The 72,089-nt window shown below is 38.9% G+C and overlaps 1 pseudogene; it reads right to left on the reverse strand.

Moving 5' to 3' along the window:
- Positions 1–6,089: 6,089 nt before the first annotated feature.
- On the reverse strand, positions 6,090–33,198 carry LOC111751377 (uncharacterized; annotated as a pseudogene).
- Between the last annotated feature and the right edge of the window lie 38,891 nt (positions 33,199–72,089).

Below are 72,089 nucleotides of genomic sequence, written 5' to 3' on the forward strand. Positions count from 1 at the left end.
CGTCAAAAGATTTCATCAAAAGAGTAAAAAGAGAACCTACAAACTGGGAAAAAAATTTTGGCTATTACAAATCCCACAAAGGTTTAATCTCTAAAACCTATAGGAAAATCCAACACCTCCGCAACAAAAAGACAAATTGTTGTTGTTAGGTGCCATCGAGTTGGTTCCAACTCATAGCAACCCTATGAACAACAAAACAAAACACTGGCCCAGTGCTGCGCCATCCTCACGATCATTGTGCTTAAGCCCATTGTTGCAGCCACTGTGTGAGTTCATCTCTTTGAGGGTCCTCCTGTTCTTTGCTGACCCTCTACTTTACCAAGTATGATGTCCTTCTCCAGGTGATTGATCTATCCTGACAATGTGGCCAAAGTACGTGAAACGTAGTCTCACCATCCTTGCTTCTAAAAAGGAGCATTCTGGCTGTACTTCTTCCAAAACAGATTTGTTCATTCTTTTCGCAGTCCATGGTATATTTAATACTCTTCTCCAACACCACAATCCAAAGGTGTCAATTCTTCTTCAGTCTTCTGTATTCATTGTCCAGTTTTCACATGCATAGGAGATGATTGAAAACACCATGGCTTGGGTCAGGCACACCTTTGTCTTCAAGGGGACATCTTTGCTTTTCAACACTTTAAAGAGATCTTTTATAGCAGATTAGCCCAATGCAATGCGTCTTTTGATTTCTTGACTGCTGCTTCCATGGCTGTTGATTGTGTATCCAAGTAAAATAAAATCCTTGACAACTTCAATCTTTTCCCCATTTATCATGATGTTGCTCATTGGTCCAGTTGTGGGGATTTTTGTTTTCTTTATGTTGAGCTACAATCCATACTGAACGCTGTAGTCTTTAATCTTCATCAGTAAGTGCTTCAAGTCCTCTTCACTTTTGGCAAGCAAGGTTGTGTCATCTGCATAACGCAGATTGTTAAAGAGTCTTCCTGAAATCCTGCTGGACCATTCTTCTTCATATGGTCCAGCTTCTTGGATTATTTGCTCAGCATACAGATTGAACAGGTATGGTAAAAAGATACAACATTGATGCACACTTTTTTTTCTCCACCTCCTCTGCCTTAAAAAAAAATTTTATTGTGCTTTAAGTGAAAGTTTATAAATCAAGTCAGTCTCTCATACAAAAATTTATATACACCTTGTTGCTCTCCCCCTAATGAGACAGCACATTACTTCTCCTTACTCTCTATTTTCGTGTCCATTCAACCAGCCTCTGACCCCTCTGCCCTCTCATCTCCCCTCCAGACAGGAGCTGCCCACATAGTCTCATGTGTCTACTTGATCCAAGAAGCTCACTCCTCACCAGTATCATTTTCTCTCCTATAGTCCAGTCTAATCCCTGTCTGAAGAGTTGTCTTTGGGAAGGGTTCCTGTCTTGGGCTAACAAAAGGTCTGGGGACCATGATCACCAGGGTCCTTCTAGTCTCAGCCCGACCATTAAGTCTGGTCTTTTTATGAGAATTTGAGGTCTGCATCCCAGTGCTCTCCTGCTCCCTCAGGGGTTCTCTGTTGTGTTCCCTGTCAGGGCAATCATCGGTCGTAGCCAGGAACCACCTGGTTCTTCTGGTCTCAGGATGATGTAGTCTCTGGTTTATGTGGCCCTTTCTGTCCCCTGGGCTCATAATTACCTTGTGTCTTTGGTGTTCTTCATTCTCCTTTGGTCCAAGTGGGATGAGACCAATTGATGCATCTTAGATGGCTGCTTGCTACCGTTTAAGACCCCAGATGCCACTCTCCAAAGTGGGATGCAGAATGTTTTCTTAATAGAACTTATTATGCCAATTGACCTAGATGTCCCCTGAAACAATGGCCCCCAAAACCCCTGACCCTGCTACGCTGGCCTTCGAAGCATTCAGTTTATTCAGGAAACTTCTTTGCTTTTGGTTTAGTCCAGTTGTGCTGACCTCTCCTGTATTGCGTGTTGTCTTTCCCTTCACCTAAAATAGTTCTTGTCTACTAGCTAATTAGTGAAGACCCCCTCTCTCCCTCCCTCCCCACTCTCGTAACCATCAAAGAATATTTTCTTCTCTGTTTAAAGTATTTCTCGAGTTTTTATAATAGTGGTGTCATACAATATTTGCCTAACGCACACCTTTCCTGACTTTAAACCACGCAGTATCCCCTTGTTCTGTTCAAACAACTGCCTCTTGATCTATGTACAAGTTCCTCATAAGCACAATTAAGTGTTCTGGAATTCCCATTCTTCACAATGTTATCCATAATTTGTTATGATTCACACAGTCAAATGCCTGGTATTCTCTGCTTTCAGCCAGGATCCATCTGACACCCAAAATGATATCCTTGGTTCCACGTCCTCTTCTGAATCCAGCTTGAATTTCTGGCAGTTCTCTGTTGATACAATGCTGCAGCCCCTTTAGAATGACAAAAAATCCAACTTAAAAATGGGCAAAGGCAATGAACAGACACTTCACCAAAGAAGACATTCAAGCAGCTAACAGACACACGAGGAAATGCTTGTGATCACTAGCCATTAGAGAAATGCAAATCAAAACCACAATGAGATCCCATCTTACCCCAACATTGCTGGCGTGACTCAAAAAACACAGAAAATAACAAATGTTGGAGAGGTTGCGGGGAGACTAAAATGCTTATCCACTGATGGTCGGAATTCACAATGGTACAACTATTTTGGAAAATGATATGGTGCTTCCTTAGAAAGCTAGAAATAGAAATACCATATAATCCAGCAATCCTACTGCTAGGAATACATCCTAGAGAAATAAGAGCTGCCATACCAATAGATATATATTCACACCCATGTTCATTGAAGCATTGTTCACAATAGCAAAAAGATGGAAACAACCTAGATGTCCATCAACAGATGAATGGATAAACAAACTATGGTACATATACACAATTCTGTGCTACACAACGATAAGGAACGATTGATGAGTGAAATATTTCACAACATGAATGAATCTGGAGGGCGTTGTGCTGAGTGAAATAAATCAATCACAAAAAGACAAATATTGTATGAGACCACTACTGTAAAAACTTATGAAAAGTTTTACACACAAAAAGAAACAATCTTTAATGGTTACAAGGGAGGGAAAGGGTGAGAAGGGAAAACACTAAATAGATAATAGATGGGTGGTTATTTTGGCGAAGGGTAGGACAGTACACACTACTGGGGAAGCCAGCACAACTTGTACAAGGAAAGGTCATGGAAGCTCCATAGGCACATTCAAACTCCCTGAGGGACCGAATTACTCGGCTGATGGGGTGTGGAGACCATGGTCTTGGGGAATATCTAGCTCAATTGGGATAACATAATTTACAAAGAAAATGTTCTACATTCTACTTTGATAAGTAGCATCTGGGGTGTTAAAAGCCCGTGAGCAGCCATCTAAGATACTCCACTGGTCTCACCCCTTCGGGAGCAAAGGATAATGAAGAAAACTAAAGACACAAGGGAAAGATTAGTCCAAAGGACTAATGGACCACAACTACCACAGCCACCACCAGAATGAGTCCAGTACAACTAGATGGTGCCCAGGTACCACCCCAACTGCTCTGACAGGAATCACAATAGAGGGTCCCAGACAGAACTGGTGAAAAATGTAGAACAAAATTCTAACTCACAAAAAAAGACCAGACTTACTGGTCTGACAGAGCCTGTAGAAACCCCAGGAGAAAGGCCACAAGACACATTTTTAGCTCAGTAATGAGGTCACTCCTGAGGTAAACCCTTCAGCCAAAGATTAGACAGGCCCATAAAACAAAATGAGACCAAAGAGGCACAACAGCTCAGGACCAAGGACTGGAAGGCAGGAGGGGACAGGAAAGCTGGTAACAGGGAACTCAAGGTTGAGAAGGGAGAGAGTTAACATGTCGTGGGGTTGGTAACCAATGTCATAAAACAATATGTGACTAACTGTTTAATGGGAAGCTAGTTCTGTGAAACTTCACCTGAAGTACAATAAAAAAATGCTCAAAAAAATTCAGGTTTTCAAAATTAATATTGTAGCTTGAGGGAAGGGAATGTCCTTTCCGGTCATGTATTCTGGTCACAGGCTTGCTATGCTGTTTGAATTTGAACAAAGACAATTTCTTGGTAACAGAATGGTCAGGCCATTTATGGATGAACAAAGGCCCCTCCCTCTTACCCCCTTTCTCTTTTCCCATACACTCTAAGATATAAAACCCCTAGATGCCTTTGTCCCTTTGTCTTTCACCTACAACAAATTTTGAGGCCATGCTTGTGTACGGGAGGTTTCCTGTGTCAACTCACTCTGGGATAAGGGCCTGAGGGAGACCGACACCATGATGAATCTTGCCCAATTCATCTTCATCCTAACCATTGTGTAAGTAAGTAAATAAAGCTTATTTCACTATTCAGTAATTCCAATTATTTACAGAGAGCTACAGCCCTATACAAGACCATTTCTCGTCTTAGCTAATCACATTAGATATCTTTTACAAATATTTTCTCCCATGCTGTGGCTTGTCTTTTCATTCTCTTACCAGTATCTTTTGCAGAGCATAAGTTTTTAGTTTTAATGAAGTTCAACTTATCTTTTTTTTTTTTTATCATGGCTTGTGCTTTTGATGTTTTATCTTAAAACTCCTCAGGAAACGGAAGTTCACCTAGATTTTCTTCTATGTTATCTTTTAGACTTTTTATAGTTTTGTGTTTTACATTTAGGTTTATGGTCCCTTTTGAATTAATTTTTGTGAAAAGTATAAGGTCAATGTTTTTACTCTTTTTTTTTTTAATCTGAATGACCAGTTTTTCTAGCATTTTTTGTTGAAAAGACTATTCTTTACACATTGAATTATCTGCTACTTTGTCAACAATCACTTCACTCTGTTTCTGTGGGTGTATTTATGCAATCTCTATTCTGTTCCCTTGATAGATCTTTCTATTCTTTCACCAATATCTCACTGTCTTGATCACTGTAGGTTTATAGTAAGTCTTGAAGTCGAGTATTATCAGTCCTCCAACTTTGTTCTTCTTCAGTATTATGTTGGCTGTTTTGAGTCTTCTGCCTTTTCATACAAATTTTAGAATGAGTTTGTCAAGAACAACTAAACAACTTACTGGAAGTTTGATCAAGATTGTGTTAAATCAAGTTGGGAAGAATTGACGTCTTAATAACATTAAGTTTTCCTATCTATGAACACAGAATAGCTCTGCATTTATTTAGATCTTCTTGATTTCTTTTATCAGAGTTTTGTAGTTTCCTCATATAGACGTTGTGAATATTTTGTTAGATTTATACCTAAGTATTTACTTTTTAAAAGGGGGGGTTAATGTAACTGGCATTGTACTTTTGCTTTCAAATTCCAGTTGTTAATTGCTGGTACATAGGGGATAAGTTGACTTTTGTATATGAACCTCGTATCCTCCAGCCTTGCTATAATCACATATTGGCTACAGGAGCTTTTTTGTTGTTGTGTTGGTGGTGGTGGTTGAATCTTTGGATTTTATACGAGACAAAGACAGTTTTATTTATTCTGTTCCATTTTTCTTAGGCTGGGTTCTCTAGAGAAACAAAACCAGAGAGAGAGAGATTTATATCAAGGAAGTGGTTCATGTGGTTGTAGAGGCTGAAAAGTCCCAAGTCCATGGGTCAGGCTGGAGGCTTCACCCGATTCACATAGCTGCAGGGTCTGGAGAACTCAAGGTACAGACCATGGAGGCTGACGAATTCCAAGATCAGCAGGCAAGCTCTTAGCTCAAGTCCCAAGAAACGGAGGTCAGATGAACATGAGACAGCTGCAGGATCCAGAGAGAGCAAAAGCCTGCAAGCCTTGCCAGAAAGTCCACCTATATTGGATGTAGGCCGCACCCCCGAGAAAAATCTCTTTCAACTGATTGGCTACTCACAGCAGATCCCATCATGGAACTGATCATATTACATCAGGTCTCATCATGGAGGTGATTATGTGAATGCCAAAGTACATCATAACTGCCAAAACATTGAGAATCATTTCCCAGCCAAGTTGACACAAAATCTTAACCATCACAGTCCAACCTTTGTCAACTTGGCACCTATACACATCTCCTTAAACCATACATAATCACTGAATGAAGACAATTATAAAGTCAGACTTGAGCCTAACATGATACAACATGCATACAACTGAAAATGCACTAGCCTTGTTTAACATCTTACATTTCGTAAGTGAAGAAAACAAAAATATTTGATGTACACATCCAAGGAAGAAATACTCATAACAATTACACTCATCATTTCTGTAACTGTTCATGTGGTCATAACTGGTATTTAGAATTACCTTCTTCCACCACCTATTCCGTATGCCCTTTGCCCTTAGCAAGTACCACAGCTAGTCGTGGTTCTTTGACTGGTGGGGTGACCGAAACCTTCATTTCTGAAGGGTCTAGGCCATTAGAAGTCATGTCAAAATTGGGTTGCTGTAGTTTTCCATTGACATTAATCATATGGCATGGTAATACTAAGAGACTCCTTAAGGGATCTCCTGCATTCCAGACATACTCTTCTTACCTCTATTATATAATATCAATTCAATTTCCTCTTGGTAATCAGAATCAATCACACCAGCCAATATGATAACACCCTTCTTTGCCTATTGATCCAGAGGCATAAGGAACCCAAAGTGGCAAAGTGGCACTCTTAACTTCCAGTTCAATGAAATAAGTGATATGTCTCCAGTTGGGAGCATTCCTCCCTTTGGAACTAAGACCTCTAGATTGACAGGGCATACAGTCATGGGGACAGGAAGTAACAATTTTGGTAGTGGGTCAATAGGGGTAATAGAGAGTGCTGCCACTCCCATTTCCACCCCTTGATACCTGAATCTATGAATCCTGGCAATGGGAGAAACAGAGCGATACATTGAATACTCCCTTAGAACATATACAGCCTCCTAGAGAACATTGTCCCAACCCTGCAAGGTACTGCCACCTAGGTGGTGCCATAATAGTGTCTTTAGAAGGCCATTCCATCATTCTATCAGGCCAGTTGCTTCACGATGATGGGGAACATGGTAAGACCAGTGAATTCTATGAGCATGTGTCCATTGCCACACTTCATTTGCTGTTAAGTGAGTCCCTTGATATGAGGCCATGCTGTGTGGGATACCATGATGGTGGATAAGGCATACTGTAATTCCACAGATAGTAGTTTTGGCAGAAGCATTGTGTGCAGGGAATGCAAATACATATCCAGAGTAAGTGTCTATTCCAGTAAGAACAAACCGCTTCCCTTTCCATGACAGAAGTGGTCCAATGTAATCAGCCTGCCACCAGGTTGCTAGCTGATCACCTCGAGGAATGAGGCCATATCTGGGACTCAGTGTTGGTCTCTGCTGCTGGCAGATTGGGCACTCAGCAGTGGCTATAGTCAAGTCGGCCTTGGTGAGTGGAAGTCTGTGTTGTTGGACCCATTCCTGTCATCATGACCACTTTGTTCATGAGCCCATTGGGCAACAAAAGGAGTGGCTGGGGAAAGAGGATGACTGATTTCCACTGAATGCATATTCCTATCCAATTGATTATTAAAATCCTACTCTACTGAGGTCTACCTTTGGTGAACATTAACATGAGACACAAATATCTTCACTTCTTTGCCCCATTCAGAGAGGTCTAGCCACATACTCTTCCCCATACCTCCTTGTCTTCAATTTTCCAATCATGTTCCTAACAAGTCCCTGACCATCCACCCAAACCATTGGCCACAGTCCATGAATCAGTATACAATTGGACATCTGGCCATTTCTAATTCCAAGCAAAGTGAACGACCAGGTACAGTGCTTGAAGTTATGCCCATTAGGAGGAGTTCTCTTCACCACTGTCCTTCAGGGAGGTCCAGAAAGGGGCTGTAGTACTGCTGCCGTCTATTTTCTAGTGGTGCCTGCTTATTGCACAGAACCATCTGTAAACCAGACAGGAGTTTTCTCTTCCTCAGACAACTGATCATAAGGAACTCCCCATGAGGCCATAGGAGCAGACTAGGAGAGTGCTGATAATGTGACAGGAGTGGAGACCATGGGCATTTGTGCTACATCCTCATGCAACTTACTTGTGCCTTCAGGTTCTGCTCAGGCCTGATCTTGTATATACCACTTCCATTTAGTAATGGAGTGCTGCTGTGCAAGTCCAATTTTATGGTTCTGTGGGTCAGACAACACCCAGTTCATGATGGGCAGTGCAGGCTGCTTGGTGACTTGGTGGCCCAAGGTTAACCATTCAGTCTCTACTAAGGTGCAGAAAGAAGTCAAAAGCTGTTTCTCAAAAGGAGAGTAGTTATCTCCAGAGGATGGCAGGGCTTTTCTCCAAAATCCTAAGGGTCTGTACTGTGATTCACCAATAGGGGCTTGCCAAAGACCCAAAAAGCATTTCTATCTGCCACTGACACTTCAAGCACCATTGGATCATCCATTTCATATGGCTCAAGTGACAGAGCCACTTGCACAGAAATCTGAATCTGATGCAGAGCCTTCTCTTGATCTGGGCCAAAGTCAAATCTAGGAGCATTTTGAGTCATTTGATAAACAGGCCAAAGTAGCACACACAAATGAGTATATGTTGCCTCTAAAATCCAAAAAGGCCCACCAGGTGTTGTGCCTCCTTTTTAGTTGTAGAAGGGGCCAGATGCAATAACTTATCCTTGACTTTAGACGGAATATCTCGACATGTCCCACACCACTGGATGCCTAGAAATTTCACTGATGTTGAAGACGCTTGAATTTTTGTTGGATTAATTTCCCATCCTCTAGCATGCAAATGTTTTACCAAAATGTTCAAGGTCATTAACAGTTTTTCTTTACTAGATCCAATCAGCATAATGTCATCAATATAATGGACCAGTGTGACGTCTTGTGGAAGGGAAAGGCAATCAAGATTCCCGTGGACTGAATTGTGACATAGGGCTAGAGAGTTGATATGCCTTGAGGTAGGACACTGAAAGTGTATTGCTGGCCTTGCCAGCTGAAGGCAAACTGCTTTTGGTGGTCCTTCGAAACTGGCATGGAGAAAAAATCATTAGCCAAATCAATAGCTGCACACCAGGTACCAGGGGATGTATTAATTTGCTTGAGCAATGAAACCACATCTGGAGCAACAGCTGCAATTGGAGTTACCAATTGATTAAGTTTTTGATAATCCATTGTCATTCTCCAAGATCTGTCTGTTTTTTGCACAGACAAAATAGGGGAGTTGAATAGGGATGTGGTGGGAATCATCACCCCTGTATCCTTCAAGTCCTTGATGGTGGCAGTAATCTCTGAAATCCCTCCAGGAATGTGATATTGTTTTTAGTTCACTATTTTCTTAGGTAAGAGCAGTTCTAATGGCTTCCATTTGGCTTTTCCTACCATTATAGCTCTTACTCCACTTGTCATGGATCCAACATGGGTGCTCTGCCAGTTGTTGAGCATATCTACTCCAATTATGCATTCTAGAACTGGGGAAATCACTATAGGAGGGTTTGGGGACCCACTGGACCTACTGTTAGACAGACATGAGCTAAGAATCCATTAGTAACCTTACCTCCAGAGGCGGGGCCAAGATGGCAGACTAGGTAGACGCTACCTGGGATCCCTCTTGCAACAAAGACTCGGAAAAACAAGTGAATCGATCACATACATAACAATCTACGAACCCTGAACAACAAACACAGATTTAGAGACAGAAAACGAACAAATACAGGGAAGCAGCAACTGTTTTCGGAGGCTGGAGCCAGCGTTCCAGTCAGGTAACCTTGGCACCGGGCATCTGGGCCCAGGGGAGCTGAACTCATAAATCTTGTGACCACGCAAACAAGGGGCGCAGCCCTACCCCTCTGAACTGAACCCGGGAGGGGGCCCAGCCAGTCCGCACGGGCGGCGTGGCAACGCGGCTGGTGGGAGAAGTCCCCGGGAGGCAGTGACTGGTTTTGGAGCAGGGAGTGCTGCGTCCCAGCCGGGGAACCCTGGCGCCGGGTATTTGACTGGGCGCTGTCACGGTGCAAGCACGGCGCGCAGCCCTACTCCCCTGAACTAACCCCAGGAGGGGGCCCAGCTGGTCCGCAGGGGCGGCGCGGCGACGTGGCTGGCGGGACAAGAAATCCCCGGGAGGCAGCAACTGATTTTGGTGCCGGGAGTAAAGCGTCCCAGCAGGGGAACCTTGACGCTAGGATTTGGACTGGCAGGGGAGGATCTGACCTCGGCTTCAGCGGGCCAGACCCCCGGGGGCAATCTCCACACAGCCAACACGCATAGGCGACACGCCCCTCGGGAATCTCAGATATAATAGTCATTCCAAGCAAGACAAGCAACTCTGGCTATATTCCGAGGTGCTACTCTCCTATCTCTCTGATCCCTCCCCCACCCTCCCCAGTCAGCTTCATTAACATTGGAATTTCCTGAGCCAGAGGGAGAACGGCTCCGGCTCTGTGGTGGCTTTGCTTCCCCCCCCCTTTTTTTTTCTTTTGGTCTTTTCCTAACCCACTCATCCGGCCTGAGAGAAGGAACCACAAAAAACCCAGGGACCAAAAATCCATCCCTAATTGGACTAAAAACACAGAACCAACTACAGCCAAGCATATATGATCCAAATCTCGGACTTTCATCCTTACAGGGAACAAAGTGGTGGTTATAATCCAAAGGCAGTTCTGATAGGGATCTGACTGCATTTTTTTTTTAGTGGAATTTCTGGAAAAACAAGTTTCCCAGTGATGGCTCAGAGACAGCAGTCGATATCAAACCACATAAAGAAGCAGACCATGACAGCTTCTACAACCCCCCAAACAAAAGAATCAAAATCTTTCCCAAATGAAGATACAATCCTGGAATTATCAGATACAGAATATAAAAAACTAATTTACACAATGCTTCAAGACATCAGAAAAAAAATAAGGCAAACTGCAGAAAAAGCCAAGGAACACACTGATAAAACAGTTGAAGAACTCAAAAAGATTATTCAAGTACATAGTGGAAAAATTAATGTTGCAAGAATCCATAGAGAGACAGCATGTAGAAATCCAAAAGATTAACAATAAAATTACAGAATTAGACAACGCACTAGGAAGTCAGAGGAGCAGACTCGAGCAATTAGAATGCAGACTGGGAAATCTGGAGGACCAGGGAATTAACACCAACATAGCTGAAAAAAATCAGATAAAAGAATTAAAAAAAATGAAGAAACCCTAAGAATCATGTGGGACTCTATCAAGAAGGAGAATTTGCGTGTGATTGGAGTCCCAGAACAGGGAGGGGGGACAGAAAACACAGAGAAAATAGTTGAAGATCTCCTGACACAAAACTTCCCTGACATCAAGAAAGATGAAAGGATATCTATCCAAGATGCTCATCGAACCCCATTTAAGATTGATCCAAAAAGAAAAACACCAAGACATATTATCATCAAACTTGCCAAAACCAAAGATAAAGAGAAAATTTTAAAAGCAGCCAGGGAGAAAAGAAAGGTTTCCTTCAAGGGAGAATCAATAAGAATAAGTTCAGACTACTCAGCAGAAACCATGCAGGCAAGAAGGGAATGGGACGACATATACAGAGCACTGAAGGAGAAAAACTGCCAGCCAAGGATCATATATCCAGCAAAACTCTCTCTGAAATATGAAGGCGAAATTAAGATATTTACAGATAAACACAAGTTTAGAGAATTTGCAAAAACCAAACCAAAGCTACAAGAAATACTAAAGGATATTGTTTGGTCAGAAAACCAATAATATCAGATATCAGCACAATACAAGGTCACAAAACAGAACATCCTGATATCAACTCAAATAGGGAAATCACAAAAACAAATTAAGATTAATTAAAAAAAATGCTCATAACAGGGAATCACTGAAGTCAAAATGTAAAAGATCACAATAATCAAAAAGAGGGACTAAATACAGGTGGCATAGAACTGCCATATGGAGAGGGATACAAGGCGATATAGAACAATACAAGTTAGGTTTTTACTTAGAAAAATAGGGGTAAATATTAAGGTAACCACAAAGAGGTGTAACAACTCCATAACTCAAGATAAAAGCCAAGAAAAACGTAACAACTCAACAAACATAAAGTCAAACACTACAAAAATGAGGATCTCACAATTTACTAAGAAAAACGTCTCAGCACAAAAAAGTATGTGGAAAAATGAAATTGTCAACAACACACATAAAAAGGCATCAAAATGACAACACTAAACACTTATTTATCTATAATTACGCTGAATGTAAATGGACTAAATGCACCAATAAAGAGACAGTCTCGGACTGGATAAAGAAACACGATCCGTCTATATGCTGCCTACAAGAGACACACCTTAGACTTAGAGACACAAACAAACTAAAACTCAAAGGATGGAAAAAAATATATCAAGCAAACAACAAGCAAAAAAGAAGAGGAGTAGCAATATTAATTTCTGACACAATAGACTTTAGACTTAAATCCACCACAAAGGATAAAGAAGGACACTACATAATGATAAAAGGGACAATTGATCAGGAAGACATAACCATATTAAATATTTATGCACCCATTGACAGGGCTGCAAGATACATTGATCAAATTTTAACAGAATTGAAAAGTGAGATAGACACCTCCACAATTATAGTAGGAGACTTCAACACACCACTTTCGGAGGAGGACAGGACATCCAGTAAGAAGCTCAATAGAGACACGGAAGACCTACTTACAACAATCAACCAACTTGACCTCTTTGACTTATACAGAACTCTCCACCCAACTGCTCCGAAGTATACTTTTTTTTCTAGCGCACATGGAACATTCTCTAGAATAGACCACATATTAGGTCATAAAACAAACCTTTGCAGAGTCTAAAACATCGCAATATTACAAAGCATCTTCTCAGCCCACAAGGCAGTAAAAGTAGACATCAATAACAGAAAAACTAGGGAAAAGAAATCAAATACTTGGAAAATGAACAATACCCTCCTGAAAAAAGACTGGGTTATAGAAGACATTAAGGAGGGAATAAGGAAATTCATAGAATGCAACGAGAATGAAAATACTTCCTATCAAAACCTCTGGGACACAGCAAAAGCAGTGCTCAGAGGCCAATTTATATCGATAAATGGACACATACAAAAAGAAGAAAGAGACAAAATCAGAGAACTGTCGCTACAACTTGAACAAATAGAAAGTGAGCAACAAAAGAACCCATCAGGCACCAGAAGAAAACAAATAATAAAAATTAAAAAGAACAGAAAAACAATTGAAAGAATTAACAAAGCCAAAAGCTGGTTCTTTGAAAAAAATAACAAAATTGATAAACCATTGGCTAGACTGACTAAAGAAATACAGGAAAGGAAACAAATAACCCGAATAAGAAACGAGATGGGCCACATCACAACAGACCCAAATGAAATTAAAAGAATCATATCAGATTATTAAGAAAAATTGTACTCTAACAAATTTGCAAACCTAGAAGAAATGGATGAATTCCTGGAAAAACACTACCTACCTAAACTAACACATTCAGAAGTAGAACAACTAAATAGACCCGTAACAAAAAAAGAGATTGAAACGGTAATCAAAAAACTCCCAAAAACAAAAAGCCCTGGCCCGGACGGCTTCACTGCAGAGTTCTACCAAACTTTCAGAGAAGAGTTAACCCCACTATTACTAAAGGTATTTCAAAGCATAGAAAATGACGGAATACTACCCAACTCATTCTATGAAGCCACCATCTCCCTGATACCAAAACCAGGTAAAGACATCACAAAAAAAGAAAATTACAGACCTATATCCTTCATGAACATAGATGCAAAAATCTTCAACAAAATTCTAGCCAATAGAATTCAACAACATATCAAAAAAATAATTCACCACGATCAAGTGGGATTTATACCAGGTATGCAAGGCTGGTTTAATATCAGAAAAACCATTAATATAATCCACCACATAAATAAAACAAAAGACAACAACCACATGATCTTATCAATTGATGCAGAAAAGGCATTTGACAAAGTCCAACACACTTTTATGATAAAAACTCTCACCAAAGTAGGAATTGAAGGAAAATTCCTCAACATAATAAAGGGCATCTATGCAAAGCCAACAGCCAACATCAGTCTAAATGGAGAGAACCTGAAAGCATTTCCCTTGAGAACGGGAACCAGACAAGGATGCCCTTTATCACCGCTCTTATTCAACATCGTGCTAGAAGTCCTAGCCAGGGCAATTAGGCTAGACAAAGAAATAAAGGGCATCCTGATTGGCAAGGAGGAAGTAAAATTATCTCTATTTGCAGATGACATGATCTTATACACAGAAAACCCTAAGGAATCCTCCAGAAAACTACTGAAACTAATAGAAGAGTTTGGCAGAGTCTCAGGTTATAAGATAAACATACAAAAATCACTTGGATTCCTCTACATCAACAAAAAGAACATCGAAGAGGAAATAACCAAATCAATACCATGCACAGTAGCCCCCAAGAAGATAAAATACTTAGGAATAAATCTTACCAAGGATGTAAAAGACCTATACAAAGAAAACTACTAATTACTAGTGCAAGAAACTAAAAAGGACCTACTTAAGTGGAAAAACATACCTTGCTCATGGATAGGAAGACTTAACATAGTAAAAATGTCTATTCTACCAAAAGCCATCTACGCATACAATGCACTTCCGATCCAAATTCCAATGTCATTTTTTAAGGTGATAGAGAAACAAATCACCAACTTCATATGGAAGGGAAAGAAGCCCCGGATACGCAAAGCATTACTGAAAAAGAAGAAGAAAGTGGGAAGCCTCACTCTACCTGATTTCAGAACCTATTATACAGCCACAGTAGTCAAAACAGCCTGGTATTGGTACAACAACAGGCACATAGACCAGTGGAACAGAATTGAGAACCCAGATATAAATCCAACCACATATGAGCACCTGATATTTGACAAAGGCCCAGTGTCAGTTAATTGGGGAAATGATAGTCTTTTTAACAAACGGTGCTGGCATAATTGGATATCCATTTGCAAAAAAATGAAACAGGACCCATACCGCACACCAAGCACAAAAACTAACTCCAAGTGGATCAAAGACCTAAACATAAAGACTAAAACGATAAAGATCATGGAAGAAAAAATAGGGACAACCCTAGGAGCCCTAATACAGGGCATAAACAGAATACAAAACATTACCAAAAATGATGAAGAGAAACCAGATACCTGGGAGCTCCTAAAAATCAAACACCTATGCTCATCTAAAGACTTCACCAAAAGAGTAAAAAGACCACCTACAGACTGGGAAAGAATTTTCAGCTATGACATCTCAGACCAGCGCCTGATCTCTAAAATCTACATGATTCTGTCAAAACTCAACCACAAAAACAAACAACCCAATCAAGAAGTGGGCAAAGGAAATGAACACACACTTCACTAAAGAAGATATTCAGGCAGCTGACAGACACATGAGAAAATGTTCTCGATCATTAGCCATTAGAGAAATGCAAATTAAAATTACGATGAGATTCCATCTCACTCCAACAAGGCTGGCATTCATCCAAAAAACACAAAATAATAAATGTTGGAGAGGCTGCAGAGAGATTGGAACTCTTATGCACTGCTGGTGGGAATGTCAAATGGTACAACCACTTTGGAAATCTATCTGGCATTATCTTAAACAGTTAGAAATAGAACTACCATACAACCCAGAAATCCCACTCCTGGGAATATACCCTAGAGAAACAAGAGCCTTCACACAAACAGATATATGCACACCCATGTTTATTGCAGCGCTGTTTACAATAGCAAAAAGCTGGAAGCAAGCAAGGTGTCCATCAATGGATGAACGGGTAAATAAACTGTGGTATATTCACACAATGGAATACTACACATCGATAAAGAACAGTGACAAATCTGTGAAATATTTCATAACATGGAGGAACCTGGAAGGCATTATGCTGAGCGAAATCAGTCAGAGGCAAAAGGACAAATATTGTATAAGACCACTATTATAAGATCTTGAGAAATAGTATAAACTGAGAAGAACACATACTTTTGTGGCTACGAGGTGGGGAGGGAGGGAGGGAGAGGGTTTTTTACTGATTAATTAGTAGATAAGAACTGCTTTAGGTGAAGGGAAGGACAACACTCAATACATGGAAGGTCAGCCCAATTGGACTGGACCAAAAAAGCAAAGAAGTTTCCGGGATAAAATGAATGCTTCAAAGGTCAGCGGAGCAAGGGCGGGGGTTTGGGAACCATGCTCTAAGGGGACTTCTAAGTCAATTGGCAAAATAATTCTATTATGAAAACATTCTGCATCCCACTTTGAAATGTGGCGTCTGGGGTCTTAAATGCTAACAAGCGGCCATCTAAGATGCATCAATTGGTCTCAATCCACCTGGATCAAAGGAGAATGAAGAACACCAAGGTCACACGTCAACTAAGAGCCCAAGAGACAGAAAGGGCCACATGAACCAGAGACCTACATTATCCTGAGACCAGAAGAACTAGTTGGTGCCCGGCCACAATCGATGACTGCCCTGACAGGGAGCACAATAGGGAACCCCTGAGGGAGCAGGAGATCAGTGGGATGCAGACCCCAAATTCTCATAAAGATACCATACTTAATGGTCTGACTGTGGCTAGAGGAATCCCGGCGGGCATGGTCCCCAAACCTTCTGTTGGCACAGGACAGGGACCATTCCCGAAGACAACTCATCAGACATGAAAGGGACTGGACAGTGGGTAGGAGAGAGATGCTGAAGAAGAGTGAGCTAATTATATCAGTTGGACACTTGAGACTGTGTTGGCATCTCCTGTCTGGAGGGGGGATGGGAGGATAGAGAGAGTTGGAAGCTGGCAAAATTGTCACGAAAGGAGAGACTGAAAGGCTGACTCATTAGGGGGAGAGCAAGTGGGAGTAAGGAGTAAGATGTATATAAACTTATATGTGACAGACTGACTTGATTTGTAAACCTTCACTTGAAGCTCAATAAAAGTTAATAAAAAAAAAATAACCTTGATCCCACTCTGACTGGTGGTCTACAGTGATGTTTTGGGTCTCCTGGGATTAATGTCAGTTCAGAGCCAGTATCCAGTAATCCCTGAAAAGCCTGATTATTTCCTTTTCCCCAATAAAAAGGCCTTAGATCCCTTTGAGGAAGGCTGGGAGAAAGATAAACAGTATAAATTTTTGGCAGTGTAGTGGGGTCCTCCCTCAAGGGAACCTGGCCTCCGCTTCATTCAAAAGGATGTGGGTCTTTAAACTGGCTCAAGTCTGGGAATTGATTGAGGGGCCATGACTCTATTCTGGTGACTCGAGTTAGATTGCTGTTCACTTGACCTAGAATGCTTCCACTTGTGCAGATCAGGTAAACATTTAGTATATTTCCTATGTAGTTCACTTCTAGGGGCACCATGACTAAGCATCCAACCCCATAAGTCCATGCAAGCCAAACTATTCTGATTACTGCTTTGACTCCACTGTCCATTATGGTAACCACACCCACCTTATCTCGATTGAGTGCTGCCACTTGGCGCCTACCACCATGGGGTCCAATCAGTCCCATTGTAGTTAGGTGTCTTAATTCAGTTAGTGTAGTTCCCACTGTCAAATCTGCCTTACATAAAACAGCAATCACAGCAGTCTTCAAGGGTACTAGGGTTCCTTTCACAATTCTGTTCCTCACCATTGTGGTAAAAATTGTTTCCTCTGGGCACTTCATGTGTGGATCTGTGGGTCTAACCTGATAAATCCACTCTTAGAGGTCAATTTCCCTGAGCCTTTGGATACCTTCTTCTACAGTATACCAAGGCAGGTCTAGTACTTCAACTTGATTTAATGTAGGCAACCATCTAATCTATGCTTCTGCTACCCAACCGTATAAACTATTATATCCTTTCCTAAATCTCTTGAGCTGAAACATTGAATATAGAATCTGTGTTTAGCAGGCCCATATCAATAAATTCAGACTGATCCATCTTTCTGTTCCTTGTGTCATTATCTCACACCCTTAATAGCCGTTGCCACACATTTTCCCCAGGTTTCTGTTTGTACATATAGGAAAACTCAAGCAGTTCTTTTGGAGCATAGTGTACCTCCTCTGGTGTCACACTTTGTACTTCTTTTGGGGCTTACTGAGACTTAAGTCTAGAAGCCAAAATGGGTGGTGCGGCTGTGCTTAAGAACATTCAGCATTGTCTTGTGTCTTAGTCATCTAGTGCTGCTATAACAGAAATAGCACAAGTGGATGGTTTTAACAAAGAGAAGCTTTTTTCTTCACAATAAAGTAGGCTAAAAGCCCAAGTTCAGGGTGTCAGCTCCAGGGGAAAGCTTTCTCTCTCTGTTGACCTTCTTATCAATGTCGCCCCAGACTAGAAGCTTCTCTGCACAGGGGCCCTAAGTCCAAAAGACGCACTCTGCTACCAGCACTGCTTTCTTGATTGTATGAGGTCCCCCACTCTCTGCTTGCTTCCTTTCCTGTTATCTCTTTTAAGATAAAAGGTAGTGCAGGTCAAACCCCAGGGAAACTCCCTTTACATTGGATCAGGGATGTGACCTTAGTAATCCTCTTTAACATAAAATTACAATCACAAAATGGAGGACAACCATACAATACTGGGACTCATGGCCCAGCCAAACTGATATACACTTTTTTTTTTTAATTTTTATTGTGTTTTAAGTGAAAGTTTACAAACCAAGTCAGTCTCTCACACAAAAACTTATATACACCTTGCTATATACTCCTAGTTATTCCCTCCACTCTATTTTCGTGTCCATTCAGCCAGCTTCTGCCCCCCTTTGCCCTCTCATCTCTTCTCCAGACTGGAGATGACCATGTAGCCTCATGTGTCTACTTGATCCCAGGAGCTCACTCTTCACCAGTATCATTTTCCATCCCATAGTCCAGTCCAATCCCTATCTAAAAAGTTGTCTTGGGAATGGTTCCTGTCTTGGGCTAACAGAAGGTCTGGGGACTATGACCTCCAGGGTCCATCTAGTCTCAGTCAGACCATTAAGTCTAGTCTCTTTAGGAGAATTCGGGGTCTGCATCCCCCTGCTCTCCTGCTCCCTCAGGGGTTCTATGTTGTGTTCCCTGTCAGGGCAGTCACTGTTGTAGCCAGGCACCATCTAGTTCCTCTGGTCTCAGGCTGATGTAGTTTCTGGTTTATGTGGCCCTTTGGTCTCTTGGGCTCGTAATTACCTCGTGTCTTTTGTGTTCCTCATTCTCCATTGCTCCAGGTGGGTTGAGATAAATTGATTCATCTTAGATGGCCGCTTACTAGTGTTTAAGACCCTAGATGCCACTCCCCAAAGTGGGATGCAGAATATTTTCTTAATAGATTTTATTATGCCAATTGACTTAGGTGTCCCCTGAAACCGTGGTCCCCAAACCCCCGCCCCTGCTACGCTGGTCTTCGAAGTGTTCAGTTTATTCAGGAAACTTCTTTACTTTTGGTTTAGTCCAGTTGTGCTGACCTCTCCTGTATTGTGTGTTGTCTTTCCCTTCACCTAAAATAGTTCTTATTTACTATCTGATTAGTGAATACCCCTCTCCCTCCCTCCCTCCCCGCTCTCATAACCATCAAAGAATGTTTTCTTCTCTGTTTAAGCTATTTTTAAAGTTCTCATAATAGTGGTCTCATACAATATTTGTCCTTTTGCAACCGATGAATTTCACTCAGCATAATGCCTTGCAGATTCCGCCATATTATGAAATGTTTTACAGATTCATCATTGTTTTTTGTCGACACATAGTATTCTATTGTGTGAATATATCATAATTTATTTATCCATTCATCCATTGATGGGCACCTTGGTTGCTTCCATCTTTTTGCTATTGTAAACAGGGCTGCAGTAAAGATGAGTGTGCATATATCTGTTGGTGTAAAGGCTCTTATTTCTCTAGGATATATTCTGAGGAGTGGGATTGCTGGATTGTATGGCAGTTCTATTTCTAGCTTTTTTAAAAATAATTTTTATTGTGCTTTAAGTGAAAGTTTACAAACCAAGTCAGTCTCTCACATATAAACTTATATACACCTTACTACATACTCTCACTTACTCTCCTTCTAATGAGTCAGCCCGCTCCCTCCTTCCAGTCTCTTCTTTCGTGACCGTTTTGCCAGTTTCTAACCCCCTCTACCCTCCCATCTCCCCTCCAGACAGGAGATGCCAACATAGTCTCAAGTGTCCAACTGATGCAAGTAGCTCACTCCTCATCAGTATCTCTCTCCAACCCATTGTCCAGTCCAATCCATGTCTGCTGAGTTGGCTTTGGAAATGGTTCCTGTCCAGGGCCAACAGAAGGTTTGAGGACCATGACCGCCGGGATTCTTCTAGTCTTAGTCAGACCATTAAGTCTGGCTTTTTTAATGAGAATTTGGGGTCTGCATCCCACTGTTCTCCTGCTACCTCAGGGGTTCTCTGTTGTGCTCCCTGTCAGGGCCGTCATCGCTTGTGGCCGGGCACCACCTAGTTCTTCTGGTCTCAGGATGATGTAGTCTCTAGTTCATGTGGCCCTTTCTGTCTCTTGGACTCATAATTACCTTGTGACCTTGGTGTTCTTCATTCTCCTTTGATCCAGGTGGATTGAGACCAATTGATCCATCTTAGATGGCTGCTTGTTAGCATTTAAGACCCCAGACGCCACATTTCAAAGTGGGATTCAGAATGTTTTCTTAATAGAATTTATTTTGCCAATTGACTTAGATGTCCCCTGAAGCCATAGTCCCCAAACCCCCGCCCTTGCTCCGCTGACCTTCGAAGTATTCAGTTTATTCAGGAAACTTCTTCGCTTTTGGTCCAGTCCAGTTGTGCTGACCTCCCCTGTACTGAGTGCTGTCCTTCCCTTCACCTAAACTAGTTCTTATCTACTATCTAATCAGTAAATAACCCTCTCTCGCCCTCTCTCCTGCCGTCCTCTCCTAACCACAAAAGAATGTGTTCTTCTCCGTTTAAACTTTCTCAGGATCTTATAATAGTGGTCTTATACAATATTTGTCCTTTTGCCTCTGACTAATTTCACTCAGCATAATGCCTTCCAGGTTCCTCCATGTTATGAAATATTTCACAGATTCATCATTGTTCTTTATCGATGTGGAGTATTCCACTGTGTGAATATACCAAAATTTATTTATCCATTTGACCGTTGATGGACACCTTGGTTGCTTCCATCTTTTTTGCTTTTGTGAACAGTGCTGCAATAAACATGGGTGTGCATATATCTGTTCGTGTAAAGGCTCTTATTTCTCTAGGGTATATTCCAAGGAGTGGGAATTCTGGGTCGTATGGTAGTTCTATTTCTAGTTTTTTAAGGAAACGCCAGATCGATTTTCAAAGTGCTTGTAGCATTTGACATTCCCGCCAGCAGTGTATAAGTGTTCCAATCTCTCCACAGCCACTACAACATTTCTTATTTTGTGTTTTTTGGATCAATGCCAGCCTTGTTGGAGTGAGATGGAATCTCATCGTAGTTTTGTCTAATGATTGAGAGCATTTCCTCATGTATCTGTTAGCTGCCTGAATATCTTCTTTAGTGAAGTGCGTGTTCATATCCTTTGCCCAATTTTTAATTGGGTTGTTTGTCTTTTTGTGGTTGAGTTTTAACAGAATCATATACATTTTAGAGATCAGGCGCCGGTCGGAGATGTCATAGCTGAAGTTTTTTTCCTAGTCTGTAGGTGGTCTTTTTACTCTTTTGGTGAAGTCTTTAGATGAGCACACGTGTTTGATTTTCAGAAGCTCCCAGTTATCTGGTTTCTCTTTGTCATTTTTAGTAATGTTTTGTATTCTCTTTATGCCTTGTATTAGGGCTCCTAACGTTGTCCCTATTTTTTCTTCCATGATCTTTATTGTTTTAGTCTTTATGCTTAGGTCTTTGATCCATCTGAAGTTAGTTTTTGTGTATGGTGTGAGTATGGGTCCTGTTTCATTTTTTTTGCAGATGGATATCCAGTTATGCCAGCACCATTGGTTAAAAAGACTACCTTTTCCCAATTAACTGACATTGGGCCTTTGTCAAATACCAGCTGCTCATATGTGGATGGGTTTATATCTGGTTCTCGATTCTGTTCCATCGGTCTATGTGCCTGTTGTTGTACCAGTACCAGGCTGTTTTGACTACTTTGGCTGTATGATATGTTCGAAAATCAGGTAGAGTGAGGCCTCCCACTTTGTCCTTCTTTTTCAGTAATGCTTTACTTATCTGGGGCTTCTTTCCCTTCCATATGAAGTTGGTGATTTGTTTCTCTATTACATTAAAAAATGTTGGAATTTGGATTGGAAGTGCATTGTATATATAGATGGCTTTTGGTAGAATAGATATTTTTACTATGTTAAGTTTTCTTATCCATGAGCAAGGTATGTTTTTCCACTTATGTAGGTCTCTTTTAGTTTCTTGTAGTAGTACTTTGTAGTTTTCTTTGTATAGGTCTTTTAAATCTTTGGTAAGATTTATTCCTAAGTATTTTATCTTCTTGGGGGCTACTGTGAATGGTATTGATTTGGTGATTTCCTCTTCGATGTTCTTTTTGTTGATGTAGAGGAATCCAAGTGATTTTTGTATGTTTATCTTGTAACCTGAAACTCTGCCGAACCCTTCTATTAGTTTCAGTAGTTTTCTTGAGGATTCCTTAGGGTTTTCTGTGTATAAGATCATGTCATCTGCAAATAGAGATAATTTTACTTATTCCTTGCCAATCTGGATGCCCTTTATTTCTTTGTCTAGCCTAATTGCTCTGGCTAGGACCTCCAACACAATGTTGAATAAGAGCGGTGATAAAGGGCATTCTTGTCTGATTCCCGTTCTCAAGGGAAATGCTTTCAGGCTCCCTCCATTTAGGATGATGTTGGCTGCTGGCTTTGTGTAAATGCCCTTTATTATGTCGAGGAATTTTCCTTCTATTCCTATTTTGCTGAGAGTTTTTATCATGAATGGGTGTTGGACTTTGTCAAATGCCTTTTCTGCATCAATTGATAAGATCATGTGGTTTTTGTCTTTTGTTTTATTTATATGGTGGATCACATTAATTGTTTTTCTAATATCGAACCAACCTTGCATATCTGGTATAAATCCCACTTGGTCATGATGCATTATTTTTTTGATATGTTGGTGAATTCTATTGGCTAAAATTTTGTTAATGATTTTTGCATCTATGTTCATGAGGGATATAATTCTGTAATCTTCTTTCTTTGTGGTGTCTTTAGCTGGTTTTGGAACCAAGGATACGCTGGCTTCATAGAATGAGTTAGGTAGTATTCCATCCTTTTCTATGCTTTGAAATATCTTTAGTAGTAGTGGTGTTAACTCTTCTCCGAAAGTTTGGTAGAACTCTGCAGTGAAGCTGTCTGGGCCAGGGTTTTTTTTTTGTTAAGAGTTTTTTGATTACCTTTTCAATCTGTTTTTTTGTTATGGGTGTATTTAGTTGTTCTACTTCTGATTGTGTTAGTTTAGGTAGGTGGTGTGTTTCTAGGAATTCATTCATTTCTTCTAGGTTTTCAAATTTGTTAGAGTACAATTTTTTGTAGTAATATGATATGATTCTTTTAATTTCAGTTGGGTCTGTTGTGATATGGCCATCACATTTCTTATTTGGGTTATTTGTTTCCTTTCCTGATACACACATTTTTGGGGGTACATAATTCAACCTATGACATCTTGTAAGGCATCTGCCTCAGGCGATGTCCCAGGCAATGATTCAGACAAAGCGTCTTCAGACACAGCTAAATTAATCTCATCATATAGGGCTAGAGTGCCTAATGGTTTTACTGGGGAGGGTTGCTTCGTAAAGATGGAGTAATCTTTTCAGATAGATGTTAGAGGTCTGGTTTTGTTGGCAGGAGTGATTCAATGGAATTTAGGGGCTCAGTGTTTACAGTTTCCTGATTATCTGCCCATGTGTCCCCATCCCAAGTTTCAGGATCCCATTTCTTCCCAATTAATGCTCTCATTTTAACGTCAGACACCACTCAAGTTTGGGAGTTGAGTTGATGTAATCTGACAACTCTTATAAGACTCTATGTTTGGTTTTTGGCAATATAGCTCTGTTAGTAGAAGAAATAAGGCTTTCTTCAAGGCACAAGTGGAAACTTTGAGGTTGTTTATGTGGTGCTGGAACTTTGAAGCCCTGAGCTCATCTCTTTCTTTCACCAATTTGTCTAGTGGAAGTAGGACCAACCAACGAGCTTCCTTATACTTCTCATTATAACAAAATTGTAGAAAGCTATAAAATACGCAATCACCCAGAGCCTCTCCATTCACCGACACATGATCTATTGGCAGTGATATTTTGTGTATTTCTATTGCCACCTCATGCCATGGATTAACAGTGCCCTCTTTACTACTGGAAACAGAGTTATCAACATCTTTAAGACTAACCAGACTTGAGGACCAATTTAAAAAACTCATCCTTAGAGTTTTGTTTCTCTAGAACCACTCTCAGTATCAATTGTCTTAGGCTAGGTTCTCTGGAGAAGCAAAACCTGTGAAGTGTCTATATGTATACATATACATTGTTGTTGTTAGGTGCCTTCAAGTCGGATCCGACTCATAGTGACCCCATGCACAACAGAACGAAACACTGCCCAGTCCAGAGCCATCCTCACAGTAGTTGTTATGCTTGAGCTCATTGTTGCAGCCACTGTGTCAATCCACCTGGTTGAGAGTCTTCCTCTTTTCTGCTGACCCTGTACTCTGCCAAGCATGATGTCCTTCTCCAGGGACTAGATCCCTCCTGACAACATGTCCAAAGTATGTAAGACACAGTCTCGCTATCCTTGCCTCTAAGGAGCATTCTGGGCGCACTTCTTCCAAGACAGATTTGTTCATCTTTTTGGCGCCAACACCACAGTTCAAAGGTGTCGACTCTTCTTTGGTTTTCCTTATTCATTGTCCAGCTTTCACATGCATATGATGCGATTGAAAATACCATGGCTTGGATCAGGAGCATCTTAGTCTTCAGAGTGACATCTTTGCTCTTCAACACTTTGACGAGGTCCTTTGCAGCAGATTTACCCAATGCAATGCGTCTTTTGATTTCTTGACTGCTGCTTCCATGGCTGTTGATTGTGGATCCAAGTAAAATGAAATCCTTGACAACTTCAATCTTTTCTCCATTTATCATGATGTTGCTTGTGAGGATTTTTGTTTTCTTTATGTTGAGGTGTAATCCATCCTGAAGGCTGTGGTCTTTGATCTTCCTTAGTAAGGGCTTCAAGTCCTCTTCACTTTCAGCAAGCAAGGTTGTGTCATCCTCATAACACAGGTTGTTAATGAGTCTTCCTCCAATCCTGATGCCCGGTTCTTCTTCATATACCCCAGCTTCTCGTATTATTTGCTCAGCGTACAGATTGAATAGGTATGGTGAAAGAATACAACCCTGACCCACACTTTTCCTGACTTTAAACCAATCAGTATCCCCTTGTTCTGTCTGAACAACTGCCTCTTGATCTATGTAAAGGTTCCTCATGAGCACAATTAAGTGTTCTGGAATTCCCACTCTCCGCAATGGTATCAATATTTTTTTATGATGCATATAGTCGAATGCCTTTGCATGGTCAATAAAACACAGGTAAACACCCTTCTCATCCTTCTGGTATTCTCTGCTTTCAGCCAGGATCCGTCTGACATCAGCAATGATATCACTGGTTCCACATCCTCTTCTGAAACCAGCCTGAATTTCTGGCAGTTCCCTGTTGATATACTGCTGCAGCCGTTTTTGAATGATCTTCAGCAGAATTTTGCTTGCGTGTGATATTAATGATATTGTTCTATAATTTCCACATTCGGTTGGATCCCCTTTCTTGGGAATAGGCATAAATATGGATCTCTTCCAGTCAGTTGGCCAGGAAGCTGTCTTCCGTATTTCTTGGCATAGACCAGTGAGCACCTGCAGCGCTGTATCTGTTTGTTGAAACATCTCAATTGATATATTCCATCAATTCCTGGAGCCTTGTTTTTCACCAATGCCTTCAGAGCAGCTTGGACTTCTTCCTTCAGTACCATCAGTTCCTGATCATATGCCAGCTCTTGAAATGGTTGAACATCGACTAATTCTTTTTGGTATAATGACTCTGTGTATTCCTTCCATCTTCTTTTGATGCTTCCGGTGTTGTTTAACATTTTCCCCATGGAATCCTTCGCTATTGCAACTAGAGGCTTGAATTTTTCTTCAGTTCTTTCAGCTTTAGAAACGCCGAGTGTATTCTTCCCTTTTGGTTTTTCATCTCCAGCTCTTTGCACATGTCATTGTAATACTTTGTCTTCTTGAGAAGCCCTTTGAAATATTTTGTTCAGTTCTTTTACTTCATCAATTCTTCCTTTTGCTTTAGCTGCTCGACGCTCAAGAGCAAGTTTCAGAGTCTCCTCTGACATCCATCTTGGTCTTTTCTTTCTTTCCTGTCTTTTCAGTGACCTCTTGCTTTCTTCATGGATGATGTCCTTGATGTCATTCCACAATTCGTCTGGTCTTCGGTCACTAGTGTTCAATGCATCAAATCAATTCTTGAGATGGTCTCTAAATTCAGGTGGGATATACTCAAGGGCATATTTTGGCTCTCGTGGACTTGCTCTGATTTTCTTCTGTTTCAGCTTGAACTTGCATATGAGCAATTGATGGTCTGTTCCATAGTCGGCCACTGGCCTTGTTCTGACTGATGATATTGAGCTTTTCCATCGTCTCTTTCCACAGGTGTAGTCAATTTGATTTCTGCGTGTTCCATTTGGTGAGGTCCATGTGTATAGTTGCCGGTTATGTTGGTGAAAGAAGGTATTTGCAATGAAGAAGTTTTTGGTCTTGCAAAATTTTATCATTCGATCTCGGGCATTGTTTCATTCACCAAGACCATATTTTCCAACTACTAATGCTTCTTCTTTGTTTCCAACTTTAGCATTCTAATCGCCAGTAATTAACAATGCATCTTGATTGCATGTTCGATCAATTTCAGACTGCAGCAACTGATGAAAATCTTCTATTTCTTCATTCTTGACCCTAGCATTTGGTGCGTAAATGTGAATAATAGTCGTATTAACTGGTCTTCCTTGTAGCTGTATGGATATTCTCCTATCACTGACAGTGTTGTACTTCAGGATAGATCTTGAAATGTTCTTTTTTGATGATGAATGCAACACCATTCCTCTTCGAGTTGTCATTCCCAGCATAGTAGACTATATGACTGTCTGATTCAAAATGGCCAATACCAGTCCATTTCAGCTCACTAATGCCTAGGATATCGATGTTTATGCGTTCCATTTCATTTTTGGTGATTTCCAATTTTCCTAGATTCATACATATACATAGAGGGATTTATATCAAGGAAATAGCTCACATGGTTGTAGAGACTGGAAAGTCCCAAGTTTGTGGGTCAGGCTGGGGGCTTCTCAACTCATGTAGCTGCTGAGGCTGGTGAACTCAAGATTCAGACTGTAAAGGATGATGAATCCCAAGATCGGCAGGCAAGCTGCTAGCTCAAGTCCCAAGAACCAGAGGTCAGATGAACAGGAGCCAGCCGCAGGATCCAGAGAGAACAAAAGCCTGAGAGCTTTGCCAGAAAGTCCACCTATATTGGAGGTAGGCCACACCCCCAAAGAAATTCTATTTCAATTGATTGGCTACTTACAGCATATCCCATCATGAAGGTGATCACATTGTATCAGATCTCTTTATGAAGGAGATTACATCATTATACTACCGCCAAACTACATAACTGCCAAACTACTGCGAATCACAGCCCAGCCAAGTTGACACACAACCTTAGTGATCGCACCATTCTTTATACCTTTTATTTCCTTTCCTTGTTTAATTGCATTAGCCAAGAGTTCCTGTACAATGTTTAATAGGAGTGATCAGAAGAATAATACTTGTCTTGTTCTTGATTTTAGGGGGAAGGCATCTAGTTTCCTATCATTATATATGCTATTATTTGTAGGGTTTTTTTGAAAATATCCTTTATCAAGTTGATAAAGTTTTCCTCTATTCCTAATTTGCTTAGAATTTTTATCATTAACGGGTGTTGGATTTTGTCAAAATATTTTTCTGTATCTATTGATATGATCATATGATTTTCTTCTTTACTTTATTGATATCATAAATTAAATTAATTGATCTGTGACTAGGTATAAATCTGGTCTGATCATGTGTACAATTTCTCTTTTGTTTACATTGTTGGATTTGATTTGCTCATATTTTGTTCAGTATTTTTGCATGTATGTTCATGAGAGTTACCGGTCTATAATTTTTCTTCCTTGTAATATTTTTTTCTGGTTTTGTTATTAGAGTAATGCTAGCCTCATTCAACAAATTATGAAATGTTCCCTCCTCATCTATTTTATGGAAGAGTTTGAAAGGGATTGTTGATACATCTCTAAATATTCAGTAGAATTCATCATTGAAACAATCTGGGCCAGTGCTTTCTTTTGTGGAAATTTAGTAATTGTTGATTAAATTTCTTTAATACATATAGGCCTATTAAGTTTATCTGTTTCTCCTAGTGTGAGTTTTGGTAGATTGTTCATTTCGAGGAATTGGCCCACTTAATTTAAGTTGTCAAATTTATTGATACACTGTTATTCATAATATTTCTTTAATTTAATATTTGTATTTGTAGAATCCACATTGTGAAGAATGGGAATTCCATAACACTTAATTGTGCTCTTGAGAAACCTTTACATAGATCAAGGGGCAGTTGTTTGAACAGAACAAGGGGATACTGCATGGTTTAAAGTCAGGAAACATGCATGTCAAGGTTGTTTCCTTTCACCAGACTTATTCAATCTGTATGCTGAGCAAATAATACGAGAGGCTGGGGTATATGAAGAAGAACCGGGCATCAGGATTGGAGGAAGACTCATTAACAACCTGTGTTATGCAGATGACACAACCTTGCTTGCTGAAAGTGAAGAGGACTTGAAGCACTTACTAATGAAGATCAAAGACCACAGGCTTCAGTATGGACTGCACCTCAACATAAAGAAAACAAAAATCCTCACAACTGGACCAATGAGCAACATCATGATAAATGGAGAAAAGATTGAAGTTGTCAAGGATTTCATTTTACTTGGATCCACAATCAACAGCCATGGAAGCAGCAGTCAAGAAATCAAAAGACGCATTGAGCTGGGTAAATCTGCTGCAAAGAACCTCTTCAAAATGTTGAAGAGCAAAGATGTCACCCTGAAGACTAAGGTGCGCCTGTCCCAAGCCATGGTATTTCGATCACATCATATGCATGTGAAAGCTGGACAATGAATAAGGAAGACCGAAGAAGAGTTGACGCCTTTGAATTGTGGTGTTGGCGAAGAATATTGAATATTCCATGGACTGCCAAAAGAACGAACAAATCTCTCTTAGAAGAAGTACAACCAGAATGCTCCTTAGAGGCAAGGATGGTGAGACTGTGTCTTACATACTTTGGACATGTTGTCAGGAGGGATCTAGTCCCTGGAGAAGGACATCATGCTCGCCACAGTACAGGGTCAGCAGAAAAGACGAAGACCCTCAACAAGGTGGATTGACACAGTGGCTGCCACAATGAGCTCAAGCATAACAACGATTGTGAGGATGGCTCCGGACCGGACAGTGTTTTGTTCTGTTGTGCATAGGGTCGCTATGAGTCAGAACCGACTCAACAGCAACCCATTTCGGCATATCAAAACAAAACAAAGCAATTAGCTAGGATACAGTAGAAAAAAAAACCTGTTGCCATCGAGTCGATTCTGACTCAATACAGTAAGCAAACATAAAATAAACTAATACAGATGGATATCCAGTTATGCCACCACCATTTATTAAACAGACTATCTTTTCCCCATTTAACTGACTTTGGGCCTTTGTCAAATATCAGCTACTCATATGTGGATGGATGTATGCCTGGATTCTCAATTCTGTTCCATTGGTCTATGTATCTGTTGTTGCACCAGTGCCAGGCTGTTTTCACTACTGTGGTGGTGGTATAATAGGTTCTAAAATCAGGTAGTGTGAGGACTCCCACTTTGTTCTTCTTCTTCAGTAATGCTTTACTTATCCGGGGCCTCTTCCCTTTCCGTATGAAGTCGGTAATTTGTTTCACTCTCTCATTAAAAAATGGTCTTGGAATTTGGATCTGGATTGCATTATATCTGTAGATGGATTTGGGCAGAACTGACATTTTCACAAAGTTGAATCTTCCTATCCATGAGCAGTGTATGTTTTTCCACTTATGTAGGTCTTTTTTTTTTTTTTTGGTTTCTTGCAGTAGCGTCTTGTAGTTTTCTTTGTATGGGTCTTTTATGTCTCTGGTTAGATTTATTCCTAAGTATTTTATCTTCTAGAGGGCTATTGTAATGGTGTTAATTTGGTGATTTTCTCTTCAAAGTTCTCTTTATTGGCATAGAGGAATCCAACTAATTTTTGTATGTTTATTTTTTATCTTGTATCCTGATATTTTGCTGAAATCTTCTATTAGTTCTAGTAGTTTTCTTGTGGATTCTTTGGGGTTTTCTGTGTATAAGATCATATCATCTGCAAATATGGATACTTTTACTTCTTCCTTACCAGTGTGGATTCCCTTTATTTCTTTTTCTTGGCTAGTTGCTCTGGCTAGGACCTCCAGCACAGTGTTGAATAAGAGTGGTGATAAAGGGCTTTCTTGTCGGGTTCCAGTTCTCAAGGGGAATGCTTTCAGAATCTCTCCATTTAGGATGATGTTGGCTTTGCATAAATGCACTTTATCATATTGAGGAATTTCCCTTCTATTCCTATTTTGCTGAGAGTTTTTATCATGAATGGGTGTTGGACTTTGTCAAATGCCTTTTCTGCATCAATTGATAAGATCATGTGGTTCTTATCTTTTGTTTTATTTATGTGATGGATTACACTGGTTGTTTTGCTAATGTTGAACCATCCCTGCATACCTGGTATGAATCTCACTTGGTCATGGTGAATTATTTTTTTGATATGCTGCTGAATTCTATTGACTAGAATTTTGTTGAGGATTTTTGTGTCTATGTTCATGGGGGTATTGGCCTGTAATTTTCTTTTTTTGTGGAGCCTGTACCTGGTTTTGGTATCAGGGCTATGCTGACTTCATAGAATGAGTTTGGGAATATTCCATCCTTTTAGATACTCTGAAATACCTTTAGTAGTAGTGGTGTTAACTCTTCTCTGTAAGTTTGGTAGAATTCTCCAGTGAAGCTATCAGGTCCAGGTTTTTTTGTTGTTGTCAGGAGTTTTTTAATTACCTTTTCAACCTCTTCTTTCATTATGTGTTTATTTAGTTGTTCTAGGTCTGTTTGTGCTAGTTTAGGTAGGTAGTGTGTTTCTAGAAATTTGTCCATTTCCTTTAGGTTTTCAAATTTTTTGGAGTACAATTTTTCATAGTATTCTGTTATGATTCTTTTAATTTCAGTTGGGTCTGTTGTGATATCACCCATCTCATTTCTTATTCAGTTTACTTGCTTCCTCTCCTCTTTTTGTTTTGTAAGTTTGGCCAATGATTTATCGACATTTTTCATATGTACAATTCAGTGACACTAATTTCATCAGTCATATTGCGCAACCATCACCAAAATCTGTTGTCAAATTTCTTATCACCATAAGTAGAAATTCAATACTTCCTGAACTATGATTCTCCCTTACCTCCTCCCTCCTGCACCTGGTGAAAACTGTATTAACCACCCTAACCACTATATTAAACTCTAATCTCTACACATTTGCCTATTCTAGATATTTCGTATTAGTGAGGTCATACAATATTTGTCCTCTTGTGATTGACTTACTTCACTCAGCGTAATGTATTCAAGGTTCATCCATGTCGTAGCATGTATCAGGACGTCATTTCTCTTTAAGACAAAGTAACATTCCATTGTGTGTATATACCACATTTTGTTTATCCGTTCATATGTTGATGGACATTTAGGTTGTTTCCACATTTTGGCTATCATAAATAGTGCTGCAATGAGCACTGGTGTAAATACATATGTTTGTGTCATTGCTTTCCATTTTCTTGGGTATATCCAGGAGTGGAATTGCTGAGTCCTGTGGTAGTTCTGAGGATTCCTGGTGGTGCAGTCATTAAATCCAGCTGGTAACCTAAAGGTCTGTAGTTCAAACCCAGCAGCTACAACGTGGGAGAAAGATGTGACAGTCTGTTTCCATAAAGATTTACAGCCTTGGAAACCCTATAGGATTGCTATGAGTCAATCAACTTGATGGCAATGGGTTTGTTTGTTTTTGTTTTTATGATAGTTCTATGGAGTCCTGGTGGCACGGTGGTTAAGAGCTTGGCTGCTAGCCAAAAGTTCGGTGGTTTGAATCCACCAGCTGCTCCTTGGAAACTCTGTGGGGGCAGTTCTACTCTGTCCTGTAGGGTCATTATGAGTTGGAACTGACTCAACTGCAACAGGTATGGTACTATGTTTAAATTATGAGGAACCACCCATCTGTTTTCCACAGTGGCTATACCACTTTACATTCCCACCACCAATGATGTGTGGCAGGATACAAATCAGATGAAGGTTATGATTGCTCCACATTCTTGCCAACATTTGTTATTATTACTATTTTTTAATCTTAACAATCCTAGATCTTATTGTGATTTTGTTTTTTATCTCCCTAATGCCTACTGACATTGAGCATCTTTTCACGTGCTCGTTGGTCATTTGTGCATATATATATATTTGTGTAATGTCTGTTCATCTGTTCAGGTCCTTTCCCCATTTATCAATTGGATTGTTTGTATTTTTCTTATTAACTAATAAGAGTACTTTATATATTCTTATGCAATATATGGCTTATCCAATTTAATGCTTTAAAACCCTTGTCTAATATATCTAGGTTGTATCTTCACTTTGTTAATAAAGTCCTCTGATATACAGAGGTTTTTAGTTTTGATGAGATCCCGTGTATCAATTTTGTAATTTTTTGCTTGTGTTTTCAGTGTTATATCTAAGAATCTGTTGTTTGAAGACTAGGTTACAAAGCATTGTTACCTTCTGTGATGATTAAGACTGTGTGTCAGCTTGGCTGGGCCATGATTCTTAGTGTTTTGGTAGTTGTATAATGTGATCACTTCCCTGTCAAAATCTGATATGTGATCACCCCCATGATGGAATCTGCTGAGCGGTACCAGCAGGGGTGGAGTCTGTGGCAGCTCACTACCCCCTCAGCCTTCATCTCTCTGCGTTCTGCCACCTACTTACTTTCTGCTTGCCTTGCAAAGGTTGGCTTGTTCTTGATTCAGCAGCTGTCTCCTGACTGACCTCTGGTTCTTGGGACTTGAGCTAGCAGCTTACCTGTCCATCTTGGGATTCATGGATCTTCATGGCCTGCGAGCAAGAGTCCTGCTCTCTGATCTGCCTATCTTGGGTTCACCAGCCCCTCCAGCTACATGACTCAGGAGAAACCTTGCAGTCTTGCCTGCTGACCTCATGGATTCCTCGACCGTCATGGCCTGTGAGCACGAGCCCTGCTCTCTGATCTGCTCATCTTGGGTTCACCAGCTTCTGCCGTTCCATGAATTGGGAAAGGACTCTATCCTGATCCAACGACTTGGGACATTCCAACCCCTGCAACTGCATGAGCTGTTTCCTTCATATAAATCTCTCTGTATATATTTATACTCTTTACTGGTTTTGCTTCTCTAGAGAACCCAGCCTAAGACATCTTCTATGAGTTTTATGGTTTTAAGTAGTACATTTATGTCTTTGATCCATTTTATCTTAGTTTTCGTACATGGGGTGAGGGATGGGTCTAACTTTATTCTTTTGCATGTAAAAATCCAGTTGTCTTAGCAGCGTTTATTAGAAATTATTCTTTCTCTATTCAGTAGATTTAGCACTTTTTTGAAGGCTAATTGACTCAGAGGTGCACACTTATGTCTGGAATCTTAGTTTTATTCCATTGGTCTATCATTATGCCAATACCAAACTATTTTGATTAATGTAGCTTAATAATATGATTTGAGGCAGGAAATGTGAGTTCTCCTACTCTGGTATTCTTTTTCAAGATTTGTTATTCAAGGCTACCTGAAGTTTTATATACATTTGAGCCTTAGCTCTTCTTTTCTTGAAATGAAGGCTGTTGGAATTTTGATGAGTATCGTAGTGAATTTATAGATTTCTTTAGGTAGTATTGACATCTTGACAATAGTAAGCCTTCTGATCCATGACCATGGATTGTCCTTCCATTTATGTACATCAATCTTTGATTTTATTTATTAATTTGTGTAGTTATTGGTATACAAGTCCTTCATCTCTCTGCTTAAATTAATACCTAGGTATTTCATTCTTTTAGATGTTACTGTAAATGGAATTGTTTCCTTAATTCCTTTTCAGATTGCTCATTGCTGACACATACAAACTCATTTTTTCTTGTGTCGACTTTGTATTATGCCACTTTGTTGAATTCATTTATTAGCTCTAAAACTTCTGGATTCTTTGAGGTCTTCTATATATGTATAGGGGCCCTGGTGGCGCAGTGGTTAAAAGCTCAGCTGCTAACCGAAAGGTCAGCAGTTCGAATCCACCAGCTGCTCCTTGGAAACCCTATGAGGCAGTTCTACTTTGTCCTGTAGTGTTGCTATGAGTCAGAATTGACTTGATGGCAAAGGGTTTTCTTTTTAATATATGTATAGGATTATGTCATCTGTGAAAAGGGGAAGTTTTACTTCTTCCTTCCCACTTTGTATGCCTTTTATTTCTTTTGCTTGCCTAATTAATTACTCTAGCTAAAACTTCCAGTACAATATTGAGTGCAACTATCCTTGCCTTGTTCCTGGACTTTTTTATTTTTCTCTAGTTTTTGTAATTGAAATAAACTTTAAGCTTTTGAGAACAGTTTTAGGTTGTCCTGAAAGCACAGAGAGTTCCCATATACTCCTCTCCATTGCACACAGTTTCTCCTATCATTACCATGTTGCATTAGTGTGGTACTATTTACAATTGACAAACCAATATGGATACATTAATATTAACTAAAGTCCATAGTTTACATTAGGATTCTATATTTATGTTGTACAGTTCTATGAGTTTTGACAAATGCATAATGTCATATACCCACCATTACAGTATCATACAGAATAGTTTCACTGTCCTTAAAATGCCCTGTGTTCCACCTATTCATCCTTCCTCCTCTCCCCTTGTACACCTGGAAACCACTGATCTTTTTACTTTATAGTTTTGCCTTTTCCAGAATGCCCTATAGTTGGAATGATACCGTATGTAGCCTTTTCAGACTGGCTTCTTTCACTTAACCATATGTATTTAAGGGTCCCCAATGTTTCTTTGTAGCTTCACAGCTCATTTCTCTCAAATGTTGAATAATACTGTAGTGTATGAATGTACTACAGTTTGCTTATTCATTCACCTGTTGAAAGATTTTTTCCAATTTTTGGCAATTATGAATAAAGCTGCTACAAATATTTGTGTGCAGTTTTTTTTTTTCTTTCCTCCTGATCTTAATGGGAAAGCTTTAAGTCTTTCTCCACTGAGTAAGATGTTAACTGTGGGTTTGTTTTTTATAAACGCCCTTTATTAAATTGAGGAATTTCCCTTCTCCTCATATCTTGTCGAGTGTTTTTACTGAGGAATTTCCTTTCTATTCATATCTTGCCGAGTGTTGGATTTTGTGAAAAATCTTCTCGGTTTGATTGAGATGATCATGTTGTTCTTTTCCTTTGTTCTACTGATGTGGTGTATTACATTGATTTTCTAATGTTGCGCCACCACTGCATTCCTGGGATAAATCGCCCTTGGTCATGGCGTATAATCATTTAATATGCTTTTGGATTCAGTTTTTTAATGTTTTGTTAAGGATTTTTGCATCCATATTCATCAGGGCTATTAGCTGTAGTATTCTTTTCTTGTGGTGTCTTTGTCTGGTTTTGCAACCAGTGTAATGCTAGCTTCATAAAATGAGTTAGGGGGTATTCCTTCCTATTCTATTTTTTTTAGAAAAGTTTAAGAAGGGTTGGCATCGCTTCCATAAATGTTTGGTAGAAGCCCCCCAGTGAAGCCATCTTGTTCTGGAGTTTTTGCTTTTGTTTTTTGGGAGGGGGAGATTTTTGATTATTGCTATCATTTCTTCACTTGTTATGAGTCTTGAGGTCTTCTATTTCTTCTTGGGTTAATGTAGGAAGTTTTTGTGTTTCTAGGTTCATCTGTTTCATCTAAATTATCTAATCTGTTGGCATACAATTGTCCATAGTATTTTCTTATGATTGTTTTTATTGCATTAGGATTAGTTGCAATGTCCCCACTTTCTGATTTTAGATATCTACTTCTCCCTTTTTCTCTTTGCGGATTTAATGGCTTGTCAATTTTTTCAGTCCTTTCAAAAACTCACTTCTGCTTTCACTGATACTTTCAATTCTCTATTTCATTTATATCTGCTCTCATCTTTCTTATCTCCTTCATTCTGGTTAATTTGAGTTAGGTTTGCTCTTCTTTTTCTAGTACCTCAAATTTTTTGTTAGTTTTTTTTTTTTAATATGTTCTTTTTAAATACAGTGATTTACGGCAGTAGATTTCCCTCTGAGCATTGCTTTCACTGTGTCTCCTACATTTTGATATGTTGTGCTTCCATTTTCATTATTCTTTAAATACTTTTTTTAATTTCCATTTTGATTTCTTCTTTGACCTACAGGTTGGTTAATAATATCTTGTTTGGTTTCTGTATGTTTGTGCATTTTCCAGTTTTTTTTATCTGTTGTTAATTTCTAATTTCATATTATTGTGGTTGGAGAAAATACTTTGCAAGATTTCATATATTTATAAGTGTATATATGTGCATTTATGTAGTGATTGGTTGATTGAGGCTTCCTTTGTGGTCTATCCTGGAAAATGACCCATGTGTCTTGGAGAATAATGTTTATTGTGCTGTTGTTGGATGAAGTGCTCTCTATTTCTGTTAGGTGTATTTGGGTTAACATGTCATTCAAGCCTTTTGTTTTCATACTGATCTTTCTAGATGTTCTGTCCATTATTGAGAGTGGTGTAATAAAGTCTCCTATTATTGAAGAACTATGTATTTCGTTTGTCATTTCTTTCAGTGTTTGCTCTACATATTTGGTTACTCCAGTATTAGTTGCATATATAGTTATAATTGTTATATCTTCTTGATAAATTCATCTTTTTATCATTACATAATGTCCTTGTTTTTGCTTATAAAAGATTTTGACTTGAAGTATATTTTGTCTGATATTAAAATTTCTACCCTCATTCTCGTTTGCTTATCACTTGTATGGAGTATTTTTTTCCATCCTTCTACTTTTAATCTATTCATACTTTTGGCCTAAGGTGCATGTCTTGCAGGCAGCATATGGTCAGGTCATATTTTTTTATCCATTCTGCCCCCTCTGCTATTTCACTGGGGACATTTAGCTCACTTACATACATTGTGATTACCAATAAAGAAGGAATTGCTTCTGACATCTTGTTGTTTTTTCTGTGACTTATGTCTGCATTGTCCCTTATTACCTTGGAAGCATCCTGAGGTAAATTTATACCAACTTAACTTCAGTAACATATAGAAACTCCATATACCTACAATTCCTTCCCTTCCTCCCATTTATGTTGTTGTTATCTAAATTATATTTCTATAAATCATGTGCCCTATAACATAAATTTATTCTTATTTTTTATGTATTTGTCATTATAAGTAGGAAGGACATAACCATTAGAGTTATCAAGTAAGGATATCTGTAAACTTGCCTTTATTTTTGCCTATGCAATTTCCTTTACTGGATCTTTCTACATGTGGCTTCAAATTTCTTTATAATGTCCTTTCCTGTCTGAAGCACTCTTTTTAGTATTTCTTGCAGAGGTGGTCTTCTGGAAATTAACTCTTGCATCTTGTTTATCAGTGATTGTCTTAATTTTATCATCATTCTTGAAGGACAGCTTCACTAAATATAACATTCTTGGTTTACAGCGCTTTCTTTCAGAACTTTATATCATTCCATTGCCTTCTGGCCTCCAAAGTTTGAGGAAAAATTGGCACTTAATACTATTGGGGTTTATTTGTATGTCATCTTTTGCTTGTGTCTTACCACATTTAAAATCCTCTCTTCATTAATTTTTGAAAGCCTGATTATAATGTGTCTTGGTGTGAGTCTCTTTGGGTTTATACTACTTGGAGTTCATTGAACTTCTTGAATATCAAGATTTATATTCTTTGTTAGATTTGGAAATTTTTCTGTGATTATTTCTTCAGATATTCTTTCTGTCCCTTTCTTTCTCACCTCCTTCTGGGACATCCGCGATGCATATGTTTTTTTTTGCTTGATGTTGTCCCATAGTTTGATTAAACTGTGCTCAGTATTCTTGAGCCTTCTACCTTATTGTTCTTCAGCTTCTAAAATTTTGATTTTTGTATCTTCTAGTTCATGATTCTTCTGCCTATTCAACTCAATTGTTCAAACCTTCCATTGAGTTTCTCATTTTAGTTATTGTCTCTTTAAGTTCCAGCATTTGTTTGTTTTGTCTTTATTTTGTTTATCTCTTTGTATTCTCATTTTTTTCATTCATTGTTTTCCTAATTCTTTTTTTTTTCTTTAGTTCTTTGAGCTTGTTTGATATTGTTGTATTGCATTCTTTCATTCTGTTCATTACTTAGGCTTCCTGTGAGGTATGAACCCCTTTTGCAATGAATCGTTTGGCTTTTCGGTGCTGGTTCTGAGAACAGGACCACACCTGAGGCCAATGAGTGAGAGCTGACATTACTAAGAGGGATCACCTTGGGGCCTGGTGCTGACTAAGCCTCAGGAAGCTTGGTGAGGCAAATAAAAGCTCTGGAAGGTGAAGGCTCACTGGAGCTTCCCGGGTTGGAGAGTGTGAACATTCTTTCCTTGGGGAAGGGGTGAGCATGTCCCCTGGAGTTGCAGGAGCTCTGTGCTGAACCCCTCCCCCAATTTCTATCCCAGGGTAGAAACATCAGCCCGGGGATAAGAGACTGGAAATAGGAAGGAGCTGGTACCAGAAGCATCAGAAACCCTGGACCTGGTAGAAGGCAGAGCTGGGAGGAAACAGCAGCAGAGGTCAATAAAGGCAGAATTCAGTATATGTTGAGCAGAAAAGTGGCAGCAGAGTGGTCTGAGAGGAGTGGGTTGGCAACTGTAACAACTTTGGGGCTGCAGCAGCATCAGAGGTAGCTGAGACCACAAGCAGAACTAGGCATTCATGAGCAGGCCTGGACAGAAGCAGAAACCCAATTGAGAATGAGAGGCCCAGGCATTGTGCAGGGGGGCATGTTCAAAGCAGTATGGGAAATGTCTGAAGCACTAGGGGCCCTGTCTAAAGCATTATTGGGCATGTATGAAACACTAGGGGGCCTTTCCAAGGTGCTAGGAGGCCCGTCTAAGGTTCTGGGGGTGTGCCTACTGAGTCTGGGCAAACCCCATTTAGGGGTTGCCCTCAGAACAGTTCTACTTTGAGAAACACTGGCCCAGGACTGTCCTAAGGCTGCTGGTTAAGAGTTGGACCAGCAGCAATGGGAGCAGAGCCAAGAGATGTGCCAACCCAGTGATGAATGGGAAAACTGATTCTTCACCAAAAAAAAAAAAAAGCTGTTATAAAAGAGTGAACATTGATTTCTATGCATTGCTTTCTATCTCTATGCATTGTTTGCTATCTCCTCTCCATGTGCTAAGGCTCTGGGACTGTCTGGTTTATTACGGCTGTGATCACATGGACATGATATTTATGAACAACATGTAAGTGCATCACAGATATGGCACGTGTGCACCACACCTCCATAGATACAATGTCTTTCCCTTCATTTTGTTAATTTGGGTGAGCCATTATTTCCATTATCTTAGTTTTTCTCATACTCTTTTGTAAATTTTTGAGCATTACATTTTGGCTTGATGTTAGCTTTCTCAATTCTCCCCTGTATTCAGTGTTATTGAGAACTCTTCTGAAAAAACCCTTAAGTGGGAAGAGTGTTCAAACCTTGCTTGTTACTACCCCTCCCTCTCTACCTAAGGCCAGGTTTTTGTCTTTCAGCAGCTCTCAAATAGAACTGAGAGCTCGCACTAATTTATTTGCTCACCAGAGGGTGCAGCTTTTGCTCTTTAGTTATTTTCTCTCTTCCTTGCTTTGCTGCAGTTTTGAAACTTTTGTGACACTCCTTCAACTAAACATGGATCCCAGGCTGTTAAATTATCAGCAGGGTGCTCAAAAGAGTTCAGTGATCCAGCCCAAAGTCTCCCCTATTGCTGTGTGAGTGCCATCCTGTCTCCCATTACAGATCAGGTTTCTTTATCCTTACCAGGCAAGGTGTGGACTGACTAGAACTGCAGCTGCCATCTGTGGAAGGAGTCAGTAGGGGAGATTGGGACATGCACACTTCAAACAGTCCAGCAATGAGATCCATTTTGTTAAGTTTGGTCAGCATTGGGGACCTTTTTGCATATAGATAAACTGTACGATTTCTGGGGCCACGGAGCTCATGCGAGAAGGTCTGCAAACACCTTTGGATCTTGCTGTGAGCCTGCAGCTCGGGGAGGGGCTCTGGTGTAGTCTGTGTATCTGAAAAACCTGGAGGAGGAGGCAAAGGGACTATGAAGGAAGCACTTTTCCTACCTTTTGCTCTTTTTTGAAAAGGTCTCATTGCAGGTTTTTGTAGCCATCCTATACCCACTTATTCATGTTTTTGCTTAGTCTGGTAGAGAATTTTTGTTGTATTTCTTGGCTTTTTGTAGAGGAGGTGGGAAACTTGTTCCTGCTCATGCCTCCATCTTCCTTGAAGTCTCCAGAGATAGTATTCTCAATTGACAGTTCTTTCCTTTCAGCACTTTAAATATGTTATTCCACTGCATCTGGCCAAAGTTTCTGAGAAGAAATTGGCGCTTAGTCTTCTTGGGAATCCTTGTATGTGACTATTCACTTCTCTTTTGTTGCTTTTAAGATTCTCTATCTTTAGTTTTTGAGAGACTGATTATAATGTGTCTCAGTGTAGGTCTCTTTGACATTATACTACTTGGAGTTCTTGGATTTGTTAGATTCATCTCCTTTATCAGATTTGGAAAGTGTTCTGTAATTATTTCTTCCAATGATTTTATGCCTTTCACCAAATCAGGAGATGAGTAGAATGCCCTCCAGGCTTGGGAATCTCTAGTCATTTGTACAAAACAACTGGATAAATGGTCAGTTTTCTCAAACGAAACAAATAATAAATTGTCTGCCTGTGTTAATTAAGATGTCAACTTAATATACAGATGATCTGATAACCATACGTAAATATAGTCTAAGCACATCTCTTCCTCTTCCTATATGCAATTCATTTCATTAAAATAATTGTTTATTTGGTGGAGGCAGAATAGGGATATGGATGAAAGCATTGTCTTTGGAGACAGCTTATGTTCAAAACCAGGTTCTATCACTAGCTTTGGGACCCTGAACAAATTATGAAATTCTCTGTGCCTCAGTTTCCTTAATTGTAAAGTGGAGATATTATCACTGTTTTATACAAAGAGGAGAATTGTGAATATTAAATAAAATAACAATGTTAGAAACATAGAAAAGTCCCTAGGCACTCAACAAGTGTATGATTTTACCATTGTCATTATGGGTTTCTTCCCTTTGCCACACACCATGTTACCCACTCCCACACACCATGTTAGCTCATGGGAATACAGAGGTGATTTTATTTTTTATTATCTCTGCTTGTTTGTTTATTCCTGTTTTCCAAGAATGTCCTCATGGTACGGTCCAGGAATGCAAAGAGAGCATTTTCCACAATGAGAAGCAAACAACTAAGGAATTATCTTTGGCGACCATCATCTATATTGTACTGATCTCCTTTTCCTTTGGTGGTGAACCAATATTCTCACTCCATACATGTCTCTACTATTTGTTTTTAATTATATTTCACACGAAATTGGCCAGGACCAATCAAATCTCTCACTAATTATAAGATATAAGGATTTTTATAAGCCCCTTTCTATTACCAAGTTAATGATTTTTTTGTGGCTAGTTGGGTTGTCAAAGAGGAGAATCTACCCTATTACACTAATTTGGCAGTCAGGTGTACTGAAAAAAAAGGCACTGGAGTTGGAATCAAGAATATGAACTCCAAGGTGGATTCCAAGATGGCAGAATAAACAGACACTTCCATGAGCCCTCTTACAACAAAGACCCCAAAAAACAAGTGAAATGAGTGTATCTAGGACAAGCTAGGAGCACTGAACATCAAAGGAAAGCTTAGAAAATGAACTGATGAATAAATTAAAAAGATTATTCAGGAACATAATGTAGAAATTAATAAGCTGGAAAAATCCACAGACAAAAGCAAACAGAAATTCAGAAGATTAAAAATAAAATTACAGAATTAGAAAACTCAATAGAAAGTCGGAAGAACAAATTGAGCAAGTGGAAGGCAGAATTTCTGAACGTGAAGATAAAGCACTTGGCACTAATATATTTCAAGAAAAGTCAGATAAAAGAATTTAAAAATATGAAGAAACCTTAAGAATCATGTGGGACTCTATCAAAAGAAGTAACCTACAAGTGATTGGAGTACAAGAACAGGGAGGGATAACAGAAAATACAGAGAGAATTGTTGAAGATTTCTTGGCAGAAAACTTCCCTGATATCGTGAAATATGAAAAGATATCTATCCAAGATGCTCATTGAACTCCACACATGGTAGATTTTAAAAGAAAGTCGCCAAGACATATTATAATCAAACTTGCCAAAACCAAAGATAAAGAGAGAATTTAAGAGCAGCTGGAGATGAACGAAAGTCACCTACAAAGGAGAGTTAATAAGATTAAACTCGGACTACTCGGCAGAAACCATGCAGGCATGAAGGCAATGGGGTGACTTACAGAAAAAACTGAAAGAAAAAAATTGCCAGCCAAGAATCTTATAGACAGCAAAACGGTCTCTCAAATATGAAGGTGAAATTAGGACATTTCAAGATAAACAGAAGTTTAGGGAATTTGTAGAAACCAAACCAAAACTACAAGAAATACTAAAGGGAGTTCTTTGGTTAGAAAATCAATCATATCAGGTATCAAACCAAGACTAGAACACTGGCCAGAGCAATCAGAAGTCAACCCAGACAGGGAAATCACAAAAATAAATCATAAAAAAAAAATGCTCAAAACAGAGAAAGAGCAATGTTATTATGTAAAAGAAGACAACATTAAAACAATACAGGGACTAAGAAATGTAGTCATAGATCTTCCATATGGAGAGGAAGGCAAGATGATACAAAGAAATAAAAGTTAGGTTTAAATTTAGAAAAATAGGGGTAAATAATAAGGTAACCACAAAGGAGACAAACTATCCTACTCATCAAAATAAAGTACAAGAAAAAATGCAGACTCAGCAGAAACAAAATCAACAACAACAAATGAGGAAAGGACAATATATAAAGATAATCTACTCAGCACATAAAATAAAGTGGGAAAAAGAAACTGTCAACAAAACACCAAAAAAGACATCAAAATGATGGCACTAAATTCATACCTACCCATAATTACCCTGAATGTAAATGGACTAAATGCACCAAAAAAGAGACAGAGAGCAGCAGAATGGATTAAAAAACCAGATCCGTCTATATGCTGCCCACAAAAGACACACCTTAGACTTAGAGAAACAAACAAAGTAAAACACAAACAATGGGAAAAAAATATCAAGCAAACAACAATCAAAAGAGCAGGAGTGGCAATATTAATTTCTGACAAAATAGACTTCAAAGTTAAATCCATCACAAAGGATAAGGAAGGACACTATATAATGATTAAAGAGACAATATACCAAAAAGATATAACCATATTAAATATTTATGCAGCCAATCTCTGGGCTGCAAGATACATAAAAAAAATTCTATCAGCTTTGAAAAGTCAGATAGACAGCTCCAAAATAATAGTAGGGGACTTCAACACACCACTTTCGGTGAAGGACAGGACATCCAGAAAGAAGTTCAATAAAGACACAGAAGACCTAAATGCCACGATCTACCAACTTGACCTCATAGGCATATACAGAACACTCCACCCAACAGCAGCCACATATTCTTTCATTTCTGGTGCACATGGACACTCTCTAGAATAGACCACATATTAGGTCATAAAGCAAGCCTTAGCAGACTCCAAAACATTGAAATATTACAAAGCATCTTCTCTGACCATAAGGCCATAAAAGTGGAAATCAATAACAGAAAAAGCATAGAAAAGAAATCAAACACTTGGAAACTGAACAATACCCTGCTCAAAAAAGACTGGATTCTAGAAGACATTAAGGATGGAATAAAGAAATTCATAGAATCCATCGGGAATGAAAGCACTTCCTATCAGAACCTTTGGGAGACAGCGAAAGCAGTGCTCAGAGGTCAATTTATATCAATAAATGTACATATACAAAAAGAAGAAAGGGCCAAAATCAAAGAACTATCCCTACAACTTGAACAAATAGAAAGAGAGCAACAAAAGAAACCGTCAGGCATCAGAAGAAAGCAAATAATAAAAATTAGAGCAGAACTAAATGAAATAGAAAACACAAAAATAATTGAAAGAATTAACAAAATCAAAAGCTGATTCTTTGAAAAAAATCAACAAAATTGATAAACCATTGGAGAAACTCACAAAAGAAAAACAGCAGAGGAAGCAAATAACCTGAATAAGAAATGAGATGGACGATATTACAACAGACCCAACTGAAATTAAAAGAATCATATCAGATTACTATGAAAAATTTTACTGTAATGAATTTGAAAAACCTAGAAGACATGGATGAATTCCTAGAAACACACTACCTACCTAAACTAGCACAAACAGAATCAGAACAGCTAAATAAACCCATAACAAAAGAAGAGATTGAAAAGGTAATAAAATTCCCAGCAAAAAAATCCCTGGCCTGGACAGCTTCACTGCAGAGTTCTACTAAAATTTCAGAGAAGAGTTAACACCACTACTAGAAAAGGAATTGCAAAGCATAAAAAGGACAGAATATTCCCAAAATCATTCTATGAAGCCATCATATCCCTGATACCAAAACCAGGTAAAGACAGCACAAGAAAAGAAAATTACAGACCTATAACCCTCATGAACACAAATGCAAAAATCCTCAACAAAATTCTAGCTGATAGCGTTCAACAACATATCAAAAAAATAATTCACCATGACCAAGAGGGATTCATATCAGGTATGCAGGGATGGTTCAACATTAGAAAAACAATTAATGTAATCCATCATATAAATAAAAGAAGAGATAAGAATCACATGATTTTATCAATTGATGCAGAAAAGGCATTTGACAAAGTTCAACAGCGATTCATGAGAAAACTCTCAGCAAAATAGGAATAGAAGGAAAATTCCTCAACATAATAAGGGGCATGGATACAAAGCCAATAGCCAACATCATCCTAAATGGAGAGAATCCAAAAGCACTCCCCTTGAGATGGGGAGCCAGACAAAGATGCCCTTCATCACCACTCTTCTTCAACATTGTGCTGGAGAAGGTCCTCACCAGAGCAATTAGGCTAGATAAAGAAATAAAGTGCATCCAGATTGGCAAGGAAGAAGTCAAAGTATCTCTATTTGCAGATGACATGATCTTATACACAGAAAACCCGAAGAAATCCTCCAGAAAACTACTGAAACTAATAGAAGAATTCAGCAGAGTATCGGGATACAAGATAAACATACAAAAATCAGTTGGATTCCTCTATACCAACAAAAACAACATCGAAGAGGAAATCACCAAATCAATACCATTTACAGTAGCCTCCAAGAAGATAAAATGCTTAGGAATAAACCTTACCAGAGATGTAAAAGACTTATACAAAGAAAACTACAAAACACTTCTGCAAGAAACCAAAAGAGACCTACAGGAGTGCAAAAACATACCTTGCTCATGCATAGGAAGAATTATCATTATAAAATTATCTGTTCTACCAAAAGTGATCTATAGATTTAATGCAATTCCAATCCAAATTCCAAAGCCATTTTTTAAAGACATGGAGAAACAAATCACCAACTTGATATGGAAGGGAAAGAGGCCCCAGAGAAGTAAAGCACTACTGAGAAAGAAGAAAAAAGTGGGAGGCCTCGCACTACCTGATTTTAAAACCTATTATACCAGCACAGTAGTCAAAACAGCCTGGTACTGGTATAACAACAGATACATGGACCAATGGAACAGAATTGAGAATCCAGACATAAATCTATCCACATATGAGCAGTTGATATTTGACAAAGTCCTCAAAGCACTTAAATGGGGAAAAGACAGTCTTTTTAACAAATTTTGCTGGCATAACTGGATATCCATCTGCAAAAAAATGAAACAAGACCCATGCCTCACACCATGCACAAAAACGAGCTCAAAATGGATCAAAGACCTAAATATATACACTCTAAAACGATAAAGATCATGGAAGAAAAAATAAGGACAATGCTCAGAGTCCTAATGCATGGCATAAACAGTATACAAAACATTATTAAGAATGCAGAATAAAAAGTAGATAACTGGGAGCTCCTAAAAATCAAACACCTGTGCTCATCCAAAGACTTCACCAAAAGAGTAAAAAGACTACCTACAGACTGGGAAAAAGTTTTAGCTATGACATTTCCGATCAGCGTGTGATCTCCAAAATCTACATGATACTGCAAAAACTCAACTACAAAAAGACAAATAACCCTGTTAAAAAATGGGCAAAAGATATGAATAGACACTTCACTAAAGAAGACATTCAGGTAGCTAACAGATACGTGAGGAAATGTTCACGATCGTTAGCCATTAGAGAAATGCAGATCGAAACTACAATGAGATTTCATCTCACTCCAACAAGGCTGGCATTCATCCAAAAAACACAAAATAATAAATGTTGGAGAGGCTGTGGAGAGATTGGAACACTTCTACACTGCTGGTGGGAATGTCAAATGGTACAACCACTTTGGAAATCCATTTGGTGCTTCCTTAAAAAGCTGGAAATAGAACTACCATAAAAAAAAAAAAAAAAACTACCATATGATCCAGTAATCCCACTCCTCGGAATATATCCTAGAGAAATAAGAGCCTTTACAGAAACAGATATATGCACACCCATGTTTATTGCAGCCCTGTTTACAATAGCAAAAAGATGGAAGCAACCAAGGTGCCCATAAACGGATTGATAGATAAATAAATTATGGTATATTCACACAATGGAATACTACGCATTGATAAAGAACAGTGAGGAATCCGTGAAATATTTCATAACATGGAGGAACCTGGAAGGCATTATGCTGAGTGAAATTAGTTGCAAAAGGACAAATATTGTATAAGACCACTATTATAAGAACTTGAGAAATAGTTTAAACTGAGAAGAAAACATTCTTTTGTGGTTATGAGAGGAGTGGGGGGGAGGGTGGGGGAGGGTGGGAGAGGGGTATTCACTAATTAGATGGTAGATAAGAGCTACTTTAGGTGAAGGGAAAGACAACACACAATACAGGGGAGGTTAGCACAACTGGACTAAACCAAAAGCAAAGAAGTTTCCTGAATAAACTGAATGCTTCAAAGGCCAGTGTAGCACGGGCAGGGGTTTGGGGACCATGATCTCAGGGGACATCTACGTAATTGGCATAATAAAATCTATTAAGAAAACATTCTGTATCCCACTTTGAAGAGCGGGGCCTGGGGTCTTAAACGCTAGCAAGCAGCCATCTAAGATGCATCAATTGGTCTCAACCCACCTGCATCAAAGGACACAAGGTGATTACGAGCCCAAGAGACAGAAAGGGCCACATGAACCAGAGACTACATCATCCTGAGACCAGAAGAACTAGTTGATGCCCAGCTACAACCGATGACTGCCCTGACAGGGAACACAACAGAGAACCCCTGAGGGAGCAGGAGAACAGTGGGATGCAGACCCCAGATTCTCATAAAAAGACCAGACTTAATGGTCTGACTGAGACTAGAAGGACTCCAGTGGTCCGGGCCCCCAGACCTTCTGTTGGCCCAGGACAGAACCATTCCTGAAGCCAACTCTTCAGACATGGATTGGACTGGACAATGGGTTGGAGAGGGATGCTGGTGAGGAGTGAGCTTCTTGGATCAGGTGGACACTTGAGACTATGTTGGCATCTCCTGCCTGGAGGGGAGATTGGAAGGTAGAGGGGCTTAGAAGCTGGCGAAAGGGACACAAAAAGAGAGAGTGGAGGGAGAGGGCAGGCTGTCTTATTAGGGGGAGAGTAATTGGGAGTATGTAGCAAGGTGTATATAAGTTTTTATGTGAGAGACTGACTTGATTTGTAAACTTTCACTTAAAGCACAATAAAAATTATTTAAAAAACTGCATCCCACTTTGGAGAGTGGCATCTGGGGTCTCAAACGCTCGCAAGCGGCCGTCTGAGATGCATCAATTGGTCTCAACCCACCTGGACCAAAGGAGAATGAAGAAGACCAAGGACACAAGGTAATTACGAGCCCAAGAGACAAAAAGGGTTACATAAACCAGAGTCTACATCAGCCTGAGACCAGAAGAACTAGATGGTGCCTGGCTACAACCGATGACTGCCCTGACAGGGAACACAACAGAGAACCCCTGAGGGAGTGGGAGAGCAGTGGGATGCAGGCCTCAAATTCTCATAAAAAGACCAGACTTAATGGTCGGGCTGAGACTACAAGGACCTCGGTGGTCATGGCCCCCAGACCTTCTGTTGGCCCAGGACAGGAACCATTCCCGAAGCCAACTCTTCAGACATGGATTGAACTGGACAATGGGTTGGAGAGGGATGCTGGTGAGGAGTGAGCTTCTTGGATCAGGTGGACACTGGAGACTATGTTGGCATCTCCTGCCTGGAGGGAAGATGAGAGGGTAGAGGGTGTTAGAAGCTGGTGAAATGGACACAAAAAGAAAGAGTGGAGGGAGGGAGCAGGATGTCTCATTAGGGGGAAAGCAATTGGGAGTATGTAGCGAGGTGTATATAAGTTTTTGTGTGAGAGACTGCCTTGATTTGTAAACTTTCACTTAAAGCAAATAAAAATTTTAAAAATACATAAATAACTTTACTGTGGTACTAAATATTTCAAATGAGATAGAGTTGGTAAAGCAAGTACAGAAATTATGATTATTATAAGTTGAAAGCAATGTCAACAGAAAAAGTCAACAGATTGTATAAAATGTATTATCAACTTTATTTTGCTGTAAATAAATATCTTAAAAGCTCAAAAATTTGAAGTTATAAAAGTTGTATCCTATAGTATAAAAATATTTGGAAAAAGAAAAAAGGATGTGAACTCCAATTCCAACTCTGTCATTAACAATTGGTGTTTCATCTCCCTGCATCTGTCTGGGCCTCAGTTAACTTATCTATGAAACAATTTTATTTAATTACCTTTGTCCCTTTTGAGCTCAAACATTTCTAATTTTAACAAATAATTTCCAAGCAGTAGTTAAAAAAAACAAATCAATCAGTACTTCTTTCTTATACAGACCATTTGAAAATAAAATGAAAACATCAGCTATTCAACTCTAAATTGAGCTGGGATTCAGAACAGTGTGAAGTATGGAAAGAACATGTGACTTTTCTTATCTTTTTATGTAAGCGAGGTCATACAATATTTGTCATTTTGTTATTGACTTATTTCACTCATCATAATGTCTTCAAACTCCATCCTTATTGTAGCATGTATTAAGACGTCATTTCTTCTACTGGCTGAGTAGTATTCCACTGTATGTATGTACCACATTTTGTTTATCCATTCAGCTGTGTGCAATGCCAGTTTTAAATGTAAATATAAGAGCATTTAACTAGTATGAAGAATCTCCAAAATTAAACAATTTATATATTGTAGCTCATACATGCACATGTATTTTATTTTTTCCAGAAGAGTGGAAACACTGCATAAAACTAACTCAACTGCTTTTATGTTACTATTTGGTATGCATATTCTACCAATCCACTCTACCTTCAACTAATGGATGAATAAGGAAGGATTGAGAGGAAAAGGAACTATAGGTCATCCTACATTTCCCTTGGAAACTGTTGTGGCGTAGTGGCTAAGAGCAACAGCTGCTAACAAAAAGGTTGGCGGTTCGAATCCATCAGGTGCTCCTTGGAAATTCTATGGGGCAGTTCTACTTTGTCCTGTAGCGTCACTGTGAGTCGGAATCAACTCGACGGCAACAGGTTTTTTTATATTCCCCTTTCCTTCTATGTCATCATTTTCACAAAGTGGTTGACTAATTCAGGGAAGTCATATGAGTAAGAAAGAATATGATATGATTCACTAGTCATTCTTGTTTTTTAGAACACCATTGCCTTCTTTCTGTGTTCTAAGCAAGTTCTGGTTTGAAAAGAAAATGTTGGCCTATCTTACTCAGCCATAGATGTAACTCAATTATCTTGTATTTGATTTGAGTCTTGCTGAATTCTCATGCATAGTGGATCCACAGAATGGGACAACAAGGAACAACAGACATGTATATTGTGATTATTTCCTCTATTCACACACATGATTCATTGTTTCATCAGACTTCACTTACAAAACACAGTTCAAAGATAAAATGATTAGAGATTTCACAAAAAAGCAACAGCAGAGTATTAAACCAAGTTCAGGGCCCTTTTGAGTGTAGGCCCCTACGCAACTGCAGTGGTCACACACACATGAAGCTAGCCCTGGTTCTGATAGTGTGAAAAATAAAATATGATATGAGAACAGTTAGCTTAATTAGCAATCTCTGCCTTGAGCATTGTGTTATTTAAAGAACTGTTTTTAAAGGAACAGATTGACAACAACTTGAAAGATTAAATAGGAAGCTTAGGGGACAATGAGTTCATGTTAACAGTGGAGGGATAATTCAGAAACAGAAGGTGAGAATGGTTGTATAACTTGAAGAACGTAGTCAGTGTCACTGAATTGTACACGTGGAAATTGTTGAATTGGTGTATGTTTTACATTACACATTTTCAACAACAAAAAAATGTTTAATAAATTATTTTTAATAGGGTATAAGTAGATTTTTCTACCAGGTAAAGAAAAAGAGTATTGAGACAGAAACCCAAATTCTGTTGCCATAACAAGTTTTCAAGTCCCTAAATCCTTTTATGATCACTTGACTGTAATGGATAGACTGAAATACTCAGATAATTAAATATAGCTTAGAAAATACCTCTTTCCCCCAACCAAGCAAATGACTGTTTGTGTAATCAGTCTTGTTGAACGATGTCCTTTGCTGTATTTTCTTATAGCTAAAAAAAAAAGAGAGATAAAATAGAGATATCTTTTTCTTTATCCTCAAGAAAGAACTCTGTTATCTAGTGTTGCTATAACAGAAATACCACAAGTGGGTAGCTTTAACAAACAGAAATTTCTCACAATTTGGGAGGCTAGAAGTCCAAATTCAAGGTGCCAGCTATAGGGGAAGGCTTTCTCTCTCTGTCAACTCTGGAGGAAGGTCCTTGTCTCTTTGAGCTTCTGCTCCTGGGTGATCTTCATATGGCATGTCATCTCTCTCCCTCCGTCTCCACTTGCTTGCTTGTCCTAATCTGTTCTTTTTATATCTTGTAAGAGATTAACTCAAGACACATCTTACACTAATCCTGCCTCATTAATATAACAAAGACAACCCATTCTCAAACTGGATTATAACCACAGGCATAGAGGTTAGGATTTACAACACATATATTTGGCAAATACAATTCAATCCATAACATATACAAAGGGTGAAGCACTAAAAGAAAGGGAATAAAAAAGGGAGGAGGAGGTTGAGAGACTGGAGAAGGTGTAGTGTTTGCATTATTATACAAGCTTGTGACTCTTGATTTTTAGGCTAGTGTATCTAAGTAAATAGGCAGCAAATGCTTAGACTTTACCTGGTTGGAGTACTGTTAGCTTTATTTTGTGGACTACAGATTCTTTGTACAGACTCACGAGGGAATACAAAACAAAAATGTGTTCAAAGATACCTAAAGAGTAAATTCTCTTCTCTGGGAGTCTATGTAAAGCCTTCATTTAACCACGTTCCATACTTATTCATGCCTGGAGACATTCTTTGTGAACTGAAACAATCTATTATTTGGGGTTAATAAGGCTTAACCCCAAGTTAGTTCCCAGGATTGGGACCCACAGCCCTTAACAAGTGCGAGCTATTCCGTCATGACTTCTCAATCCATACAAGTCAGTTGCTGACTAATTTACCATGAAAAATAAAATTTGAACAATACATATTCCCACTCTAGTTTTTATTGTACTTCCTGAAACTTTTTCTTAGACAGCCTCAACCAAACTGTGAATACACAATGCTGCATATCTTCACTACAGCCAGGTCAACTTGGGGATTTGGAAATTAACGACATCCTCTTGATGAAGTATTCTGCTGCTTTCATTTATTGAGACATGTCTGAACTCCTGTAAACCCCTTTTCAATTGGGTTTGGGCTTCCCTAAATTTCAGTGAAAATTGAGAATAGTTTAGGATTGACATCTCCCAAGCAGTTGGCATAAAATAATCATAAACTATAGTAAATGGACCTTATGTTCTATGATCTACTTACCAAAATCAGCATGCAGCCTGGTTGTCACTAGGCTTTGTCCTTCTGCGTTGCTTTCCAAAGCGCTAGCAGTGCATCAAGAACTCTTTTATCCTCAAGTGTCAGGAGAGAATATATGTTGTTGTTAGTTGCTGTCAAGTCGATTCCAACTCATGGCTACCACATGTGTGCACAGTAGAACTGCTTCATAGAATTTTCAAGGTTGTGACCTTCCAGAAGCAGATCACCAAGCCTGTCTTCTGAGGTGCCTCTGGGTGGTTTAGAACTTCCAACTTTTTGGCTAGTAGTTGAGCGCTTAACCATCTGCTCCACCCAGAGACTCCAGAGGCTCCACTGGCACTAGGAAAGAAAAGGTTGAGAAATTTGGCAAACCATTTCAGAGGCTACCAACTCCTAGTATAATGCTTTTAACTTTTCAAAGTTATTTCACAATTATTATTACATTTGATTGCACTCCTTTGGCTTTTGTTGCCCTGTCACTTAATTGGACAATTTTGCTTTAATGTAGTTGCTTCTTTACAGTAAAATAAATTACCATTTTACATTTATTCAAGTGTTTAAAAGTATATATATATATATGTATATGTATATTCCTTGTCAAATAAATGACAAATCCAGACTTTGATAGGAAAAAACTTTATTCAGAAAGAAAAGGGACTATTGTTATAGTGGGAGAGAGGGACGACTACAATAGAGAGAACACTTTGACCAAGGGAAAAAGCATTTTGTTTTATGGATGGTAAGAGCAAACAAGGCTAAAAAAAAAAAAATGCAGGTGTAGGGAAGTGTGATAAAATGGTGATATCATCAGATAGCAAATCAAAATGCTATATGCTGAGGTCAGCCTGTTCTTTGGAAGGGGCCCTTAAGGAGAGGCAGTATGTTGGCTTGGGCTGAGGGTGAACCAAAATTCGGAGACTTGGGGGAAGGAGAGCAGCTTGACAAATGTTTGGTTAACGCACTTTATTTTTGATTGTTCAGTGGGGAAAAGCAATCAGTTACTCATTTATGAGGCAAAGAATGGGAATTTGAAGGGTCTGTGTCTGGCCTTGTCATAGGTAAACAAGGGGACATCTGTGAGTCTTATCTAAGACATATGGGAAGGGTAGTTATTTACAGCAAGCTGTTTTCCTGAACCCAAAGGGTGGAGGATTTATTTAACGATCTCTGTTTTCCAGTATCACAGGGCAGATAAAATTCAACATTAATACCGTCCAACATGTGAAACTTTTCTCTTATAAACTTAAAAGTATTACCATAGCCTGCCTTACCATTTCACCTATTCTGGAAGTTCATGGAATAGGTAAAGTTGTTTAGAAAAGAAAGCTCTTCCTATTAAGCATAAAATTCATGTCTTAGTCACCAGTTACAGATGCCACTCTAACTTGTCGTTTAAATACCATTTCCGATTGCTTCCATAATCTTGCCCTTCTTTTTACCTTAAATAATACCAGTTATTGTTGATTCAAACTCCTAAATATTAGTGAGATGAATTTATAGTTGGTAAATAACTCTCTACTCCGAGTGTACTGATGAGAAGATAGATACCCACGTAGAGCAAAATCTTGAGTCACATATAGATTGACATTTCTGGCCCTGTCCAGCTATTTGCATCTATAACTTGAAAGATGGTATCAGTGACATTTTGCTAAAATCTACACAAGAAATGGATCTGGGAGGAAATATCTACTATATTAAATAATATAATCAAGAGCTAAAAATACCTTAGTTGTCTGAAAGTATGAGCCAAATCTAACAAGGTGGAATTTAAATGGGACAATTATAAAGTCTAACACTCAGATTTAACAAATTAATTGCAAAAGTACTGAAAGTGAAGGATAGGATAACGGTAGTATCAATGGAAAAGACATTAAAATCTGTGAAGACTTTACCAATACCCGGGCATTGTGAGAATTCCCTAGACTTTTGCATATTTATAACATTCATCTGAAATGATTCCCCTCTAGTCTTTAGTCCTCTTAGTTTCTACTAGTACATGCCTGATAGTGATAGTATTATTATATATTAACGAATGTGTTGTTAGGTTGATTCCTGTTTACTCTGTGACTGCTTTCCCATTCAAACTAGGCCTTAAGGGCTACATTATGCTCGGGAGAGTGTCATCATCAAAAGGCAAGGCCCTACAGGAGTCAAAGCATAAATAATACATTTAAAAGGATATGTGCTAACTCAAAGCCCTGGAGTTTAATGTTTTTCTAGACTGAGGGTAGGAAAAGGAACATAGAAAAATAAGAGATGGTAATATGGATAAAGGGCACTGTGGTATGCTTGCCTACTCAAAGTTCATTGAGAAAGGGCTGATAAAAACCCCAGATGGACTGAGGAGCCCAAGAGGAAAGGGAAACTAATGACTCCATCTCCAAGTAAAACACTGAGAAGCAGAATGGCCCCAGGATTTCCTATATTCAACAGGGTGGAATAAAAGTAAAGTAGAAGTGGCAGGAGGGACTGTGTCAGTCAGCCTGACCACTTTGTGTATATGACAGTACGACTCAGGAGCAGGAAAATGTTTCTTGTGTACCCAAAAGGGGTGCGGAAGATAGCTGAAAGATTTCTGGCATATTTGAAGAGTTTTTTTGTTAGAATAATAAGTATGCAGCTACAACCTGAATGGGCCATCAACTAAGACCAGACAGGAATGAGATAATCCTGGTGGGTCAGCATAGATAGATAATAACCCTAGAATGGATGGCTTCTCCCTCCAATGCCTTGGCACTACACAAGTGCCTCAAATTTAAATGAAATGCTGGGGGGAAGAAGGAGTATCCATAATTTACTGAGATTAAGTTTCTACCACTTTATAGAATGAGATTTAAAAAGGGAAATTACATGCATTTGTAGAAAACTAAAGTTATATTTTTCACATACTCAGGTTTTTTTTTAACTGAGATATAAATCTGCTGCAGATATGCTCCATGGATGCCTGTAGCTCAAAGGTTCACATACTTTTGTTTTCTGTACATGGCAAACACCATATTCCACCTCCATCTTTTCTAATGCTCTGTGGTGGCCATTGCTATCAAATATAACCAGAGGAAGAAGAAAAGAAGTTAAACCCTAAAGAAATCTTTTCATTTTAAATAGCATATCTAATTTACCAATCCAAGCCTGAAACTAAATTATAGCTCTGTCTTCTCACCAAAATCAGTACAAGATATCTGTTCACAACCTACACAGAGAAATCTCAGAGTCCATCAATGGCATCTAGATAATACTCAGAAAGCCACTGTTCTGATGCAATGATGACAGATTTGTCTACAAGTAAAATTCCAATTCCAGGCTATTGATATAATGGATAAGTTTTGGATTCTCGGAGGATGGGGCCAATACGGCAGAATAATCAGATGCTTCCTGTGGTCCCTCTTACACCAAAGACCTAAAAACAAGTGAATTGATTATATATGACAATCTAGGAACCCTAATCATCAAAGACAAAGCTGAAGAATCAGACCGAGTGAAAGATGGAAGGGGAGACAATTCAAAAGCAGTGGAGAAGTACAGATTGCGAGATCACCAGCTCCCTGCTAGCTGAGTCTGTGCAGCACACACGGGCTGAGGCAAGCAGCAACATTCAAAGACACGTTCTACCACATCAGGTGCAGACAAAAAGAGGTGAATCTGCATGCACCTCCAAAACCAAGTAGGAGCGACACCAGACCTTGAAAGCTAAATGCAAGCTTCTAACCTACTGGACAGGAGCAAAATAACCCCTCCAACCCCAAAGCTTCACAGCTGAGAAACGCTTACTTCCGCTCACCCCACCCCCACTCCCCCACTGTGCTCTGATCCAACACCAGTCCTACGGCATACAACAACACAATGCCCCCTATGCAGAGAACTCAGGCCTGGTCAAGAGGCCCTGCCCCTTCACCCAGCCACTGGTGTAAGGGTCCAGTGACTTGCAGTGCTCTTCACCCCTGCCCAGACCCTTGTGGGCCTGTTCAATACTACATACCCTCATTAGCATAAAACATTTTCACGTGCAGCAGCCAAAGGGAAGCTGCAGATTTGTGACATTTGACATTACCCTGCCCCCTAAGCAGTGGCCTCACCTACCAACACCAGGGACCAAAGGGTTAGCAGTATCACCCACTCCATCTAGCCACCCATGACAGCAGTCTGAGAATTAGCAGTGCCTCCTAAACCCTCCAGCCAACAGGAACAGGTGCCAGGGACCAGCTGCAACACCTCTCCACTATGTGCTCCAGGAGACAGGAACACGCCCTCCATCTGGGCACCCAGGGGTAGCTGTCAGCCTCCTGCCTTGCCCCAGACATAGCCCTCCACTGCAGCCAGACACCTATGCCTGCTCTGAACGACCCCATGCAGCCCGCCTGCCTAGGACTGTAGGTGAGAGCCTACACCACAAGCTCAATGACCAGCAAAATGGGCACCTGTGACTTGAATAATTGCACTCCCACAAGAGAGATGAACAGACTCTTGGGCGCACACACCTAATTGCTGCCCTGACCACCTGTAGACAGGATGTGAGAGCTTCAAAGTTGCCAACAACCAAAGTAGTTCACATGCTCAACCAGATTGGTCATATCAAAACAAAACAAAAGGTCAGAATGTAGTAAACAAGCATACAACAAATAATAAAATAACATTGATGCCTCGGTGACAACAGTCAATTCAAACCACATAAAGAAGCAGGTCAAGATGGCTTCAGCAAGTGACCAAAATAATGAACCAGAAAACCTTCCAGAGGAAGATAAGGCAATGGAACTACCTGAGAAAGAATTCAAAAGACTAATATGCAGAGCTCTCCAAGAGATCAGGAAGGAGACCAGACAAAACTCAGACCAGGCCAAAGAGCACACAAATCAATAGAGGAATTCAGGAAAACAGTACAAGAACAAAAAGTCGGAATAAATGGGCTGTTAGAAACCACACAGAGACAGCAACTAGAAATCCAAAAGATTAACAATAAATTTCAGAATTAAGCAACTCAATAGAAGATCATAGGAGCAGACTGAGACAAGGGAAGTTAGAATTAGTGAGATTGAAGATAAATCTCTTGACATCAATTTATTTGAGGAAAAATCAGAAAAAAAGGCTTAGAATTATGAGGGATAATATCAAGAGGACAAACCTACAATTGATGAGAGCACCAGCACAGGAGGGGACAACAGAAAACACAGAACTGTCAAAGATTTGCTGGCAGAAAACTTCCCTGATATCATGAAAGATGAGAAGATATCTATCCAAGAAGCTCAATGAACCTCATACATAGTAGATCCCAAAAGAAAGTCACCAAAACATATGATAATCAAATTTGCCAAAACCAAAGACAAAGAATCTTGAAAGTGGCTAGGGTTAAATGAAAAGTCACCTACAATTTTTCTGACTACTCAGCAGAAAACATGCAAGCAAGAAGGCAATGGCAACATATATACAGTCTTGAAGGAAAAAAAAATTCCAACCAAGAATTATACATCCAGCAAAATTGTCTCCCAAATATGATGGCAAAATTAAGTCATTTCCAGATAAACAGAAGTTAAGGGGATTTGTAAAGCCTAAACAAAAATTACAAGAAATATTAAAGGGAGTCCTTTGGTTAGAGAATCAACAATATCAGACAACAATCCAAGACTAGGACACAGCACAGATCGACCAGATATCAACACAGACAGGGAATTCACAAAAACAAATCTAAGCTAAAAGACTGAAAATAGGGAACCAGAAACATCAATATGTACACTATGACAATGTCAAAACAAAAAAGAGGGAATAACAGTGCAGTCATAGAACTTCCATACGGAGAGGAATTTAAGGTGATATCAAGAAATAAAATATTGGCTTACACTTTTAAAAAAAAAAATAAAGGTAAATTACAAGGTAACCACAAAGGAAGGAAACAAACCTACGCATCAAAATAAAAAAGTAGAAAATATAAAGATTCAGCAACATGAAATCTACAATAATGAAAAAGGTGAAAAGTAAATAAACAAAAATAGCAGAGAAAAATAAGTGGAACAAAAAAACTGTCGACACCATAAAAAAAAAGAAAAAACATCAAAAGGACAGCAGTAATAATTACACTGAATGTAAATGACTTAAATGCACCAGTAAAGAGACAAAGAGTGGCAGAATGGATAAAAATCATGATCCATCTATATGCTGTCTATATAAGAGACATACCTTAGCACAAACAAACTAAAACTCAGAGGATGGAAAAAAATATATCAAGGAAAAAAACAACTAAAAAAGAGCAAGAGTGGCAATACTAATCATCAACCAAATAGACTTTAAAGCAAAATCCACCATAAAGAATAAGGAAGAAAACTATATAATAAGTAAGGGCTCAATATACCAGAAGGATATAACCATAATAAATATATCTGCATCCAATGGCAGGGCTCCAAAATATATAAAATAAACTCTAACAGCATTGAAAAGAGAAATAGCTCCAAAATAATAGTAGGGGACTTCAGCACACCACTTTCAGTGAAGAACAGAACATCTACAAAGAAAATAAAGATACAGAATATCTAAATGCCACAATCAATCAATTCGACCTCACAGATGTATACAGAACACTCCACCCAACAGCAGCAAAGTATACATTATTTTCCAAAACACATGGAACATTCTCCAGACTAGACCACATTATAGGCCACAAAGCAAGCCTTCACAGAGTCCAAAACATCAAAATAATACAAAGCATCTTTCTAATCATAATGCCACAAAAACAGAAATCAATAACAGAAATAACAAGGAAAAAAATCAAATACATGGAAACAGAACAACACCTTGCTCAAAAACTACTGAGTTATAGAAGAAATCAAGGATGGAATAAAGAAATTCATAGAATCAAATGAGAATGAAAACACATCTTACCAAAATCGTAAGCAAAAACAGTGCTTAGAGGTCAATTTACAGCAATAAATGCACACATTCAAAAATAAGAAAGGTCCCAAATCAAAACATTAACCCTACACCTCTAACAAATAGAGAGCAACAAAAGAAGCCCTTCAGCACCAGAAGAAAGGAAATAAAGATTACAGCAGAAATAGAGAATACGAAAACAATTGAAAGAATCAACAAGACCAAAAGTTGGTTCTTTGGCCAAACTGACAAAAGAAAAACAGGAGAGGGAGCAAATAAAATGAAAAAGATATGAGATAGATGATATCACGACAGATCCAACTGAAATAAAAAGGATCATAACAGAATACTATGAAAAACTGTACTCTGACAAATTTGAAAATTCAGAGGAAATGGACAAATTTCCAGAAACACACTACCTACCTAAACTAACACAAAAGGTAGAAAAACTAATTAACCCAAAATAAAAGAAGAGATTGAAGAAGTAATAAGAAAAGCTCCCAACAAAAAAAGCCCTGGTCCAGACAGCTTCACTGGAGATTTCTACCAAATTTTCAGAGAATAGTTAACATCAGTATTATGAAAGCTATTTCAGAGCATAGAAAAGGAAGGAATACTCCTGAACTCATTCTATGAAGCCAGCATAATCCTGATACCAAAGCCAGGCAAAGACATCACACACACAAAAAAAATTACAGACCAATATCCCTTATGAACATCAATGCAAAATCCTCAACAAAATTCTAGCCGGTAGAATTCAACAGCATATCAAAAAAATAATAAACCATGACCAAGTGGGATTCATACCAGGTATGCAAACGATAGCTCAACATTAGAAAATCAATCAATGTAATCCACCACATAAATAACAAAAGAATCACATTATCAACTGATGCAGAAAAGGCATTTGACAAAGTCCAGCACACATTCCTGATAAAAACTCTCAGCAAAATAGGAATAGAAGGGAAATTCCTTGACATAATAAAGGGCATTTATACAATGCCAACAGCGAACATAATTCTCAAAGGAAAGAGACTGAAAAGTATTTCCCTTGAGAACATGAACCAGACAAAGATACCCTTTATCGCCACTCTTATTCAACATTGTGCTGGAGGTCCCAGCCAGAGCAATAAGGCAAGAAAAAGAAATAAAGCATATCCAAATTATTAAGGAAGAAGTAAAAGTATCATTATTCACAGATGATACGATCTTATACACAGAAAACCCCAAAGAATCCACAAGAAAACCACTGGAACTGATAGATTTCAGCAAAGGAGCAGGATACAAGATTAACATACAAAAATCAGTAGAATTCCTTTACATCAACAAACAGAACTTGAAAAAAGGAAATCACCAAATCCATACCATTTACCATAGCCCCTAAGAAGATAAAGTACGTAGGAGTAAATCAAACCAGAGATGTAAAAGACCTGCACAAAGAAAACTACAAAACACTACTGCAAGTAACCAAAAGAGACCTACATAAGTGGAAAACATATCATGCTTAGGGATAGAAAGACTCAACACTGTGAAAATGTCAGTTCTACCCAAATAATCTACACATACAATGCAATCCTGATCCAAATTCCAGTGGCATTTTTTTAAGGAGATGGAGAAATAACCCACCAACTTTATATGGAAAGGTAAGAGGCCTTGAATAAGTAAAGCATTACTGAAGAAGAAAAACAAAGTGGGAGGTCTCACACAATCTGATTTTAGAACCTATTACACAGCCACAGCAATCAAAACGACCTGGTAGTGGTATAACAACAGAAACATAGACCAATGGAACAGAATTAAGAACCCAGATGTAAATCCATCCACCTTTTTTTTTTCTTTATGAGTAGCTGATATTTGACAAAGGCCCAAAGTCTGTTAAATGGGGAAAAGACAGTCTCTTTAACAAATGGCGCTGGCATAATTAGATATCCACCTGTAAAAAAAAATGAAATAGGACATCATACCATACACAAAAACTACCTCAAAATGGAACAAAGACCTAAATAAAAAATCTAAAACTATAAAGATCATGGAAGGAAAAAATAAGGACAATGCTAGAGGCCCTAATACATGGCATAACTAGTATGCAAACCATAACTAACAATGCCAAACACCAGAAGAGAAACTAGATAAATAACTAGGAGCTCAAAAAAAAAAAAAAAAAAACTTACGCTCATCAAAAGACTTCACCAAAAGAGTAAAAAGAGAACCTACAGACTCAGAAAATTTTTGCCTACGACATATCTGATAAGAATCTAATGTCTAAAATCTATAAGATACTGTAACACCTCAACAACAAAAGGACAAATAATTCAATTAACAAATGGGCAAAGGATATGAACAGACGCTTCACCCAAGAAGCTATTCAGGCAGTTAACAGACACATGCGGACATGTTCACAAGCATTAGTCATTGCAGAAATGCAAATCAAACTACAGTGAGATACCATCTTACCCCGACAATGCTGGCACAAAGCCAAAAAACACAAAATAACAAATTTTGGAGAGGTTGTGGGAGATTGGAACTCTTATGCACTGCTGGTGGGAAAGTAAATTGGTACAAACACTTTGGAAAACGATATGATGCTTCCTTAAAAAGCTAGAAATAGAGATACCATACTATCCAGCTATCCCACTCCTGGGAATATAACTGAGAAAAATAAGGGCCATCACACTAATAGACATATGCACACTCATGTTCATTGCAGCACTATTCACATTAGTAAAAAGATAGAAACAACCTAAATACCCATCAACAGATGAACAGATAAACAAATTATGGTACATACACACAATGGAATAATAAAAAAAAACCCAGTGCCATCGAATAATATGCAATGATAAATAACAATGATGAATCTGCGAAACATCTCACAACATGGAAGAATCTGGAGGGCATTATGCTGAGAGAAATAAGTCAGTCACAAAAGGGCAAATATTGTATGAAACCACAATTATAAGAACTCAAGAAAAGGTTTACACACAGAAAAAAGCATTCTTTGATGGTTACCAGGGTTGGGAGGGAGAAGGAGGGGAAATCACTAACTTGGTTACTACCAAGGTAAACTTCTGTAAAGGGAATGACAACACACAATACAGGGGAAGTCAGCACAACTGGACCAAATCAAAAACAAAGAAGTTTCCTGGACACATCCAAACACTTTGGGGGGCAGGGCCGCTGGGGCCTGGGACCATAGTTTTGAGGGACATCTAGGTCAATTGGCATAACATTGTTAAGAAAATGTTCTACATCCCACTTTGGCAGGTAGTATCTGAGGTCTTATAAGCTTGCGAATAGCCGTCTAAGATACATCTCTTGGTCCCATCCCACTTAGAGCAAGGGAAAATGAAGGAAACCAAAGACACGAGGAAAATACTAGCCCAAAGGACTACAGCACCAAGTGCACCAGAGACTCTGCCAGCTTGAGACCAGCAGGACTAGATGGTGCCCAACTACCACCAATGGCTGCCCCAACAGGGAACACAACAGAGGGCTCCCAACAGAGCAGGAGAAAAATGTAGAACAGAATTCAAATTCACATAAAAAGACCAGACTTAATGGTCTGACAGAGACTGGAGGAACCCCCAAAACTATGGCCCCCAGATGCTCTGTTAACCCAGAACTGAAACCATTTCTGAAGCCAACTTTTCAGACAAAGATTAGTCCAGGCGTATAAAACAAAAAATAATACATATGAGTAACGTGTTTCTTAGTTCAATCAAATATAGGAGATCAAATTGGCAGTGCCTGTCCAAAAGCACGATGAGAAGGCAAGGAGGGACAGGAACTGGAGGAATGGACACAGGGAACCTGCGGTGCAAAGGGGGAGCATGCTGTCACATTGTGGGGATTGCAACCAATGTCACAAAACAATATATGTATAAAATTTTGAATGAGAAATTAACTTGAGCTGTAAACTTTCACCTAAAGCACAAAAAAAAAGGAAAAAATAATTTTGGTTTCTACCATGTGACAGAGGAGCCCTGATGGCACAGTGGTTAAAAGCTATGGCCGCTAACCAAAAGGTCAGCAGTTCGAATCCACCTGCTGCTCCTTGGAAACCATATGGGCAATGGGTTTGCTTTGGTACCGTGTGACAGAGACCTAACTGAAGAAGTTTAGATACAATGAGTATGGCATTTGTACTTGGCTAAAAGTGGGTCAGTATAACATACAAAAATCCCATTACGTTGAGTTGATTCTGACTCATAGCCACCCTACAGGACAGAGTAGAACTGCCCCATAGAGTTTCTAAGGAGCGACTGGTGCATTCAAACTACCAGCCTTCTGGTTAGCAGCTGAACACATAGCCACTGCTGGTAAATGGCCATGAACTTTCACTTCTCAGTCATCTTTATCCAGCGATTGGTGTATAAAAGCTAGATTTATTGATTTTACAATACCTCATGATTGAAAGAACTTCACTGGTATATTTCAGCCAGAATGTTGGGCCCCAAATAAATATAAACATTTTTGTTATCCACTATCTCTATTCACATGATAATTGACCCTGGGATGCCTCATGATTTGCTTTGTGTAGGAGGACTGATGTTTTAATCATTGTCAGCATATTTGATTCAACAAGTCCACACTTTAAACACACTTTAAACAATAGTTTATATTAGCTTTCATTAAGAAACACTAATATTTAAACCTACCTTGACATGGAAGTTGTTTATTCATGTACCCAGGTGAATTTCTTGCTTGTCATCCACTTGAGAAATTCTCCCTAACAATGATACAAGACTCTTGTTTGGACCATTCAAAGGTCATTGTTTGCATCAGTTAGCTTGTTTTTTCAAACATCAACTTAGAGAATTATTTTCATCTTTTAGGATGACATACCTACTTTGACACTGGTTACCCAAAATCCACAACTTAGCAAGGAACCAAAAGTTTTACCTCTAATTAGATAGATAGACATTGGTAATGGTTTATACACACAACTGGGTTGCACCTTTAAAGTCTGTTAACAAATACATAGCAAGCTATCAGCTATATTTCAATATTCTATAGCTTTTGTATAGCTATAATGAACATATAAAAAATTAGGAACATGGTATCTTGGAAGCTTATTTTATTGAATTAGATCATACAGTAGCCTTGAACCAACTCCTTGCATTATTGGTATAAATGGATCAAGGAAGTACAAAGTAAAATTGACAGGGTACAGAGGGCACTGGTGTCTGAACCTAGGTATATTTATTTCCTAAAAATGTCCTGTTAAGGGAAATCTAAAACCATAGTTTAGCAGTGTGACTAAGAGAAAAAAGCTTTACAAGTGAGCTCCCAGTCCTCTGGCTTCTTTTAATCTTGAATCAAACCATTTCTAACACCACGAGTCAAGCATTTCATGAATCTATTTTTTTTTATTATACTAGATATGTTACTTGATCTACAGTTACATCAGAGAGCAATTTCTTAAAGACGCATTTCCCAAAGATGGTAATAGATATGATGTAAAAAAAATGGGCCCTATGATTTAGGAAATGAAGAGGGGTGTGCGTGTGTGTTAATGGTGGACTTGTAAGAACTATTAACATACTAATGTAAATTTCGAATCTCTAAGAAATAACATAGTAATCAGTATTTCCCAAACTCATTTGTCAATAGAGTTAGAGATCAGTCAAACAAATGCATTTAATAGTTTATTAAGCCAACAGTTTTTGGCTGTTAACTTTGTGTTGGGTGCTGTGCTAGGCCCCAAATCCTGGGGGTACAATGGTGAACAGGATACTTTCCCTACCCTCAAAGAGCTTAAAGCCTGGTAGGGGATACAGTTATGCAATGATAATACACAGGGTGATAAACATAGCAAGATTAAGATAAGGTACTTTCAGAGCACATAAGAGGGTCACACGACCTGTGGGAAGGTCTTCTGGAGTTATAGAAAACTTCTGGGAAGAAGTTACATGTAATCTCAGAGATGAAGAAGAAATGTGAATTAGTCAAAAGAGAGAGAGAGAAAAGAAATGTACAGGCAAAGCAAAGAGCATTTTTCAAAGGCCTAAGGTAAAAGGGACATTTGGTCATCTAGAAATCTAGCTCTAAAACCATTCTTAGCTACATAATCCTGTTCTCCAAATTCTTATCCCAAGGTTCAATATATTGAATATATAAAAGCAGAACTAGTACACTGAAGTGGGGGTGAAGAGGTAAAGCATCACCTGTTCAGCCACCATTCCCACCAAACTTCCCACTATGGCGGTCCCAGAGGCACTTCCCACAGCACAGTTTGAAAATCTAGCCCAATCCCTTCATTTTTAGAGGGAAGTATTGAAGCACTGATTAGAACTTACCAAGTCATACAGTTAGTTGGTGTCAGAAATGGAAGTATAACCCAGATCTCGGGTTTCTTACAGTTGTGGGGTTTTTGCTAATGTATGTGAATGAGGCCCAGTGAAAATTATAAAGATAACAACAGTGCTAATACAAAGCAACCACTGTCACTGAACACCTACAATGTACCAGGTACTATGTCACTTTCCTTTTAGATATATTTCTAATCATATCAGCAATTCAGCACAATGACATTCTTACCCTCATCTTAGAAGTGAAAAAAGAGGCCTTTAATTAATATTTATTGAGCACCTACTATGTACCACACACTGTGCTAGACACTGAAGTACAGAAGTGACTAATGCTGACAAGCACCCTGCACTTTTGAAGCTCATAGTCCAGTGGATAGAGCTGGATTTAAAAAATATGTAGAAAGATAAGTATGTGCTGTGATAAGTGCTGTAGAGGAAATGAATAGAAGGATTTGACAGTATCTGTGGAGGTAAGGGGCTACCTTGAGGAAGTCATGGAAGACCTCTCTGAAGAAGTGACATCTGAGCTGATACTTGATGGATAGAAAAAAATTAGATAAGTGAAAAGCTAAGAAAAACATACTAAGGGCAGAGAAAATAGCATGTGCAATGGTCTTAAGGCAGGAAGCAGCACTGCATGTCTGAGGAACAAAAAGAAGACCAGGGTGTTTGAAGCATAGTAAGTGAAAAGGACATGGCATGAAATCAGACTGGAGAGACAGGCAGGATAGAGATAACAGAGGACCTTGGGACCACAATTTAAAGAAATAAAAAACCAAACTCATTGCTGTTGAGTCAATTCTGACTCATAGCGACCCTACAGGACAGAGTAGAACCGCCCCATAGAGTTTCCAAGGAGTCCCTGGTGGATTTGAACTACTGACCTTTTGGTTAGCAGCTGTTGCACTTAACCACTATGCCACCAGGGTTTCCAAGTTAAGGGGCTTAAATTTCATTTAAACAGCAATGGGAAGGCATTGGAGGATTCGTTTAAAGTACATTTTTATACATACAGAAAGGTGTCCAAATGTTAAGTGTAGAGCTCAGTAAATTTTCAGAAACTTAATCCACATGTGTATCTACCACCCATATGAAAAAGTAAAACACTAGGAGGCAGAGCCAACATGGTACTATAGACAGAAGCACCATGCTGTCCCTCTACTGTAAAGACCCGAAAAACTAGGTAAAACAGAGACAAACATCAATCCTGGAACCCAAAGAGTCAAATGAAGAGATAAAGAACTTAGCCAAGCACCCAATGGAATAAGAAACTGACAGAGAACAGAGAGCAAGGAGATGCATGCAGAGGTCCCCTACCATCTAATGCAGCACAGATTCACCATCTTGGACTCCTGTCAGAGATCGGCAGAGAGGAAGTACAGAAAAGCAGCTTCATGCAGCTCCCAGCATGAGAGAGTACACCCAGTAACCAGAGATATACACTTTCCAAACCCCTATCCTTCTCCCCCCTGCTCTACCTCTGCCGCTTCCCACCAGCCACAGTCTCTTGGCTGGGGCTTGGATTTGCCCCACCCACACTGGCCTGTCCATCAGTGCCAAATCGTTTGTTGCCGGTGTTGCATTTTTCAGCTTCCTTTGGTTTCCTCCCTGCCTCTTACCACCTCCCTCTCCTTTCTCTCAGACACCTGTCTCCATGTGCCAGCTTTGATTTTTCTTGAAAGACTGTGAAGTGCTGCTTGGCCAGGAAACTGCTTCCCTGGATGGTGCTGCCACATGGATGGGATCCCTGTGGCCTTTTTTGTGTCTGTTTGTTTCTTTTTCTTTTCGAGGCTTGGGATCCCTTTTAGATGGACTGTACTGCACAGATTGAGAGCCATTCCCCCAGTCTGTGTAGCTGTGCTGGTGGGATTCCTGGGAGCGTTCCTTTTTGTTTGCTTGCTCTGCTTGTTTTCTGTTTTGATTTCTTTTTTTTTATTTATTCTGTTTGTTTGTTTGTTCTCTTTTTATTTTTGCTGCTTGAGAGCCCCTTCTAACCAGGCTGTACTGTGCAGCCTGGGAACCACCAGCCAAGACTTCGCAGCCACACCGGTGGGATCCCTGGGGGCTTTTCTTTTTTCTTTTATTTTACTTATTTTTTCTTTTTCCTTTTCATTTTTCTCCATTTCTCGGATTCTCGTCTCTCCACTCCAATGGCAAGCTCCCTTAGCACTATTTTTTTTTTTGTTTTTGGTTGGTTTTGGGATCATGTTTCCCTCTCCTCTCTCTCTTCTTTCCCATACCCATCTTAGCTCCACATATTACAACCTCCCTCCTCGTTCCTGACTACCTGCACCATGTGCTGAACATCACACCGACAAACAGCACAGGCACGGCCTACTAGAACCTGCCCTGCACTCATTCCTGGCCTGTCCTGTCGGCCCTACTATGTGACACAAAAAACCCACCCCAGCCCTTCCCCTTCAGCTGGACCTGCCCTGCTGCACCATAGCTGAATGGCTGGCCCTGCCCATTGGACGAGGAAGTGAAAAGCATTATGCCCAAAGATGAGCAAACAACAAAGAATGCACAGCCTGCCTGTTCATACATAACCGAAGAAAAAAGCAGGGCAAAAAAAAAAACAAATCTACAACCAAGAAAATAACTACCGAATGTCCCAAAGACAGCAGAAAATATCAAAACATATATTAGAAAAAAGGATAAGATGGTTCCAGTAATAAAACACCAGATGACTTTCCAGTACAAGAACTACATGATAGGGAATTCAAATCTCTAATATTCAGAGTTATCGAAGAGTTGAAGCAAAAAACAGGCAAAAATGAGGAAAAAATAGTCAAATTCATGGAAAAGACAGACAAATTCATGGAAAAGACAGACAAAAAATGGAAGAATTCAGGAAAATAATACCGGAAAAAAATGCCAAAATAAATTCACAAGTGGAAATCATGCAAAAACGACAATTAGAAATTCAAAAGATAAAAAGTTTTCCAAAAAATGGTGTCATAGAAGGGCTGAGGAGCAGGTTTGAAATGATAGAAGACAGTATCAGCGAAACTGAAGACAAACACTTGGACACAAACTTGTTTGAGGGAAAGCCAGAAAAAAAAATGGAGAAACCCTGAGAATGATGTGGGATACAATCAAAAGCAAAAATCTGCGCGTGATGGGCCTTCCAAAACAGGGGGAGAAAATGGAAAACACAGAGAGGATCATTGATGAATTACTGACAGAAAACTTCCCTAATATCACAAAAGATGAAAAGCTGACCACCCAAGAAGCTAAACAAACCTCATATAGGATAGACCCCAAAAGGAAATCACCAAGGTATATCATAATCACACTCACTAAAACCAAAGAAAGTCCTGAGAGCAACTCAAGAAAAAAGAAAAGTCACATACAGAGGTGAAACAACGAGACTAAGTTCCAAGTATTCGGCAGAAACCATGCAGACAAGAAGGCAATGGGATGACATATATAAAAACTTTAAAGAAAATAACTGCCAACCAAGAATAATATATCCTGCAAAACCTTCATTTAAATATGATGGTGAACTTAGGACATTTCCAGGTAAACAGAAATTAAGGGAATATGTAAAAACCAAAACAAACTTAAAAGAATTATTAAAGGGAGTCCTTCAGTCTGAGAATAAGCAACATCAGACCACAGCCTGAATCTAGTATGCAAGATTGCACCAGCCAGATATCAACCTAGGAAATGAACTCTCAAGGACTATCCAAAACCAAAAGAATTGCAACACAGAACCAGAGAGGTTAATATGTAAGTGACAACCATGTCAGAACAATAAAAGAGGGAATAAACAGTGTAGGGATAGAACTTTCTAAGGGTGAGGAAGGAAAGGCGATACCAAGTAATAACAGAATGGTTCAAACCCAGGAAGATAAGGGTAAATTTCAAGGTAACCACAATGAAAGTTAACAAACCTACTCTTTCAAAATAAAGAAGAAAAACATAAAGTCTCAGTAAACACAAAATCTACAAAAACTAAAGAAATGAAAGAGAAATCCACAAACAAAAGAAATTCAGCACAGAAGAGTGAGAAGAACAAAGAAAACGTCAGCACCACCAAAAAAAAAAAAAAAAACTACAAAATGACAGCAATAAACTGACACCTATCAATAATTACATTGAACATAAATGGCCTAAATGCACCCATGAAGAGACACGGAGTGACAGAATGGATTAGAAACCAGGATCCATCAATATGCTGTCTACAAGAGACACACCTTAGAAACAAAGACGTAAATTTATTAAAAATCAAAGGATGGAAAAATATATATAAAGCAAACAGCTACCAGAAAAAAAAAAAAAGAGTGGCAATACTAATCTCAGGTAAAATAGAGTTTAAAACAAAATCCCCCATAAAAGATAAGGGAACTATATATAATGATAAAATGGATGATCCATCATGAAGACATAACCATAATAAACATCTATGCACCCAATGACAGGGCTCCAAAATATATAAAAACAAACTCTAACAGCACTGAAAAGAGAAATTGACAGTTCCACAATAATAGCAGGAGACTTCAACATACCACTCTTGGTAAAAGACAGATCATTTAAAAACAAACTGAACAAAAATACAGAAGCCCTAAAGGGCACGATTAGCCAACTTGACCTTATAAACACATACAAAAACTCCACCCAACAGCTGCAAAGTACACAGTCTATTCCAAGGCACATGGAATGTTCTCCAGGACAGATCACATCTTAGGCCACAGAGCAACCCTAAACAAAATGAAAACATCGAGATAATACAAAGTTTCCTCTCTGACCATAACTCCATCAAGGCAGAAATTAACAACAAGAAGAGCAAGAAAAAAAATCAATTACATGGAAACTGAATAACACTGCTTAAAAACCACTGGGTAATACAAGAAATCAGAGATGGAGTAAAAAAATTCCTAGAATCAAACAAGAATGAAAACACATCAAAGGCAGTGCTCAAAGGTCAAATTATAGCAACAGATACACACATCAAAAAAGAAGAAAGGGACAAAATCAAAACATTAGCTACACAACTCAAACAAATATAAAGAGAACAGAAAAAAAAAAATCCACCAGCCACCACAAGAAAGGAAAGGATAAAGATTAAAGATCAGAGCAGAAACAAATGAAATAGAGAACAGAAAAACAATAGAAACAATCAACAAAACCAAAAGTTCATTCTTTAAAAGATCAACAAACCACTGGCCAAACTGACAAAACCAAAACAGGGAGGACACAAATAACCCAAATAAGAAGTGAAATGGGGGATATTACAACACACCCAACTGAAATAAAAAGGATCATAACAGAGTATTATGAAAACCTATATTCCAACAAAGTAGAAAAGCTAGAGGAAAAGAACAAACATCTAGAACACACTACACACCCAAACTAACACAAAATGATGTTGAAAATCTGAACAAGCTCATAACAAGAGAAGAGACTGAAAAGGTAATAATAATTTTTAAAAAACCAACAACAAAATAAAGGCCTGGCCCAGATAGCTTCATTGGAGAATTCTACCAAACATTCAGAGAAGAACTTACACCAGTACTACTCAAATTATTTCAAAACATAGAAAAGGAAGCAATACTTCAGAATTCATTCTATGAAGCCAGCATAACCTGGATACCAAAACCAGGAAAAGACAACACAAAAAAAAAAAAAATTAGAGAACAATATCTCTAGGGAATATAGATGCAAAAATTCTCAACAAAATTCTAGCCAATAGAATTCAGCATCATATCAAAAAAATAATACACCAGGACCAAGTAGAATTCATACCAGGTATGCTAAGATGGCTCAACATTAGAAAATCAATCAACATAATCCACCACATAAATAAAAGGAAAGAAAGAATCACGCGATAATCTCAATGGATGCAGAAAAGTCATTCGACAATCTCCAATACCCATTCCTGATTAAAACTCTCAATAAAATAGGTATAGAGGGGAAATTTCTCAACATAATAAAGGGCATCTACACAAAACCAACAGTCAACATCATCCTTAATGGAAAGAGGCTGAAAACATTACCCTTGAGAACAGGAACAAAACAAAGATGCCCTTTATCACCTCTCCTATTTAACGCTGTGTTTTTTAGAAGTTCTAGCTAGAGCAATAAGGCAAAAAAATGAAATAAAGGGCATCCAAATTGGTAGTGAAGAAGTTAAACTGTCCCTTTGTGCAGATGATATGATACTATACATAGGAAACCCAAAAGACTCCACAAGACAAATACTAGAACTAATGGAAAGATTCAGCAGAGTTGCAGGATACAAGATAAACCTACAAAAATCAGTTGGATTCCTATATACCAATAAAGAGAACAAGGAAAAGGAAATTGGAAAAACAATACCATTTATAATAGCCCCTAAAAAAAAATAAAATACTTGGGACTAAATCTAACCAGGGATATAAAAGACCTATATAAAGAAAACTACAAAACACTGTTTCAAGAGACCAAAAGAGATCTACAGAAATGGAAAAACATACCAGGCTCATGGATAGGTAGACTCAACATTGTGAAAATGACAATTTTACTCAAAGTGATTTACAAATACAATGCAATCCCGATC

Source organism: Loxodonta africana, chromosome X (assembly GCF_030014295.1).
Source record: "Loxodonta africana isolate mLoxAfr1 chromosome X, mLoxAfr1.hap2, whole genome shotgun sequence".
Lineage (NCBI taxonomy): Eukaryota > Metazoa > Chordata > Mammalia > Proboscidea > Elephantidae > Loxodonta > Loxodonta africana.